Source organism: Lactuca saligna, chromosome 6, assembly GCF_052625555.1.
Source record: "Lactuca saligna cultivar CGN05327 chromosome 6, ASM5262555v1, whole genome shotgun sequence".
NCBI classification, from domain to species: domain Eukaryota; kingdom Viridiplantae; phylum Streptophyta; class Magnoliopsida; order Asterales; family Asteraceae; genus Lactuca; species Lactuca saligna.
In genome coordinates, this window is record NC_136422.1 from 60,422,262 (window position 1) to 60,484,864 (window position 62,603).

At 34.6% G+C, this 62,603-nt stretch overlaps 5 protein-coding genes across 5 annotated transcripts; all 5 read left to right on the forward strand.

The window, feature by feature from the left end:
- The first annotated feature begins 20,455 nt into the window (after positions 1-20,455).
- On the forward strand, positions 20,456-21,141 carry LOC145000616 (uncharacterized). The gene has a single exon (XM_078959876.1). The coding sequence runs from the start codon at positions 20,497-20,499 to the stop codon at positions 21,019-21,021; it is 525 nt and encodes a 174-aa protein (XP_078816002.1). The 5' UTR covers positions 20,456-20,496; the 3' UTR covers positions 21,022-21,141.
- Positions 21,142-31,318: 10,177 nt separating this feature from the next.
- Positions 31,319-32,004, forward strand: LOC145000646 (uncharacterized). Its single transcript, XM_078959905.1, has one exon. It carries the CDS (start codon positions 31,360-31,362, stop codon positions 31,882-31,884), a length of 525 nt encoding a protein of 174 aa, XP_078816031.1. The 5' UTR covers positions 31,319-31,359; the 3' UTR covers positions 31,885-32,004.
- Positions 32,005-42,201: 10,197 nt separating this feature from the next.
- Positions 42,202-42,887, forward strand: LOC145000663 (uncharacterized). Its single transcript, XM_078959925.1, has one exon. It carries the CDS (start codon positions 42,243-42,245, stop codon positions 42,765-42,767), a length of 525 nt encoding a protein of 174 aa, XP_078816051.1. The 5' UTR covers positions 42,202-42,242; the 3' UTR covers positions 42,768-42,887.
- A 10,177-nt stretch (positions 42,888-53,064) lies between these two features.
- On the forward strand, positions 53,065-53,750 carry LOC145000664 (uncharacterized). The gene has a single exon (XM_078959926.1). The coding sequence runs from the start codon at positions 53,106-53,108 to the stop codon at positions 53,628-53,630; it is 525 nt and encodes a 174-aa protein (XP_078816052.1). The 5' UTR covers positions 53,065-53,105; the 3' UTR covers positions 53,631-53,750.
- A 5,390-nt stretch (positions 53,751-59,140) lies between these two features.
- LOC145000671 (uncharacterized) lies at positions 59,141-59,830 on the forward strand. Its single transcript, XM_078959934.1, has one exon. The coding sequence runs from the start codon at positions 59,181-59,183 to the stop codon at positions 59,703-59,705; it is 525 nt and encodes a 174-aa protein (XP_078816060.1). The 5' UTR covers positions 59,141-59,180; the 3' UTR covers positions 59,706-59,830.
- The last annotated feature ends 2,773 nt before the right edge of the window (positions 59,831-62,603 follow it).

Below are 62,603 nucleotides of genomic sequence, written 5' to 3' on the forward strand. Positions count from 1 at the left end.
TAGAGGAGTGACAATTGTGACTCTAAGCTCCAAGGAGAAGAAGGTTTCAAGCAAGTAATTCAAGGTATAATTCTAGATCTATTTTCATATGTTTTGATTGTTAGTTTAAATTAGATCTAGCCATGAAAGTCTTGGATATATTGCATGTTCAATTAGAGAAACCTAGATCCAAGCAATTAGGGTTTGCATGTGTACATAGGAAAGTTCTTATGGCTCAAACCCAACAGTTTTTAGAGAGAGAAAGTAGAGAGAGAGAGTGCAGTTAAAAGTGAATGGAAAGGGGTCCTCTACTATATATAGGGTCGGGTGTGAGGCTGGAGTGGGTTTGCAGTTGGGTGTGCGGCTGGCTGGCCGCACACACCTCTCTTGGTGTGTTTGGCTGGATTTTGTGATGCAACACCCTTCCTATCCCTTCCTAAGGTCCTTATCTATGATATACTAAGCCTAAAGCACTCGTGCGGACCCGACATTCTGCTAAAAGATGCTAAATTCAAGTGAATTACATATATATGGATCAATTTCACAGTGTAGAAATGTCGGGTAGTCACACATTATCGCCAAACCACTAGTTGTTCCTAATCCAATTAGACATAGGGAGTAAGACAACTAGTTGGAATAACATATTGTGTGCTCAAAATTATTTGTTGCAAGTTAATCAACCTTAATTATGTCTAGGTAATTAAATTGGAATTTAAGGGAAGAAAAACGTGTAAGTCCAACCATCTGAACAACTGAACCTGAAGTACCTTGTTTTCTCATTCATAGTATTTTATTTACAACCTTTTGCAACATGAAGTCTCTAGTTGTTTATTTTATTTTAGTTTAATTTGAATTCGTAACAATTGCAAGTATTAGTTCTTTTTCATTGACTATTTTAACACAAAGTTTGACCACAACCTCCTCGTGGATTCGACCCTTACTTACCCTAGCTATCTAGTGTGTGTGAGGTTTATTTTTGACCAAGACAACGACCTCGATCAAAACTTGGAGCCGTTTCCTAGGAGATTGTGCGCTTAAACTTTTGTGTTGAAGTAGTCTTTAAGTTTTATTTTATTTTGTTTTATTTTTAGTTTAGAATCTTCACTATTTTACTGTTTATGTGTAGGGACTATCATGAATGGAGGAATACATTTATATTAATGAAGATATGTGGTGGGGGAGTGGAAATCCGGGTCAAGATCAATACAATAATGATCCATACAATCAGTCATATAATGATTATCCATATAATTATCCATATGATGATGATTGTTGGTGGACTGACGAATGAACTCAACACCAACACCATGAACCATATTATTTCCCGGATGACCAAGAATCAGAAAAATCTTCATTTAGCAAGAAGTTGGATCAAATGTTGGACATGTTGAATGAAACCTTCAACAAGGAGGAAAACAACTCCCAATCAATTTCGGCAATTGAAGATCAACTAGAAGAATAACGGAGCAGCTAAAGTAACAACCACCGGGAAAACCTTCGGACACTACCCAAGTAAATGAGGTAAGTTTTCTATGTAATGACAATGTTGTGCATAATCCTACACCACCCAAAATTGAGGTTGTAGTGGAGGATGATGTACCTTTAAATGATAATGATACCTAAAGGATGTTCGAAATTAAAGAAGCTATAATTGAATTTGAAAAGTCTAATGAAGAGTTTCATGAGTTGGAAGAGTCCAAAGTTGGGGAGGGGTTTGTGAAGGCTAGTACCACCCCTTACCCAACAATTTTGAAAAAACCCGAAATACAACTTCTTGTTGCAATAGATTCTAAAAAAATTTCCAAATACAAACACACAAATGTAATTATTTATCTTTCCTTTTTGGCAACAATCTATGCTCAGATTAGTTGTCGAGAAGGTGCAATTGATATGATATTTGGAAAACATAAATTGAGACTCCTATTATTTGGACCTACTAATGATCCTCCAATCAATGGTGAACTATTTGTGATCAATACTATTGATGATTATGTTTATGAGCATACCGCAAATATGCTCTATGACACCACCCACGATTTGGAGAAACCTTTACCTTGCTATAGGTTAATAGAGTTGAATGAGATCGGGTGTCAACAAGTGAAAAAAAATTTATGGACCACGAAACATGATGTCGTGCTTACCCATAAATCAAAGATGAAGGTGTTTAATGATACCAAACATCGAGTCAAAAAGTCCAGTAGTAAAAATTATGCTTGGCTGTTCAAATCAAGGTTTAAGCATCATTGTGGAAAGATTAAAGGCAAAATGGTTTATTTATACAAGGTCAAAGAATGCATTCCACGTGGTCTAATTCCTTAAAGTAAGGTGAGTGACCTCATGGTTGGCTTTCAAGGAAGTCAATTAACATATGATCCTCCATAGACATCGGTCGAGGTACCTTGTCCCGCTAATGACATTAAACTTGGCAATTTTGGAACTTTGTGTGTAAGTTCATTGCAAACCCTCACGAGACTTCACTCGTCCACTAGGGGTAACCTAGGGGTTTAAAAGGCTTGTTGCACGTGCCAAGTGCAATAGTGGACCCTGACGAAATTGAGGGCTAGTTAGTGTAGTTTATTTTTATTTGATTTGATTTGTGTGCTTGTAGTTTTTTTTTTCTATTCTTATTTTAGGAATTTATCTTTTGATGCATCGAGGACGATGCAAGACTTAAAGTTGGGGAGGGGTATACACAAGAAAAAGATGGGGGATTAAAGAAAAAGTGATTTAAAAAAATCATAATTCTTCGGTTTTCATTCGGGCATAGTGAAACATTATGCAAGTAGGATGAATGTGGGGAATCAAAACCGCCTTTACTATCGGTAGCATCATGTGTGTCACCTCCTTGTTTGTATTTTTCATTAGTTTTGATGACTTTCATTTTGATAATCAATTTCGGATGAATGTGCTGCTATCTTAATTTTATTATTATTATTATTGTATTCCCCTGGGTTGGTTGTATGAAATATGTGATGAGTTAGTAGCATCTCTATATCTTTAATGTAACTCATCAAGATGGAAAATGATAGGAGTTTCGTACATTGAGTCATAATATATATTTAATATTGATTTTGTGGGTTGCTCAGCCGGTTTGGAAATATTTATATTTATTTAAAAATTGTTATGTGAAATACCAAAGTGTTTGAAAAATGAAGGTTTTTAGCTCGAGCCTACGATCTTTCAATTGAGGACCCAACCGAACAATATGTGCCATCACGCTCTGAGTACTTGGTCTTACTTACTCCTGCACCTTTGGGGTTGGGAGGGGACTATTATTGTTTTCACACAACCAAAAAGCATAAAAAGACATTAAAGAACTTCCAAGTATCTATATTCAAGCTCAAGTCAAATACAAAGAAGATCAACTCCAACGAAGCCATAAAAAAACTTGAAGAATGCACAATAAAGATAAATATGAAGAAAAGTTCAAGTTGAAGACATTGTGTGAAACAATATATGACCCCTCAATAATGGGAGTGTATGGGTTGGTCCATTAAGTGTTACCGACCGCGCTAACTTTGTTAGTGAACCTTGAAAAGGGGACTTTGGCAATGAGTTCAACTGATTACTCATGAGGTTGATTATTGGAAAGGGTTCAAAAAGTGGAGGGTTTCAAACAACAAAGTAAAATAAGCATAACATGTGTTTTGAGTTTAAAAGTCCGGATATGAAACTAATAATCCCCAAAATCAATATATTGTGCTTATTGAAAATATTTTGATGAAATGTACGGAATTCGTGATTTCATTGAGTTTTTCTTAGTATTAGAGAGTAAGCCTACACTAATTATTTCAGGCCAATCTCAGGACGAGGTTGGAAAAAAGTTGGGGAGGTTTGATAAGTCTATTTTATGAATATACTAAATTGTCATAAATCTGTTGAATTGATGCAAAATTGTCCAAGAATGATACTATTTTGATGAGTTGTTGAACTTCATATGCAGGTAAATACTTAGTCCTAAAGTGGGTGGAACCCGCAAGAAAATGAGAAAAAGAAAGCTAACAAGCATGGGAGACGAATTGCTAAAGGAATGAAGAAAAATGGTGCTAAGAAATTTGACCACTCTTCAATGTTTTGATCATATATCAACATATAGAGCTCCAATTGACATGAATGAAGAATTTCTGAAAACTAGACAACATTTCCTACAACTTTCATGTTTTGCGTTTTTACTGATTCTACCGTTTTCATCACCAAAAAAGAGGCAACAAAGATGAGGGACGTCCTAGAACGCCTACCCGTTTTAGGCCATTTTCAAGTGCAAATCAAGGATGACAGAAGGCATGTAAAACGTCTTGAAGGACGCTCGGATGTCCTATATGACGTCCAAGACGCTTACTAGGGCGCCGATACGGAAACAACTCCGAAAATCAGTTTTTCAGCACCTATTTAAAGGAGATTTAACCCTAATCGATTTTGGACCTCTCCCCTGCGATTTTCCTTAGTTTTGGAGGGTTCCAAACACTTTCAAACCTTCTCTAAACGCGTTTTGATCATCAATTTCTGAATCCGAGGCTACGAATCACCAAGTTCATCATCAAGCAACGTTTGAAGATCATTCAACTAGTGAATCGTCATCAATTCCATCAATCTCCAGATTTGGTTACTTCTTCTCCAAGGTTTCATCGTTCCATGATTGATTGATCATTAGACTTTATTATTTTTATGACTTCAAGTTTGTTTATAAATTTTAGTATGAATTCCATTGTTTTTATTCAATTTGTGTGCTTTTTTATTGTTATGGAAGACTAAACCACATAGGTTACTTCTGGGAACGTTGTAGGATGTTAGGATGAACACATTTTGATTATTACTTTTATTCTAGTCAATTTTAGTTATTGTTTCATTCTTAAAGTTATGATTTTTACTTACAATGATTGGAGTTGGGTTTTCTTATTGGGTGATATTCCAACTAAGATAGTGTATTGTTAATTCACTAATCATTCTGAATTCAAGTAGTTTAGGAACTAAGATGATCAATTGAACCCACATACATTATTCCGAGTTTGTAGTATTATATATTCAACATTGTAATAGGTAATCGTAAGACACATTATCGCCAAACCACTAGTTGTTCCTAATCCAATTAGACGTAGGGAGTAAGACAACTAGTTGGAATAACATATTGTGTGCTCAAAATTATTTGTTGCAAGTTAATCAACCTTAATTATGTCTAGGTAATTAAATTGGAATTTAAGGGAAGAAAAACGTGTAAGTCCAACCATCTGAACAAATGAACTGGAAGTACCTTGTTTTCTCATTCATAGGATTTTTTTACAACCTTTAGCAACATGAAGTCTCTAGTTGTTTAGTTTATTTTAGTTTAATTTGAATTCGTGACAATTGAAAGTATTAGTTCTTTTTCATTGAGTATTTTAACGCAAAGTTTGACCACAACCTCCTCGTGGATTCGATGCTTACTTACCCGAGCTATCTAGTGTGTGTGAGGTTTGTTTTTGACCGAGGCAACAACCTCGATCAGCCGTGAAATTGGGGATGTCACAGGTATATTTCAGGCCCGATAAACATGTGAGTGGGCAACTAAGGCTCACTAAACATGTATATTATTTCCAGGCTCAAAAGGAATATGGATGTATATCGCGGGTCCAATATATATGTAAAAGGACAACTAAGTCTCACTAAACATGTAAAATGACACTAAGGCCCCCTAAACATGTAAAAGGACACTAAGGCCCACTAAACATGCAAAAGGACACTAAGGCCCACTAAAAATGTAAAAGAACACTAAGGTCCATTAAACATGTATATTAATTTTTCAGGCCCAAGAAAGGAAAGAATATATATAAATTAACATGTCTAGATTTTTTAAAAGTATATATAAGTTATACACACTTGCATCTAACACCGGTATAAGAGCTTTTAACTTGATAAAAACAATTTGTTATTTTTGACATTTCTGTCCGTGTATTTAGAAAATTTATAGAAAAATCATCGTAAGTTGAAATTCGGATCTGTAAACTCTGTGAGTTAGGAAAATGAGTCTAATTTATTCATAATTTTATTATAATTTTTAGTGGCCTCAAACCATGAAATGAAATGATGTTTCTTTCCATATCTGGCGAATACCAACAATTGTTTAAATCTAATCCTAATCCACTACTGAGCATTAAAGAGTAAACTTCGATCTTGGTAACAGACGACGATCTTCTGTTCCCCATGATCAAATTTACTTTCCCGTTCTCCACATCTCTATCTCTTCTTAGGCCCTACAAATCAGAATAAATGTCAAAACCACATCCTATATCAAGTACCCAAGAAATGAATGTGATGAATCATTAGATTTAATTGTGTAAATACCTGTGTAGTATGGATTGATCTTCCCATCCTTGATTGCCTGCATATATTCAAGCCAGATTCTCTTCCAATGCCCTATCTTGTAGCAGTGGTGGCACTCTGCCTCCTTAGGGTTTGAGTTGGGTTTAGCAGAACTAACTTTGGTTCCACTAGAAGAGGTACCATCATAGGACTTTCCCTTGTGGTGACTATTTGAGGGAGCCTTCCTCTTCTTACCCTTCCCTTGCCCAAGATCCAAAACAAGGGAACCAGTTGGAGTGGGAGTTGATGCAACAGAATTATCTTTGAGATTGCTCTTAACAATCCTTAGCAAGCCTTGAAGATTGTTCAAAGTGACTTCTTCCTTATTCATATGGTAGGTCATGCGGAACTAGTTGTAGCAAGGAGGCAGTGAAGGATGATGTCAATCGCCATCTATTCATCAAATTTAACATTCAACTTTAGTAGGCGATCAACATATCTCTGCATCTTTTGAAGATGGGTGGTAAGGGACTTTCCATTACCTATTCGGGTAGTGATCATTGAAGTGATTATCTCGTACCTTTCTTGCCTCACACTTTGGTGGTACTGGTCCAACAAGTCTTGATGCATATCATAGGGGTACATGTCCTCATAGGAATTTTGGAGTTCGGAAGTCATTGTCGCTAGCATGATGCAATGGACTTTTGTGGCATCACGCTCGTGAGCCTCAAAGTCAGCCATCTCTTCGGGAGTGGCAGTGTTCACGTCGATCTCCTTCAGCTCCTTATCAAGGACATACTCTTTGTCCTCACAACGGGTGACCATTGTTATGTTATAGATCTAATCATTGAAATTTTTTCCATCAAATATAACGCTCCCACACAAGTTCATGAGTGAGAATGAGCCGGAGGAATTCGAGCCGGAAGCGTTGTTGTTGTTCATGTTCAACATCTGAAAAGGAAATGAAAAAAGTTTGATTAGAAGTGAATCCCTAATTAAACACCCAAATGAGAAATTAGGGCTAGGGTCCAACAATATTATTTACAAATTAAAAGAGGGATGACGTAATCTAACATGCAAATAATTTGAAGGTAAGTGAATGACGATTCACTAATTCGCCACCATGAAAAACGAAAAAGAGATTAAGTTTTAAATGTATTGAAAACTACTAGATTTATTTTGAGATTCAATGAACTTTTCAATGGCATGTTTAAATCTCGATATGCCCCTCTAGTTTGTGACTGGGATGCCGAGGATCACAAAGCGGGTGTGAATAACCATGCAAATGTACATGGTGCCCTCATTGTTACAATCACCTATTCGATGTGTCGGTTAACCACATACAGTCCACCAAACTATGACAAACAATGAGTCACCCTTTGCTACCTTTGCTTAGAACTCAATTAGTGTGCCGGTTAACCATACGCGCTCCACTAATGCCTTTAGCATGGGTGCAAAGTGTAATTTCATGGAATTGCATCAATTCACTTTAGCCTAAAGTAACTAAGCTTGGGGATTGTTGTAAAACATTTGGTTACTTTTATAATCCATTATACTTTTAAGAAAGAAGGTTTTTCCCTATCCTACCCATTCGGCTAATGACCCTCCACCAATCAAGGAAGCGGTGGGTGAGAGTGGACACCCATTAAACGACCATTTTATAGGCCATAACCTTATACCCCTCTTATAGATCGGCTTTGTGAATGAGGCCTACTAATAGTAAGACCAAAATTTTAGGTTATACATATATTCATATTAATCTGGTAATATTATAATAGTACAGGGTGTATTTTAAACATTTCAAAATACTAGGGTTTTAATCAAATTTAAAATTTCTAGAATTTAAAACCTTTTAAAATTTTAAATATGAAAACTTTGATTTAACAACTATCCCAAGATTAAACAATTAATTTGAATTATTAAACCTTCAAAGATTATCTGTTAAATTAACAATTAATTTAACCTAATCCCTTAAATCCCCTAAGATTCGAAAATAGGGATGGGATAATACAAAAATCTTTAATTACCATATTTAAACAATTAAGGGATAATTACAAGATATGGCGCATTATCCAAATCCCTAAAATTTAGGGATCTTATCTTGGGGAGGAGGCAATTTCGAAACCCTAGGGTTGGATAACCCTAAAACTCAAAATCTTGGAGGCTAAGGGAAAGGTTTGGGAAACCCAATCAAATTTAGAAATCTAGGGTTTATGAACCCTAATTTCGAAAATCATGCCTTTAAGGGCTTATTGGCTGTAAACCCTAATATGTCAAATTCATACTTTTGTATAAAAGTAATTGAAAACAAAAGCATTTGCTCTGATACCACTGATGGGTTTTATACAAACAATCCTATGTGTGCATGCAACCCTAGACTCGGATCTATGTTTTCACTATTAGTCATACAACATTATGAACACAAAAGAAACCTAGCATGATTCTAGTATTTTCGAAAATCATAAAGAAGAATGGAATACATACCTCTTATCGTTATGTTGTAATAACAATTGTTTCTTGAATCTTCTTGTCTTTGAAAGCAAGTACCACAAGTGTAGTACCTCTAATGGCTCATAAACACCAAGAGCAATTGAAGAAGCAAGAGAGAGAGAGAGAGAGAGAGAGAGAGAGAGAGAGAAGAGGTAAAAATTTGGCTCTAGGAACTCTAGGGATCAAGTGGCCAAATTTCTAATGCCAAGGGTTCTTTATATAGGTGTAGGAATTAGGGTTTCAGTCTTTATCCTTATTTGGTTGCTTGGCCACCAAGCAGCCCAAAGAATAACTCTAGAACCCTTATCATGGATGAATTCTGAGGCCTTTAACCCCTTGAATCCGTCCACCCTATCCTACAGGGATTCCATGCCCAACTTTGTAACTATCACATAATTACAGTTCAGTCCCCCTAGTTCAATTAACTTCTTTTGATCACAAAATTAATTCTTAATTAATTCTTGACCAATGTTAATTAAACAAATATGATTTCTATTTTAATATATTATTCTCATAATATATTAAAAAACCATAATTACCTCTCTCTCTCTCTCTCTATTATTTCTCCAGTCAAGTTGCTTTGATGAAGGCAACTCAAAAGGGCCATGCACAACCGGGTCAAGTACTTACCAAATATGGTTATGGGCTTAGACACTAATCCAACAATGATGACTAGAATGGAGGAATATATGATCCCTTATCAAATGGATGCGTCATTGACTGGGTCGGAGTTCGACAGTTGCTTTTAAGAGCTACGATTGCTAGTCGGGTTGTGGAGTCGTACTTGAAATAATAGTTATTAGACTTATCGAAGTGGGAGATTGTTGGATTAGTGTCTAATTCCATAACTTTAATTGGTATGTACTTGACCCGAGATTAGCATGGTCCATTTGGGTTGCATATGTTGGGTTTTGTATACTACAACATTCTATGGTGCACATACAACCCTACAAGCTTTGGATCTATGTTTTCTCTAATTATAATGCAATATTGTTTCCAAAGCTTTAAACCTACAACTAGCATTCAAATGATATAAACTACATAAAATACTAGTTAGAAGTTTTACCTCTTTGTATAGTTTGTAGAACTTCATAAATTTGGCCTTTAAAAGCTTAGCCCCAATAGTGTGGAAGCCTCAAATGAAGTCACAACACATCATGGACAAAGGTTGAACTTGAGAGAGAATTCCATGCACCCAAAAACACTTATGAAATCCAAGAACAAGCATTCAAGCGTTTTTTAGGTGATGAGAATGTATTTATATGTTAGATATCAAGGGTCATGGGTATAACCTAAATACATACGCATGGGTTTATGATCCATGGTTCATGTGGCCTAACTTTTTATGTATCCATACATAAACTTGGTATAACATGGATTATAATCCCAACACATATAAATATAACTAATTATCATAATTATTCCCCATAGATTTAATTAGTCTCTTTTGATCACAAAATTAATTCCAAATTAGTTCTTGATCAATACTAATTAAAACATATGAATTCATATTAATATATTATAACTTATAATATATTAATAAATCATATATAACATTTCTCTCAAGAGTTCATCCTAACAAATTGTCCTGATGATATGCAACCCAAATAGACCATGCTACTCTCAGGTCGAGTACATAGCAATAATAGTTATCGGCTTAGACATCTAATCCAACGTCATATCATCATGACAATTTGATAGGATGGACTTTTAAGAAGAAGTTATTTATGGCTTATTAATATATTATAAGTTATAATATATTAATATGAAATCATATTATTTAATTAGTATTGATCAAGAAATAATTTGAAATTAATTTTGATTAAAAGAGACTAATTAAATATAAGGGGTTGACTTGGTAAATCATTCATTCTTATAAAGTGGGCTTATGATCCATAGTTCTTTATGTTGGGCTAAACCCATGTGGTAACCCATGGATACCCCATGAAGATTTAACCCATGCAGCATGAGGAATATGGAAAGTCATTAGGGGTTACATGGTGTAACTCTTGTTTGCCTCACTATATAAGAACCCCTTTAACTCATGAAATCGGCATTTAAGTGGAATACTAGAGGGCTAGCCTATTTGTGTGTGCAAGGAATCTCTCTTCATGTTATCCTTTGTTCTAGGTGTGTTGTGATTCCATTTGAGGCATTCATACTATTTCTGCTAAGCTGTTGAAAGTCCAAGAAACAACCTATAAAGAAAAGGTATGTTATCTAACTTGTTTTATTACCCAAGTATCAAAGTTTTGTATGCTAGATAGGGTAATACCTTGGAAAGTTCAAGTTTGCATGTTTATTAGAGAAAACATAGATCCAAGGTATTTAGGGTTGCATGTACACCATAGGAGTGTTAGAATGTTCAAAACCCAACAATGTCTGTGTGTGTGTGTGTATATATATATATATATATATCAGGTTTTGGATACTCACAACAGTCCACAATAGTGCCAAACTAAAGATCAAAGGATTGCTTGCTAGATCCTTGCCTCCTTCTCACTAACTTCCCTTTCTTTTGCTCCAAAGTGCCACACTAGCTCACAATATGAGAGGAAATGAAGATTAGGGCTCACAAGGTCGATATTAGGGTTTGAAGGCTAATAAAGGGTCAGTCTCAAAGGCTTAAGGAGATTATATAGGTTGTAAACCCTAAAATTTAGGGTTTCATGTTCAGCCACCAACTCGTCGAGTTAAGGTCTTCCAGCTTGTCGAGTAGGTTTTATGGAATACATGTCCTTCTTGATTTTACACGACGAGTTGGGACCTCCCAACTCGTCGAGTAAGACTTATAAAATGCATAAATTCCTAAGATTTCATACCTGGGAATCCGGATATTACAACACTCCTCCACTTAAACTAGGTTTTATCCTTGAAGCCTACTGCAGTGAACAAATCCCGATAATGCTCCCGTATCTTAGCCTCCGGCTCTCAGGTCCACTCGGATCCCCTCTGATGCTGCCACTATACATTTACCAAAGGTATCTCCTTGTTGAACAGAACCTTTACCTTTCTTTCTAAAGCAACCACCAACCTCTCAACATAATTCAGGCGTTCATCAACTTGAATGTTGTCCAATGATACTACCGCGTCCTCGTCCAATACGTACTTCCGCAACTACGAAACGTGGAAGGTGCTATGAATCTGACTGAACTCCTCCGGAAAATCCAATCTATACGCCACTTTGCCAACCTTGGCAATGATCCGAGATGGCCCAATATATTGAGGACCCAACTTTCCCCCCTTCCTGAAACGGATCACACCCTTACAGGGTGAGACCCTTTGGAGCACCATGTCACTGATCTGAAACTCCAACTCAGATCGACGCCGATCAGCGTAACTCTTCTGTCGACTCTAGGAAGTCTGTAATTGTTGCCTGATCTACTGAATCATCTCGGTAGTATGTAGAACCACCTCGGCCCGCCCCATGACCCTGTGACCAGCCTCGCCCCAACATATTGGGTTATGACATCTCTGTACATACAATAGCTCAAAAGGTGGAACACCAATGTTGGAATGAAAGCTGTTGTTGTAGGATAACTCTGCAAGGGATAGGTAGGAGTCTCATCTCCGACCAAAAATCAATGATGAAGTCCCGCAACTTATCCTCGAGGGTCTGAATGGTCCGCACGCCCTGACCGTCGGTCTGTAGACGATAAGCGGTGTTAAAATGCGGTCTCGATCCCACAAAAATCATAAGGATGTAACTTTTTGTGTGGGAATTAAACAATACATATGCAAGTAATGATGTTCAGATGTGTATAAACAAAGAAAAAACATAAGGATGTAAATATGAATATATGTGCTAAAAATACCATTTTTAATTAAAAGTATTATAACATAGTAATTCAAACCACAAATGAAAAATACAAGTCATAAAAATTGAAATACTTCAACTAGCAAAAAAAACATTCATAATTGACTACAAGCAAATTGAACATACTAAAAAAACTAAATATTCATTCCATACGACCTCGATCCCACAAAAAATAATGAAAGGCAAATAAAGCTTCTTCCAAGAACTCCCTAAAGAACAAACTTCATCATTTCTTCCTATAATAGCAAAAAAATAAGACAAGTACAATATAAAATGTATTTGTTTATCTTAAATGAAAGAAGTAGCATAGTAATTTGTTTGTTTCTAGCAATTAACGCATAAAAATAACTAGAGAAAATAATAAGTAAAAGAAATAGATACATACTTTGCTTATTTCTTGCATTTCTTTATAGATACAAGTAATATACTTACAATTCCTGTACCGTTCTTGCAACATTCTTATATTTCTTTACCAATAGTATTATATATCAATACATAACATGATGTAAGCAATTTACATGCAACACCTGTGTTCCAGATTGGTTAAGCTAACCTTTATCAGGAACCAAAGATAAAGTTTTGGAGGAAACCTTGTGTCACGACATGGTGCAGGGATGCCCACGACATGGAACTGATAATATGGATTATGTGTCTTGGTGGACCACCATGGCATGGCCAAGGATGGCCACAACATGGCAATTGTTCTAGCCTAAGCCGATGGTTAGTTTTGGGTTTGCTTTGTATTTAATCCCCTCTAAGACATTTCTAGGGTTCATTACCAACATCTAACACCCATATACCTCATAGAAACCTATCTCTCACTCCCTTGGTGATTTATGGCGATTGGAAATTTCCCATATTATCGTTTATATGAGAGCCACGACTTGGCGAAGGAAGGCCACGATGTGGACGTTGACTGAAGTCAATGTTGGATGTTGGCTTTGACGTTGACTTTTGACATGGGTTGATTTTTTGTCATGATGGTTGGTTTTAGAGTGTAGATTATAGGTGGACCTTGTATGATGTGATAGGAGTGTTGTAGCAATAGTTGCAAGGCTTTGAGTTGTGGTTTAGTTGATGTGTGAGTCAAGTGAGTCTCTTCACTATACATGTGGGTCGAAGGCACCAATGTCAGCCCACTATGATGTGTTATGTAGGATTGTAGCTGTCTTTGTGATGCTTGCATTGTATGTTGGGCTGGGTCCCATGGCATGTATATAGGTTTGGGCCCATTTTCATGAGTGCGCTAGGCCAATTTTATATTGGGCTAGGTCCATTTTATTATGGATAGGCCCATTTATATGTTGGGTTGGGCCCATTGATTAGGAAGGGATAGGTCCATTATTATGGTGTGGGCCCAATGTCTAAGCTTGGACTGATGATATTTATGGTATGTGGTATTTTGAGGAACTCACTAAGCTTTGTGCTTACGTTTATATGTTTATGGTTTCAAGTACATCCGTTTGCAAAGGGAAGGGCCCGACATAAATGGACATCATCCCCCACTGTTTTCGCCATTGGCTATTTATGACTTTTACTCTGATGTTCAAAATGATATAATCACTTGATTGGTTTTGGAACAACTCATTTGTATGTTTTAAGATTTTTAAAATGAAATTTTTACTATGAAGTTTTGGGATGTTACAAATTGATATCAGGGCCTTGGTTTAAGGGATTAGGGCACACTTTTGGGTTTGTCTGAACTCAAACTGACGAATTGATAATCGTTTTGAAATAAAATGAATTTTCTAAAAGATTTTTGATAAAGAAAAAGTGGGTGTGATGTGTGTAATCATCCGAGCTCAAGTAAGTGAATCCTAGAATGCCATACATGTTGATATGTTATATGATATGGAATGTTTTCATGCTAGGATAAAGCTATGGATACCTTCAAGAATTACATGATAGATTGGCCTAATATGTGATGTCTTGTAGCCAAGGAGGAATTTGATACTATGTTAGATTTGGAATCTATAATCGTGGAAGTGATTGCTAAGTGTATGCTTTAAAAATTGGATGCGATCAGGATCATATAGCGCTAGAATGACAAATTTTGCTTTATTTTCTGTTTCTCTTCTGGTTGTGGTCCTAGGCTAGAATCATTTATTTGCCAATCTATTTGATCCTGATCTGCGTATAATTTTCATGCATAAGGCAACTGGCAGTAAGTGTGGTAGTTCCTAGCATGGTAGTAGCAATTGAGTTTGGATGCGATTCTGATTGATTTTTGGCTTCACTACAAGAAAAATACCTTGTGTTGACGACCTCTATGCTGATGACAAAAGTTGTCGCTAAAAATTAAGCTATGCAGACGACTTTTTGTTGGTATATAGTTGACCAGAATTTTTTAAACTTGGTATCTATGCCGACAACTTGTCGTCGCCATAGCTTACGCGGGAAACAAAAAGGGTTTACGCGGTTTTCTGAAAACTTATCCCGATGACATGTTGTCGGTATAGGTTAGATAAATATATTTTCTATTTATTTATAACTTTTGTTGCTGGAAAAAGAAAACGATGTCGTTTCTTGAAAGCTATCCAGATGAGATATCGTCGGTGTAGAGTTTTATGTATAATAAGAAATAGATTTGTCTCTCATTTGCAGCACTGCACAACTCCCGATTCTCCCAAGTCACAGGAGATTCCGGCCACCTTTTTCACCGTTGCACCACCCTTTTCACTGCCGGTCTTTAGTAAATAGTTTTCTCGGGTTTATTTTTTGTTTTGGTGCGATTTTCTCTGTCGATTTGATTAAGATATATTTTTTTATATTTTCAATTATAAGTTGCAAAGGAAGAGGGTGAGAAGTGGAAGTATGCGACAAAAGAAACGAGCAGCAAATTTCATACATTCTTTTTCTTTCTTGTCTGATTAGCTCTTTTGTTGAATCGTATGTAATGAGTTTTTGTTTTCCAAATCTTGATTATTATTTTTCAGGAAAAGAAAACCTTTTATTACAAGGGTAGTTGAACTTAAAGAAGAATACCAAAAGGTTTTGGAGACCCCAAATGATGCTGAAAATGAAAATGAAAATGAAAAAAATGGTAAGTACTTCATGGGTTTTTGGTTTTGTATATTCATGATTTGTAGTGATTATAAATGGATAATATGATATGTACTTTATGATTTATTGTAAGTACTTCATGGGATTTTTGGTTTTGTGTATTCTTGATTTGTAGTGATTATAAATGGATAATCTAATGTGTACTTTATGATTTACAGGAAGCAGAAACACTTGAAGACAATGAGGATGAGAATGAGAATGAATCATCTCAAGAAAAAAAGGAAGTGATTGTTGATAATGACTAGAATAGTAAATTTTTTTGTTTTGGATATTAATGTTTCTGAATCTTGTATGATGATGGTTCATATTGAATAGAATAGAATCTAATTTTGGGTATCTTCATATTAATCCTTGGCTGTTTCTATACTAAATCTTTCGTTATTTGGACCAAATTGGACATAGATTTAATGGTGTGATAAACCTTCAATTGCTAATTAGATTTTAATTGATACTAAGGATGGAAATGGGGCGGGTTTGGGGCAGGCTTAACCATCCCTGTCCCCATCTCCGAGTGACTAACCTCGTCCCCATCCTCATCTCCATTCCCGATGGATGAGGAGAATCAAATCTCATCCCCTTTGTATTCTGGGCTATTTCGCAGCCCATCCCAAACCCATCCCCAATCTATCAATATAATAAACTCAATTTACACAAAAAACCAACTTTAATAAGCGATTCAAACCAGATGTCATAATTAGATTCTGTTCACATTAATCATAAAGTTTAACAAACATCAAAACGAAAAGTGACAATTTGGGATATTGATCGTCGGACGAAGTGATGATTCACAAACTCTTAGAATTGGGAACATAATTTGATATATGGAATCTATCTCAGATAGTCTAATCATTCGTTTTGGTGGACTTAGTTCAAATTCAATAAATGATATATATATATATATATATATATATATATATATATATATATATATATATATATATATATAGGGAAAAGTGAATATACCTTTAAGGGTATATAAGCTTAGGTACCCTAAAACACCATACTACATCGTTTTTTATCATATATATACATTGTAATTGTCTAATTTTCTTATAATTCAACTTTTAACTTGATTTATTTCGAAGATTTTTATAAATATCACATTTATCTTCCTTTTACATAATATTCATTTTCAACTACAATATATATAGCCTAGTAGTGTTCGACAAAAAAATGTGATGTAACAGGAAGATAGTAGTGAAATTTTAAAAATTTATAAAGTAAATCAAGTTAGAGGTTGAAGTTTAAGATCATTATAATGAATATATCAAACAAAACGACGTATTATGATGGGTTTGGGTACCTAAGCTTATATACCCTTAAGGGTATATTCACTTTTCCCATATATATATATATATATATATATATATATATATATATAGTCATAAAAGCGGGGGCGGAGCGGGGCAGATTGGGATTGTTATACCTGGCCATGGCCCCATCCCTGGTTTTAGCATAATGGGGATCCCCGACCCCGTACCCGATACCTATTTTGGCGGGGAATACATATCCCCGATTGGGGCGGGTCAACCGGGTTCCCCATCGGGTCAGGTGAAATTTCCATCCCTAATTGATACTGCCTTTGTCCCGACGACATATCGTCGGTTCAAGTAAATAATAAAACTTTATTTTTTTTGAAAATCAATCCCGACAAAGCTTGTGCAAACGACATGTCATTAGTATGGGGGTAGCTATCCAGACAACATCTATCCCGATGACTTTTTCCACCTATATCGACGAGGTTATTCCGACGACTCTGTACCGACGACTTGTCGTCGGTATAAGCTATCCCGACGACTTGTCATCGGCATAGGGTAATAAAAAAAGTCGTCGACATAGGGGTAGATTCGAGTAGTGCTTGGAGTGTTACTGCATGAATGTTGTTTGCTTTGTGCTTTGTGGGACTCTTGTTTATGTCAGTTAACTATTAAGTGAATACGTTAACTTACATGCTAAATAATCTCGGTGTTATTGATTTTGCCCTATTGTGCAGCTATCGTCTAAGTCTAACCGTTGGATGGTTGAGTCTTTTAGTCAAACGACTGTTTTTGAATAATATTTAAAATAAATAATATAATATAATACGAAAAAAACTAAAAATCAGAAATGTAAGACACTAAATCTAACAAGTTATTTATTAAAGTACAATTCGATAATATAAAAGTAGGTTTTTTTTTTTACATTAACTATCTTTGTTTTAATCATCAAAAGCATCAAAATACCTACCCGAAATTGAGTAAGAAATTAATTTCAAGTTGTCTTCATTTTCAATACTGTTTTTTGAATAATTTACCGGACTTAGGATGTAAAGTTGTATTACATGATTATATTTTAAGAAATATACAGTTGTCAGTTTCTTTTTGCTCGTTGACTGTGTGTGTATACACACACACACACATTTGGGAGGTAAGGGAAATGTTATTGAATTATTCATAAACAACCAATCGTGTAATACACATTTACATATGAGGTAACGTATTCAAAAATTAGATTTATTATCCTACGCTAGTGAATTTATTAAAATGTTAAACGATCTCATAGGTTTACATCTAACATGATTAAGAATGCGAGACAAATTAATACCTACATTGTTTGGCTGGAAAGACCTCATAGGATTACATCTAACATGATTATATATTTAAAAATATCTGGTTGTTAGTCACAATTTTATTCTTATGCAACGTGTGATACCAATTGGAGTTAGAAGGTTTTTGGACAAGGATACTAATGCACCAACAATAGAGCTTTGTATGTGTTTAAACAAGTTTGCTCGAGAACACTGTTCATGAAGAATACGGGGGAAGTGAAGGCAACATATTAGAATCTTATTTGAATTAGAAGTGATATGTCCTCTTGGGTATTTTGACATTGTGATTCATTTAGTTTTTCATCTACCTACGAATATATTTGCAGATCCTGGTATGTATAAGATGGATGTATCATTTAGAAAACTATATGAAAAAACTTAAAAATTATGTCATAAATAAAGAGTGGTTGGAAGGTTATATAGCTAATGGTTGGGTCACTAATGAATCATTACAATTTTGTTCGATATATCTTGAAGATGTAGTGACATGATTCAATCATCCTAAAAAAAAAACAACGAGAATGTTGTCATAGAAGAAACAAAGTTGGAATGTGTTCTATTTTTTCATAGTTCGTGAAAAAACCTTAATGGGTTCAATGTTTTTTTTATTTCTTTGAGCTTATTCTTACTCTCTAAATAATAATAATAATAATAATAATAATAATAATAATAATAATTAATTAATTTCGGATCACGATAACCTATTAAAATATTTAAACTTTGTATACTTTTTAAACGTGTTTTGCATATATTTCTCTTATTTGACAAAGAACAACCACAAGCCATTTAGTTTAGTATCATTTCTAGTAACTTTAGACATATAATTTATCTATTCTGAAATCTTATGCTAGTTCATGTCAAATATTCAAAATTATGTGAAGGATAAGCCACATGCATTAATCCATTACCAATCCATCAGATCTCCCGCAATTCGTCTACCATGCAAATGACGTATTTCGTCAGTCGTTAATCAAAATACCTATGTATGTGGTGTTTTGTGGTACTTCTACAAGTTTCAAACATTTATGGTTATAAGTTGCACTCTGGTAATGTAAAATGTTACAAGGATATTTTTTGGTTCTCTATTTTGGACGTCCTTATTAAATTGGTTCGTATAAATGGTTCATATAAAACCAAATATAAAAATCATTAGTTTTCTTTGAGTATATATATGATTTGTTTACTAACCGGTTTGTTACTAATTATTTTTCCTTCTTGCCAGCAAAATATAAAAAATGTATAACAATCATTAACTAATAGTTGCTTCCCAACAAAAATCTGTCATTTTAAAATGCTCATAATATATGCTATTAAACATTTAAAGTGTGTTTGGCTGCTATATATTTCGCTAGACTAACAACATTTTCATATAATTAACTTTTATTTACCGTCGTAGAAATATGCCGCTGATCTAACAACTCTAGAATGTCGTGGCTAATAATTTCTATTTAGAATTCGTTTTATATTGAATTTACTTACAATTTTTTTAAAATTATAATTAAGGGTATTGAATCCTAATATCTTGAGTCAGTTAATACACATATTCCTCGCCTGCTTCAAAGCAATTTTTTATTGACTATATTTATATTTAAGATGCCAAAAATCTTTCATGTGACAAACATTGAAATCATGGGAATGATTCGACAAATATTGAAATCATGGGAATGATTCGAAGTCCCTCTCTTCTAATTATTCTATGATAGCGTGACTTACATCCATTTAGAAAATGGAAAAACGTAAATGTGGTCTGTGACTTTAGTAGACATTTACTGGACATTGAAAGGGTTTGATGTTTTCACCTCTTCTTTGTAATCCGTAACTTTTATAAAATTATTGCATACTAACTTTTTCTTTATTTTTCATTGTAGCCGACCCATTTATATATAAAACATAAAATATATTCAGTTTTAGAAAACTATACAGAAGCAAAAATGTATTTCCATAAACCTACATGCAAAGCACATATACCACGCAATTTGAATATTTAGAAGATATATATAAGACTAAAAAAGATTTGAACAACAGATATATAAGATAATATATATACCCTGTTAAATTTTAATCCATTGAAGCACATATATATTTTTTATTTGCAATTAGTATAATGCATCTGGGTTGGTGGCAGCAAAAACTATAACATACTAATTTGACTCAATTACTAACTGGAATATATTTAAACAAAAAATATTACTCCACAGAGACCTATATAATGTTCCATTGTACCCTTACTCTATCACACTCTTCCTTCACCATAATTGACAAAGTTTTCATAACCGATTTCGGCATGGCATCAAAGAGTAATGTGTCCGTTGTTCTGGTCATAGCTTTCAACCTTTTATTCTGCGTCATGGTTAGTGGCTGTGAGACGTCCGACATACCAGAACCCAACCTCAATCCAAATAAAAAACCCAACCCAAACCCCAATCCCTACTCCAACCCCATCCCTAACACTAACCAAAACCCCAACCCCAACACTAACACGAACCACACCCCCAACCCCAATCCCAACTCTAACCCGAACACAGTACCAAACACAAACCCAAATACAGAAACCTGCCCTAGAGACGCCTTGAAACTGGGGGTTTGTGCTAATCTTCTTGGGGGATTGGTCAAAGTTGAGTTAGGCTCACCACCGGTGAAGCCATGTTGCTCTCTCATCCAAGGACTTGCCGACCTTGAGGCTGCTGTCTGTTTGTGCACTGCAATCAAAGCCAACGTCCTAGGGATCAATCTTAATGTACCATTATCTCTTAGCTTGCTCCTTAATGTCTGTGGTGGTGAAGTCCCAAATGGTTTTGTATGTTCCTAGTTTGATTTAATTTATACAATATGAATCAATGTGTTTGCTAAATTAAGTGTACCATGTGTGAAGTCAATACTTCGTGGGTAACAATTCAGTCCTTTCTTTTGCAATAAAATGTTTTTCTTATATCATGTATATTTATATTATTTATATGCTACTTTAATGCATGCTTAATATTTAATTTTGTAAGTGGAAGATAAATGATCCATCATACACTTATTTGTACTAATCTATCCAACCAAGTTTAAATGAAACTAAACTTAATGTAACGGCTAGAAATCTATGAAAAAGAAACCACTATTGTGGCATCTCTAAACAAATTGTCAATCACAAGCATCAATATGATGAAAATATTCATGGATTATAAGCCCAACACATATAAATATAACTAATTATCATAATTATTCCCCATAGATTTAATTAGTCTCTTTTGATCACAAAATTAATTCCAAATTAGTTCTTGATCAATACTAATTAAAACATACGATTTCATATTAATATATTATAATTTATAATATATTAATAAATCATATATAACATTTCTCTCAAGAGTCCGTCCTAACAAATTATCCTGATGATATGCGACCCAAATGGACCATGCTACTCTCAGGTCGAGTACATAGCAATAATAGTTATCGGTTTAGACATCTAATCCAACGGCATATCATCATGACAATTTGATAGGATGGACTTTTAAGAAGAAGTTATTTATGGCTTATTAATATATTATAAGTTCTAATATATTAATATGAAATCATATTATTTAATTAGTATTGATCAAGAAATAATTTGAAATTAATTTTGATTAAAAGAGACTGATTAAATATAAGGGGTTGGCTTGGTAAATCATTCATTCTTATAAAGTGGGCTTATGATCCATAGTTCTTCATGTTGGGCTAAACCCATGTGGTAACCCATGGATACTCCATGAAAGTTTAACCCATGGAGCATGAGGAATATGGAAAGTCATTAGGGGTTACATGGTGTAACTCTAGTTTGCCACACTATATAAGAACCCCTTTAACTCATGAAATCGGCACTTAAGTGGAATACTAGAGGGCTAGCCTATTTGTGTGTGCAAGGAATCTCTCCTCATGTTATCCTTTGTTCTAGGTGTGTTGTGATTCCAGTTGAGGCATTCATACTATTTCTGCTAAGGTCTTGAAAGTCCAAGAAACAACCTATAAAGAAAAGGTATGTTATCTAACTTGTTTTATTACCCAAGTATCAAAGTTTTGTATGCTAGATAGGGTAATACCTTGGAAAGTTCAAGTTTGCATGTATATTAGAGAAAACATAGATCCAAGGTATTTAGGGTTTCATGTACACCATAGGAGTGTTAGAATGTTCAAAACCCAAAAATGTGTGTGTGTGTGTGTGTATATATATATATGTATATATATCGGGTTTTGGATACTCACAACAGTCCACAATAGTGCCAAACTAAAGATCAAAGGATTACTTGCTAGATCATTGCCTCCTTCTCACTAACTTCCCTTTCTTTTGCTCCAAAGTGCCACACTAGCTCACAATATGAGAGGAAATTAGATTAGGGCTCACAAGGTCGATATTAGGGTTTGGAGGCTAATAAATGGTCAGTCTCAAAGGCTTAAGGAGATTATATAGGTTGTAAACCCTAAAATTTAGGGTTTCATGTTCAGCCACCAACTCATCGAGTTAAGGTCTTCCAGCTTGTCGAGTAGGTTTTATGGAATACATGTCCTTCTTGATTTTACACGACGAGTTGGGGCCTCCTAACTCGTTGAGTACGACTTATAAAATGCATAAATTCCTAAGATTTCATACCTGGGAATCCGGATATTACAACTCTCCTCCACTTAAACTAGGTTTTGTCCTTGAAGCCTACTGCAGTGAACAAATCCCGATAATGCTCCCGCATCTTAGCCTCCGGCTCTCAGGTCCACTCGGATCCCCTCTGATGCTGCCACTATACATTTACCAAAGGTATCTCCTTGTTGAACAGAACCTTTACCTTTCTTTCTAAAGCAACCACCAACCTCTCAACATAATTCAGACGTTCATCAACTTGAATGTCGCCCAATGATACTACCGTGTCCTCGTCCAATACATACTTCCGCAACTAGGAAACGTGGAAGGTGCTACGAATCTGACTGAACTCCTCCGGAGATCCAATGTATACGCTACTTTGCCAATCTTGGCAATGATCCGAGATGGCCCAATATATCGAGGACCCAACTTTCCCCTCTTCCTAAAACGGATCACACCCTTACAGGGTGAGACCCTTTGGAGCACCATGTCACCGATCTGAAACTCCAACTCAGATCGACGCCGATCAGCGTAACTCTTCTATCGACTATAGGCAGTCTGTAATTGTTGCCTGATCTGCTGAATCATCTCGGTAGTCTGTAGAACCACCTCGGCCCGCCCCATGACCCTGTGACTAGCCTCGCCCCAACATATTGGGTTATGACATCTCTGTACATACAACAGCTCAAAAGGTGGAGCACCAATGTTGGAATGAAAGCTGTTGTTGTAGGATAACTCTGCAAGGGGTAGGTAGGAGTCTCATCTCCCACCAAAAATCAACGATGAAGTCCCGCAACTTATCCTCGAGGGTGTGAATGGTCCGCTCGCTCTGACCATCGGTCTGTAGATGATAAGCGGTGTTAAAATGCGGTCTCGATCCCACAAAAAACATAAGGATGTAACTTTTTGTGTGGGAATTAAACAATACATATGCAAGTAATAATGTTCAGATGTATATAAACAAAGAAAAAAACATTAGGATGTAAATATGAATATATGTGTTAAAAGTACCATTTTTAATTAAAAGTATTATAACATAGTATTTCAAACCACAAATGAAAAATACAAGTCATAAAAATTGAAATACTTCAACTAGCAAAAAAAAACATTCATAATTGACTACAAGCAAATTGAACATACTAAAAAAACTAAATGTTCATTCCATACGACCTCGATCCCAAAAAAAAAATAATGAAAGGCAAATAAAGCTTCTTCCAAGAACTCCCTAAAGAACGAACTTCATCATTTTTTCCTATAATAACAAAAAATAAGACAAGTACAATATAACATGTATTTGTGTATCTTAAATGAAAGAAGTAACATAGTAATTTGTTTGTTTCTAGCAATTAACGCATAAAAATAACCAGAGAAAATAACAAGTAAAAGAAATAGATACATACTTTGCTTATTTCTTGCATTTCTTTATAAATACAAGTAATATACTTACAATTCCTGTACTGTTCTTGCAACATTCTTATATTTCTTTACCAATAGTATTATATATCAATACATAACATGATGTAAGCAATTTACATGCAACACCTGTGTTCCAGATTGGTTAAGCTAACCTTTATCAAGAACCAAAGATAATGTTTTGGAGGAAACCTTGTGTCACGACATGGTGCAAGGATGCCCACAACATGGCACTGATAATATGGATTATGTGTCTTGGTGGACCACCATGGCATGGCCAAGGATGGCCACAATGTGGCAATTGTTCTAGCCTAAGCCGATGGTTAGTTTTGGGTTTGCTTTGTATTTAATCCCCTCTAAGACATTTCTAGGGTTCATTACCAACATCTAACACCCATATACCTCATCGAAACCTATCTCTCACTCCCTTGGTGATTTATGGTGATTGGAAATTTCCCATATTATTGTTTATATGAGAGCCACGAATTAGCGAAGGAAGGCCACGATGTGGACGTTGACTGAAGTCAACGTTGGATGTTGGCTTTGACGTTGACTTTTGACATGGGATGATTTTTTGTCATGATGGTTGGTTTTAGTATGTAGACTATAGGTGGACCTTGTATGATGTGATAGGAGTGTTGTAGCAACAGTTGCAAGGCTTTGAGTTGTGGTTTAGTTGATGTGTGAGTCAAGTGAGTCTCTTCACTATACATGTGGGTCGAAGGCACCAATGTCAGCCCACTATGATGTGTTATGTAGGATTCTAGCTGTCTTTGTGATGCTTGCATTGTATGTTGGGCTAGGTCCCATGGCATGTATATAGGTTTGGGTCCATTTTCATGAGTGGGCTAGGCCCATTGTATATTGGGCTAGGTCCATTTTATGATGGCTAGGCCCATTTATATGTTGGGTTGGGCCTATTGATTAGGAAGGGATAGGGCCATTATTATGGTGTGGGCCCAATGTCTAAGCTTGGACTAATGATATTTATGGTATGTGGTATTTTGAGGAACTCACTAAGCTTTGTGCTTACGTTTATATGTTTATGGTTTCAAGTACATCCGTTTGCAAAGGGAAGGGCCCGACATGAATGGACATCATCCCCCAGTGTTTTCGCCATTGGCTATTTATGACTTTTACTCTGATGTTCAAAATGATATAATCACTTGATTGGTTTTGGAACAACTCATTTGTATGGTTTAAGATTTTTAAAATGAAAATTTTACTATGAAGTTTTGGGATGTTACAAGTTGATATCAGGGCCTTGGTTTAAGGGATTAGGGCACACTTTTGGGTTTGTCTGAACTCAAACTGACGTATTGATAATCGTTTTGAAATAAAATGAATTTTCTAAAAGATTTTTGATAAAGAAAAAGTGGGTGTGATGTGTGTAATCATCCGAGCTCAAGTAAGTGAATCCTAGAATGCCATACATGTTGATATGTTAGATGATATGGAATGTTTTCATGCTAGGATAAAGCTATGGATACCTTCAAGAATTACATGATAGATTGGCCTAATATGTGATGTCTTGTAGCCTAGGAGGAATTTGATACTATGTTAGATTTGGAATCTATAATCGTGGAAGTGATTGCTAAGCGTATTCTTTAAAAATTAGATGCGATCAGGATCATATAGCGCTTGAATGACAAATTTTGCTTTATTTTCTGTTTCTCTTCTGGTTGTGGTCCTAGGCTAGAATCATTTATTTGCCAATCTATTTGATCCTGATCTGCGTATAATTTTCATGCATAAGGCAACCGACAGTAAGTGTAGTAGTTCCTAGCATGGTAGTAGCAATTGATTTTGGATGCCATTCTGATTGATTTTTGGCTTCACTACAAGAAAAATACCTTGTGTTGACGACCTCTATGCCGATGACAAAAGTTGTCGCTAAAAATTAAGCTATGCAGACGACTTTTTGTTCGTATATAGTTGACCAGAATTTTTTAAACTTGGTATCTATGCTGACAACTTGTTGTCGCCATAGCTTAGGCGGGAAACAAAAAGGGTTTACGCGGTTTTCTGAAAACTTATCCCGACGACATGTTGTCGGAATAGGTTAGATAACTATATTTTCTGTTTATTTATAACTTTTGTTGCTGGAAAAAGAAAACCATGTCGTTTCTTGAAAGTTATCCAGATGAGATATCGTCGGTGTAGAGTTTTATTTATAATAAGAAATAGATTTGTCTCTCATTTGCAGCACCGCACAACTCCCGATTCTCCCAAGTAACAGGCAATTTTGGCCACCTTTTTCACCGTTGCACCACCCTTTTCACTGTCGGTCTTTGGTAAATAGTTTTCTCTGGTTTATTTTTTGTTTTGGTGCGATTTTCTCTGTCGATTTGATTAAGATATATTTTTTTTTTATATTTTCAATTATAAGTTGCAAAGGAAGAGGGTGAGAAGTGGAAGTATGTGACAAAAGAAACGAGCAGCAAATTTCATACATTCTTTTTCTTTCTTGTCTGATTAGCTCTTTTGTTGAATCGTATCTAATGAGTTTTTGTTTTCCAAATCTTGATTATTATTTTTCAGGAAAAGAAAACCTTTTACTACAAGGGTAGTTGAACTTAAAGAAGAATACCAAAAGGTTTTGGAGACCCCAAATGATGCTGAAAATGAAAATGAAAATGAAAATGAAAAAAATGGTAAGTACTTCATGGGTTTTTGGTTTTGTATATTCATGATTTGTAGTGATTATAAATGGATAATATGATCTGTACTTTATGATTTATTGTAAGTACTTCATGGGATTTTTGGTTTTGTGTATTCTTGATTTGTAGTGATTATAAATGGATAATCTGATGTGTACTTTATGATTTACAGGAAGCAGAAACACTTGAAGACAATGAGGATGAGAATGAGAATGAATCATCTCAAGAAAAAAAGGAAGTGACTGTTGATAATGACTAGAATAGTAAATTTTTTTGTTTTGGATATTAATGTTTCTGAATCTTGTATGATGATTGTTCATATTGAATAGAATAGAATCTAATTTTGGGTGTCTTCATATTAATCCTTGGCTGTTTCTATACTAAATCTTTCATTATTTGGACCAAATTGGACATAGATTTAATAGTGTGATAAACCTTCAATTTCTAATTAGATTTTAATTGATACTAAGGATGGAAATGGGGCGGGTTTGGGGCAGGCTTAACCATCCCTGTCCCCATCCCCGAGTGACTAACCTCGTCCCCATCCTCATCTCCATTCCCGATGGATGAGGAGAATCAAATCTCATCCCCTTTGTATTTTGGGCTATTCCGCAGCCCATCCTAAACCCATCCCCAATCTATCAATATAATAAACTCAATTTACACAAAAAACCAAGTTTAATAAGCGATCAAAACCAGATGTCATAATTAGATTATGTTCACATTAATCATAAAGCTTAACAAACATCAAAACGAAAAGTGACAATTTGGGATATTGATCGTCGGACGAAGTGATGATTGACAAAATCTTAGAATTGGGAATATAAATTGATATACGGAATCTATCTCAGATAGTCTAATCATTCGTTTTGGTGGACATAGTTCAAATTCAATAAATGATATATATATATATATATATATATATATATATATATATATATATATATATATATATATATATAGTCATAAAAGCGGGGGCGGAGCGGGGCAGATTGGGGATTGTTATACCTGGCCTCGGCCCCATCCCCAGTTTTAGCATAATGGGGATCCCCGATCCCGTACCCGATACCTGTTTTGGTGGAGAATACATATCCCCGATTGGGGTGGGTCAACCGGGTTCCCCATCGGGTCAGGTGAAATTTCCATCCCTAATTGATACTGCTTTTGTTCCGACGACATATCGTCGGTTCAAGTAAATAATAAAACTTTATTTTTTTTTTAAAATCAATCCCGACAAAGCTTGTACAGACGACATGTCATTAGTTTGGGGGTAGCTATCCAGACGACATCTATACCGATGACTTTTTCCACCTATATCGACGGGGCTATTCCGACGACTCTGTACCGACGAGTTGTCGTCGGTATAAGCCATCCCAACAACTTGTCATCGGCATAGGGTGATTAAAAAAGTCGTCGACATAGGGGTAGATTCGTGTAGTGCTTGGAGTGTTACTGCATGAATGTTGCGTACTTTGTGCTTTGTGGGACTCTTGTTTATGTGAGTTAACTATTAAGTGAATACGTTAACTTACATGCTAAATAATCTTGGTGTTATTGATTTGGCCCTATTATGCAGCTATCGTCTAAGTCTAATGGTTGGATGGTTGAGTCTTTTAGTCAAACGACTGTTTTTGAATAATATTTAAAATAAATAATATAATATAATACGAAAAAAACTAAAAATCAGAAATGTATGACATTAAATCTAAAAAGTTATTTATTAAAGTACAATTCGATAATATAAAAGTAGGTTTTGTTTTTTTTTTACATTAACTATCTTTGTTTTAATCATAAAAAACATCAAAATACCTGCCTGAAATTGAGTAAGAAATTAATTTCAAGTTGTCTTCATTTTCAATATTGTTTTTTGAATAATTTACCGGACTTAGGATGTAAAGTTCTATTACATGATTATATTTTAAGAAATATACTGTTGTTAGTTTCTTTTTGCTCGTTGAGTGTGTGTGTGTGTGTGTATATATATATATATACACACACACACACACACATTTGGGAGGTAAGGGAAATGCTGTTGAATTATTCATAAACAACCAATCGTGTGATACACATTTACATATGAGGTAACGTATTCAAAAATTAGATTTATTATCCTACGCTAGTGAATTTATTAAAATGTTAAACGACCTCATAGGTTTACATCTAACATGATTAAGAATGCGAGACAAATTATTACTTACATTGTTTGGCTGGAACGACCTCATAGGTTTACATCTAACATGATTATATATTTAAAAATATATGGTTGTTAGTCACAATTTTATTCTTATGCAAAGTGTGATACCAATTGGAGTTAGAAGGTTTTTGGACAAGGATACTTATGCACCAACAATAGAGCTTTGTATGTTTTTAAACAACTTTGCTCGAGAACACTGATGATGAAGAATACGGGGGAAGTGAAGGCAACATTTATTAGAATCTTATTTGAATTAGAAGTGATATGTCGTCTTGGGTATTTTGACATTGTGATTCATTTAGTTTTTCATCTACCTACGAATATATTTGCAGATCCTCGTATGTATAAGATTGATGTATCATTTAGAAAACTATATGAAAAAACTTAAAAATTATGTCATAAATAAAGAGTGGTTGGAAGGTTATATAGCTAATGGTTGGGTCACTAATGAATCATTACAATTTTGTTCGATATATCTTGAAGATGTAGTGACATGATTCAATCATCCTAAAAAAAAAACAACGAGAATGTTGTCATAGAAGAAACAAAGTTGGAATGTGTTCTATTTTTTCATAGTTCGTGAAAAAACCTTAATGGGTTCAATGTTTTTTTTATTTCTTTGAGCTTATTCTTACTCTCTAAATAATAATAATAATAATAATAATAATAATAATAATAATAATAATTAATTTCGGATCACGATAACCTATTAAAATATTTAAACTTTGTATACTTTTTAAACGTGTTTTGCATATATTTCTCTTATTTGACAAAGAACAACCACAAGCCATTTAGTTTAGTATCATTTCTAGTAACTTTAGACATATAATTTATCTATTCTGAAATCTTATGCTAGTTCATGTCAAATATTCAAAATTATGTGAAGGATAAGCCACATGCATTAATCCATTACCAATCCAACAGATCTCCCGCAATTCGTCTACCATGCAAATGACGTATTTCGTCAGTCGTTAATCAAAATACCTATGTATGTGGTGTTTTGTGGTACTTCTACAAGTTTCAAACATTTATGGTTATAAGTTGCACTCTGGTAATGTAAAATGTTACAAGGATATTTTTTGGTTCTCTATTTTGGACGTCCTTATTAAATTGGTTCGTATAAATGGTTCATATAAAACCAAATATAAAAATCATTAGTTTTCTTTGAGTATATATATGATTTGTTTACTAACCGGTTTGTTACTAATTATTTTTCCTTCTTGCCAGCAAAATATAAAAAATGTATAACAATCATTAACTAATAGTTGCTTCCCAACAAAAATCTGTCATTTTAAAATGCTCATAATATATGCTATTAAACATTTAAAGTGTGTTTGGCTGCTATATATTTCGCTAGACTAACAACATTTTCATATAATTAACTTTTATTTACCGTCGTAGAAATATGCCGCTGATCTAACAACTCTAGAATGTCGTGGCTAATAATTTCTATTTAGAATTCGTTTTATATTGAATTTACTTACAATTTTTTTAAAATTATAATTAAGGGTATTGAATCCTAATATCTTGAGTCAGTTAATACACATATTCCTCGCCTGCTTCAAAGCAATTTTTTATTGACTATATTTATATTTAAGATGCCAAAAATCTTTCATGTGACAAACATTGAAATCATGGGAATGATTCGACAAATATTGAAATCATGGGAATGATTCGAAGTCCCTCTCTTCTAATTATTCTATGATAGCGTGACTTACATCCATTTAGAAAATGGAAAAACGTAAATGTGGTCTGTGACTTTAGTAGACATTTACTGGACATTGAAAGGGTTTGATGTTTTCACCTCTTCTTTGTAATCCGTAACTTTTATAAAATTATTGCATACTAACTTTTTCTTTATTTTTCATTGTAGCCGACCCATTTATATATAAAACATAAAATATATTCAGTTTTAGAAAACTATACAGAAGCAAAAATGTATTTCCATAAACCTACATGCAAAGCACATATACCACGCAATTTGAATATTTAGAAGATATATATAAGACTAAAAAAGATTTGAACAACAGATATATAAGATAATATATATACCCTGTTAAATTTTAATCCATTGAAGCACATATATATTTTTTATTTGCAATTAGTATAATGCATCTGGGTTGGTGGCAGCAAAAACTATAACATACTAATTTGACTCAATTACTAACTGGAATATATTTAAACAAAAAATATTACTCCACAGAGACCTATATAATGTTCCATTGTACCCTTACTCTATCACACTCTTCCTTCACCATAATTGACAAAGTTTTCATAACCGATTTCGGCATGGCATCAAAGAGTAATGTGTCCGTTGTTCTGGTCATAGCTTTCAACCTTTTATTCTGCGTCATGGTTAGTGGCTGTGAGACGTCCGACATACCAGAACCCAACCTCAATCCAAATAAAAAACCCAACCCAAACCCCAATCCCTACTCCAACCCCATCCCTAACACTAACCAAAACCCCAACCCCAACACTAACACGAACCACACCCCCAACCCCAATCCCAACTCTAACCCGAACACAGTACCAAACACAAACCCAAATACAGAAACCTGCCCTAGAGACGCCTTGAAACTGGGGGTTTGTGCTAATCTTCTTGGGGGATTGGTCAAAGTTGAGTTAGGCTCACCACCGGTGAAGCCATGTTGCTCTCTCATCCAAGGACTTGCCGACCTTGAGGCTGCTGTCTGTTTGTGCACTGCAATCAAAGCCAACGTCCTAGGGATCAATCTTAATGTACCATTATCTCTTAGCTTGCTCCTTAATGTCTGTGGTGGTGAAGTCCCAAATGGTTTTGTATGTTCCTAGTTTGATTTAATTTATACAATATGAATCAATGTGTTTGCTAAATTAAGTGTACCATGTGTGAAGTCAATACTTCGTGGGTAACAATTCAGTCCTTTCTTTTGCAATAAAATGTTTTTCTTATATCATGTATATTTATATTATTTATATGCTACTTTAATGCATGCTTAATATTTAATTTTGTAAGTGGAAGATAAATGATCCATCATACACTTATTTGTACTAATCTATCCAACCAAGTTTAAATGAAACTAAACTTAATGTAACGGCTAGAAATCTATGAAAAAGAAACCACTATTGTGGCATCTCTAAACAAATTGTCAATCACAAGCATCAATATGATGAAAATATTCATGGATTATAAGCCCAACACATATAAATATAACTAATTATCATAATTATTCCCCATAGATTTAATTAGTCTCTTTTGATCACAAAATTAATTCCAAATTAGTTCTTGATCAATACTAATTAAAACATACGATTTCATATTAATATATTATAATTTATAATATATTAATAAATCATATATAACATTTCTCTCAAGAGTCCGTCCTAACAAATTATCCTGATGATATGCGACCCAAATGGACCATGCTACTCTCAGGTCGAGTACATAGCAATAATAGTTATCGGTTTAGACATCTAATCCAACGGCATATCATCATGACAATTTGATAGGATGGACTTTTAAGAAGAAGTTATTTATGGCTTATTAATATATTATAAGTTCTAATATATTAATATGAAATCATATTATTTAATTAGTATTGATCAAGAAATAATTTGAAATTAATTTTGATTAAAAGAGACTGATTAAATATAAGGGGTTGGCTTGGTAAATCATTCATTCTTATAAAGTGGGCTTATGATCCATAGTTCTTCATGTTGGGCTAAACCCATGTGGTAACCCATGGATACTCCATGAAAGTTTAACCCATGGAGCATGAGGAATATGGAAAGTCATTAGGGGTTACATGGTGTAACTCTAGTTTGCCACACTATATAAGAACCCCTTTAACTCATGAAATCGGCACTTAAGTGGAATACTAGAGGGCTAGCCTATTTGTGTGTGCAAGGAATCTCTCCTCATGTTATCCTTTGTTCTAGGTGTGTTGTGATTCCAGTTGAGGCATTCATACTATTTCTGCTAAGGTCTTGAAAGTCCAAGAAACAACCTATAAAGAAAAGGTATGTTATCTAACTTGTTTTATTACCCAAGTATCAAAGTTTTGTATGCTAGATAGGGTAATACCTTGGAAAGTTCAAGTTTGCATGTATATTAGAGAAAACATAGATCCAAGGTATTTAGGGTTTCATGTACACCATAGGAGTGTTAGAATGTTCAAAACCCAAAAATGTGTGTGTGTGTGTGTGTATATATATATATGTATATATATCGGGTTTTGGATACTCACAACAGTCCACAATAGTGCCAAACTAAAGATCAAAGGATTACTTGCTAGATCATTGCCTCCTTCTCACTAACTTCCCTTTCTTTTGCTCCAAAGTGCCACACTAGCTCACAATATGAGAGGAAATTAGATTAGGGCTCACAAGGTCGATATTAGGGTTTGGAGGCTAATAAATGGTCAGTCTCAAAGGCTTAAGGAGATTATATAGGTTGTAAACCCTAAAATTTAGGGTTTCATGTTCAGCCACCAACTCATCGAGTTAAGGTCTTCCAGCTTGTCGAGTAGGTTTTATGGAATACATGTCCTTCTTGATTTTACACGACGAGTTGGGGCCTCCTAACTCGTTGAGTACGACTTATAAAATGCATAAATTCCTAAGATTTCATACCTGGGAATCCGGATATTACAACTCTCCTCCACTTAAACTAGGTTTTGTCCTTGAAGCCTACTGCAGTGAACAAATCCCGATAATGCTCCCGCATCTTAGCCTCCGGCTCTCAGGTCCACTCGGATCCCCTCTGATGCTGCCACTATACATTTACCAAAGGTATCTCCTTGTTGAACAGAACCTTTACCTTTCTTTCTAAAGCAACCACCAACCTCTCAACATAATTCAGACGTTCATCAACTTGAATGTCGCCCAATGATACTACCGTGTCCTCGTCCAATACATACTTCCGCAACTAGGAAACGTGGAAGGTGCTACGAATCTGACTGAACTCCTCCGGAGATCCAATGTATACGCTACTTTGCCAATCTTGGCAATGATCCGAGATGGCCCAATATATCGAGGACCCAACTTTCCCCTCTTCCTAAAACGGATCACACCCTTACAGGGTGAGACCCTTTGGAGCACCATGTCACCGATCTGAAACTCCAACTCAGATCGACGCCGATCAGCGTAACTCTTCTATCGACTATAGGCAGTCTGTAATTGTTGCCTGATCTGCTGAATCATCTCGGTAGTCTGTAGAACCACCTCGGCCCGCCCCATGACCCTGTGACTAGCCTCGCCCCAACATATTGGGTTATGACATCTCTGTACATACAACAGCTCAAAAGGTGGAGCACCAATGTTGGAATGAAAGCTGTTGTTGTAGGATAACTCTGCAAGGGGTAGGTAGGAGTCTCATCTCCCACCAAAAATCAACGATGAAGTCCCGCAACTTATCCTTGAGGGTGTGAATGGTCCGCTCGCTCTGACCATCGGTCTGTAGATGATAAGCGGTGTTAAAATGCGGTCTCGATCCCACAAAAAACATAAGGATGTAACTTTTTGTGTGGGAATTAAACAATACATATGCAAGTAATAATGTTCAGATGTATATAAACAAAGAAAAAAACATTAGGATGTAAATATGAATATATGTGTTAAAAGTACCATTTTTAATTAAAAGTATTATAACATAGTATTTCAAACCACAAATGAAAAATACAAGTCATAAAAATTGAAATACTTCAACTAGCAAAAAAAAACATTCATAATTGACTACAAGCAAATTGAACATACTAAAAAAACTAAATGTTCATTCCATACGACCTCGATCCCAAAAAAAAAATAATGAAAGGCAAATAAAGCTTCTTCCAAGAACTCCCTAAAGAACGAACTTCATCATTTTTTCCTATAATAACAAAAAATAAGACAAGTACAATATAACATGTATTTGTGTATCTTAAATGAAAGAAGTAACATAGTAATTTGTTTGTTTCTAGCAATTAACGCATAAAAATAACCAGAGAAAATAACAAGTAAAAGAAATAGATACATACTTTGCTTATTTCTTGCATTTCTTTATAAATACAAGTAATATACTTACAATTCCTGTACTGTTCTTGCAACATTCTTATATTTCTTTACCAATAGTATTATATATCAATACATAACATGATGTAAGCAATTTACATGCAACACCTGTGTTCCAGATTGGTTAAGCTAACCTTTATCAAGAACCAAAGATAATGTTTTGGAGGAAACCTTGTGTCACGACATGGTGCAAGGATGCCCACAACATGGCACTGATAATATGGATTATGTGTCTTGGTGGACCACCATGGCATGGCCAAGGATGGCCACAATGTGGCAATTGTTCTAGCCTAAGCCGATGGTTAGTTTTGGGTTTGCTTTGTATTTAATCCCCTCTAAGACATTTCTAGGGTTCATTACCAACATCTAACACCCATATACCTCATCGAAACCTATCTCTCACTCCCTTGGTGATTTATGGTGATTGGAAATTTCCCATATTATTGTTTATATGAGAGCCACGAATTAGCGAAGGAAGGCCACGATGTGGACGTTGACTGAAGTCAACGTTGGATGTTGGCTTTGACGTTGACTTTTGACATGGGATGATTTTTTGTCATGATGGTTGGTTTTAGTATGTAGACTATAGGTGGACCTTGTATGATGTGATAGGAGTGTTGTAGCAACAGTTGCAAGGCTTTGAGTTGTGGTTTAGTTGATGTGTGAGTCAAGTGAGTCTCTTCACTATACATGTGGGTCGAAGGCACCAATGTCATCCCACTATGATGTGTTATGTAGGATTCTAGCTGTCTTTGTGATGCTTGCATTGTATGTTGGGCTAGGTCCCATGGCATGTATATAGGTTTGGGTCCATTTTCATGAGTGGGCTAGGCCCATTGTATATTGGGCTAGGTCCATTTTATGATGGCTAGGCCCATTTATATGTTGGGTTGGGCCTATTGATTAGGAAGGGATAGGGCCATTATTATGGTGTGGGCCCAATGTCTAAGCTTGGACTAATGATATTTATGGTATGTGGTATTTTGAGGAACTCACTAAGCTTTGTGCTTACGTTTATATGTTTATGGTTTCAAGTACATCCGTTTGCAAAGGGAAGGGCCCGACATGAATGGACATCATCCCCCAGTGTTTTCGCCATTGGCTATTTATGACTTTTACTCTGATGTTCAAAATGATATAATCACTTGATTGGTTTTGGAACAACTCATTTGTATGGTTTAAGATTTTTAAAATGAAAATTTTACTATGAAGTTTTGGGATGTTACAAGTTGATATCAGGGCCTTGGTTTAAGGGATTAGGGCACACTTTTGGGTTTGTCTGAACTCAAACTGACGTATTGATAATCGTTTTGAAATAAAATGAATTTTCTAAAAGATTTTTGATAAAGAAAAAGTGGGTGTGATGTGTGTAATCATCCGAGCTCAAGTAAGTGAATCCTAGAATGCCATACATGTTGATATGTTAGATGATATGGAATGTTTTCATGCTAGGATAAAGCTATGGATACCTTCAAGAATTACATGATAGATTGGCCTAATATGTGATGTCTTGTAGCCTAGGAGGAATTTGATACTATGTTAGATTTGGAATCTATAATCGTGGAAGTGATTGCTAAGCGTATTCTTTAAAAATAAGATGCGATCAGGATCATATAGCGCTTGAATGACAAATTTTGCTTTATTTTCTGTTTCTCTTCTGGTTGTGGTCCTAGGCTAGAATCATTTATTTGCCAATCTATTTGATCCTGATCTGCGTATAATTTTCATGCATAAGGCAACCGACAGTAAGTGTAGTAGTTCCTAGCATGGTAGTAGCAATTGATTTTGGATGCCATTCTGATTGATTTTTGGCTTCACTACAAGAAAAATACCTTGTGTTGACGACCTCTATGCCGATGACAAAAGTTGTCGCTAAAAATTAAGCTATGCAGACGACTTTTTGTTCGTATATAGTTGACCAGAATTTTTTAAACTTGGTATCTATGCTGACAACTTGTTGTCGCCATAGCTTAGGCGGGAAACAAAAAGGGTTTACGCGGTTTTCTGAAAACTTATCCCGACGACATGTTGTCGGAATAGGTTAGATAACTATATTTTCTGTTTATTTATAACTTTTGTTGCTGGAAAAAGAAAACGATGTCGTTTCTTGAAAGTTATCCAGATGAGATATCGTCGGTGTAGAGTTTTATTTATAATAAGAAATAGATTTGTCTCTCATTTGCAGCACCGCACAACTCCCGATTCTCCCAAGTAACAGGCAATTTTGGCCACCTTTTTCACCGTTGCACCACCCTTTTCACTGTCGGTCTTTGGTAAATAGTTTTCTCTGGTTTATTTTTTGTTTTGGTGCGATTTTCTCTGTCGATTTGATTAAGATATATTTTTTTTTATATTTTCAATTATAAGTTGCAAAGGAAGAGGGTGAGAAGTGGAAGTATGTGACAAAAGAAACGAGCAGCAAATTTCATACATTCTTTTTCTTTCTTGTCTGATTAGCTCTTTTGTTGAATCGTATCTAATGAGTTTTTGTTTTCCAAATCTTGATTATTATTTTTCAGGAAAAGAAAACCTTTTACTACAAGGGTAGTTGAACTTAAAGAAGAATACCAAAAGGTTTTGGAGACCCCAAATGATGCTGAAAATGAAAATGAAAATGAAAATGAAAAAAATGGTAAGTACTTCATGGGTTTTTGGTTTTGTATATTCATGATTTGTAGTGATTATAAATGGATAATATGATCTGTACTTTATGATTTATTGTAAGTACTTCATGGGATTTTTGGTTTTGTGTATTCTTGATTTGTAGTGATTATAAATGGATAATCTGATGTGTACTTTATGATTTACAGGAAGCAGAAACACTTGAAGACAATGAGGATGAGAATGAGAATGAATCATCTCAAGAAAAAAAAGGAAGTGACTGTTGATAATGACTAGAATAGTAAATTTTTTTGTTTTGGATATTAATGTTTCTGAATCTTGTATGATGATTGTTCATATTGAATAGAATAGAATCTAATTTTGGGTGTCTTCATATTAATCCTTGGCTGTTTCTATACTAAATCTTTCATTATTTGGACCAAATTGGACATAGATTTAATAGTGTGATAAACCTTCAATTTCTAATTAGATTTTAATTGATACTAAGGATGGAAATGGGGCGGGTTTGGGGCAGGCTTAACCATCCCTGTCCCCATCCCCGAGTGACTAACCTCGTCCCCATCCTCATCTCCATTCCCGATGGATGAGGAGAATCAAATCTCATCCCCTTTGTATTTTGGGCTATTCCGCAGCCCATCCTAAACCCATCCCCAATCTATCAATATAATAAACTCAATTTACACAAAAAACCAAGTTTAATAAGCGATCAAAACCAGATGTCATAATTAGATTATGTTCACATTAATCATAAAGCTTAACAAACATCAAAACGAAAAGTGACAATTTGGGATATTGATCGTCGGACGAAGTGATGATTGACAAAATCTTAGAATTGGGAATATAAATTGATATACGGAATCTATCTCAGATAGTCTAATCATTCGTTTTGGTGGACATAGTTCAAATTCAATAAATGATATATATATATATATATATATATATATATATATATATATATATATATATATATATATATATATATATATATATATATAGTCATAAAAGCGGGGGCGGAGCGGGGCAGATTGGGGATTGTTATACCTGGCCTCGGCCCCATCCCCAGTTTTAGCATAATGGGGATCCCCGATCCCGTACCCGATACCTGTTTTGGTGGAGAATACATATCCCCGATTGGGGTGGGTCAACCGGGTTCCCCATCGGGTCAGGTGAAATTTCCATCCCTAATTGATACTGCTTTTGTCCCGACGACATATCGTCGGTTCAAGTAAATAATAAAACTTTATTTTTTTTTGAAAATCAATCCCGACAAAGCTTGTACAGACGACATGTCATTAGTATGGGGGTAGCTATCCAGACGACATCTATACCGATGACTTTTTCCACCTATATCGACGGGGCTATTCCGATGACTCTGTACCGACGAGTTGTCGTCGGTATAAGCCATCCCAACAACTTGTCATCGGCATAGGGTGATTAAAAAAGTCGTCGACATAGGGGTAGATTCGTGTAGTGCTTGGAGTGTTACTGCATGAATGTTGCGTACTTTGTGCTTTGTGGGACTCTTGTTTATGTGAGTTAACTATTAAGTGAATACGTTAACTTACATGCTAAATAATCTTGGTGTTATTGATTTGGCCCTATTATGCAGCTATCGTCTAAGTCTAATGGTTGGATGGTTGAGTCTTTTAGTCAAACGACTGTTTTTGAATAATATTTAAAATAAATAATATAATATAATACGAAAAAAACTAAAAATCAGAAATGTAAGACATTAAATCTAAAAAGTTATTTATTAAAGTACAATTCGATAATATAAAAGTAGGTTTTGTTTTTTTTTTACATTAACTATCTTTGTTTTAATCATCAAAAACATCAAAATACCTGCCTGAAATTGAGTAAGAAATTAATTTCAAGTTGTCTTCATTTTCAATATTGTTTTTTGAATAATTTACCGGACTTAGGATGTAAAGTTCTATTACATGATTATATTTTAAGAAATATACTGTTGTTAGTTTCTTTTTGCTCGTTGAGTGTGTGTGTGTGTGTATATATATATATATATATACACACACACACACACATTTGGGAGGTAAGGGAAATGCTGTTGAATTATTCATAAACAACCAATCGTGTGATACACATTTACATATGAGGTAACGTATTCAAAAATTAGATTTATTATCCTACGCTAGTGAATTTATTAAAATGTTAAACGACCTCATAGGTTTACATCTAACATGATTAAGAATGCGAGACAAATTATTACTTACATTGTTTGGCTGGAACGACCTCATAGGTTTACATCTAACATGATTATATATTTAAAAATATATGGTTGTTAGTCACAATTTTATTCTTATGCAAAGTGTGATACCAATTGGAGTTAGAAGGTTTTTGGACAAGGATACTTATGCACCAACAATAGAGCTTTGTATGTTTTTAAACAACTTTGCTCGAGAACACTGATGATGAAGAATACGGGGGAAGTGAAGGCAACATTTATTAGAATCTTATTTGAATTAGAAGTGATATGTCGTCTTGGGTATTTTGACATTGTGATTCATTTAGTTTTTCATCTACCTACGAATATATTTGCAGATCCTCGTATGTATAAGATTGATGTATCATTTAGAAAACTATATGAAAAAACTTAAAAATTATGTCATAAATAAAGAGTGGTTGGAAGGTTATATAGCTAATGGTTGGGTCACTAATGAATCATTACAATTTTGTTCGATATATCTTGAAGATGTAGTGACATGATTCAATCATCCTAAAAAAAAAACAACGAGAATGTTGTCATAGAAGAAACAAAGTTGGAATGTGTTCTATTTTTTCATAGTTCGTGAAAAAACCTTAATGGGTTCAATGTTTTTTTTATTTCTTTGAGCTTATTCTTACTCTCTAAATAATAATAATAATAATAATAATAATAATAATAATAATAATAATTAATTAATTTCGGATCACGATAACCTATTAAAATATTTAAACTTTGTATACTTTTTAAACGTGTTTTGCATATATTTCTCTTATTTGACAAAGAACAACCACAAGCCATTTAGTTTAGTATCATTTCTAGTAACTTTAGACATATAATTTATCTATTCTGAAATCTTATGCTAGTTCATGTCAAATATTCAAAATTATGTGAAGGATAAGCCACATGCATTAATCCATTACCAATCCATCAGATCTCCCGCAATTCGTCTACCATGCAAATGACGTATTTCGTCAGTCGTTAATCAAAATACCTATGTATGTGGTGTTTTGTGGTACTTCTACAAGTTTCAAACATTTATGGTTATAAGTTGCACTCTGGTAATGTAAAATGTTACAAGGATATTTTTTGGTTCTCTATTTTGGACGTCCTTATTAAATTGGTTCGTATAAATGGTTCATATAAAACCAAATATAAAAATCATTAGTTTTCTTTGAGTATATATATGATTTGTTTACTAACCGGTTTGTTACTAATTATTTTTCCTTCTTGCCAGCAAAATATAAAAAATGTATAACAATCATTAACTAATAGTTGCTTCCCAACAAAAATCTGTCATTTTAAAATGCTCATAATATATGCTATTAAACATTTAAAGTGTGTTTGGCTGCTATATATTTCGCTAGACTAACAACATTTTCATATAATTAACTTTTATTTACCGTCGTAGAAATATGCCGCTGATCTAACAACTCTAGAATGTCGTGGCTAATAATTTCTATTTAGAATTCGTTTTATATTGAATTTACTTACAATTTTTTTAAAATTATAATTAAGGGTATTGAATCCTAATATCTTGAGTCAGTTAATACACATATTCCTCGCCTGCTTCAAAGCAATTTTTTATTGACTATATTTATATTTAAGATGCCAAAAATCTTTCATGTGACAAACATTGAAATCATGGGAATGATTCGACAAATATTGAAATCATGGGAATGATTCGAAGTCCCTCTCTTCTAATTATTCTATGATAGCGTGACTTACATCCATTTAGAAAATGGAAAAACGTAAATGTGGTCTGTGACTTTAGTAGACATTTACTGGACATTGAAAGGGTTTGATGTTTTCACCTCTTCTTTGTAATCCGTAACTTTTATAAAATTATTGCATACTAACTTTTTCTTTATTTTTCATTGTAGCCGACCCATTTATATATAAAACATAAAATATATTCAGTTTTAGAAAACTATACAGAAGCAAAAATGTATTTCCATAAACCTACATGCAAAGCACATATACCACGCAATTTGAATATTTAGAAGATATATATAAGACTAAAAAAGATTTGAACAACAGATATATAAGATAATATATATACCCTGTTAAATTTTAATCCATTGAAGCACATATATATTTTTTATTTGCAATTAGTATAATGCATCTGGGTTGGTGGCAGCAAAAACTATAACATACTAATTTGACTCAATTACTAACTGGAATATATTTAAACAAAAAATATTACTCCACAGAGACCTATATAATGTTCCATTGTACCCTTACTCTATCACACTCTTCCTTCACCATAATTGACAAAGTTTTCATAACCGATTTCGGCATGGCATCAAAGAGTAATGTGTCCGTTGTTCTGGTCATAGCTTTCAACCTTTTATTCTGCGTCATGGTTAGTGGCTGTGAGACGTCCGACATACCAGAACCCAACCTCAATCCAAATAAAAAACCCAACCCAAACCCCAATCCCTACTCCAACCCCATCCCTAACACTAACCAAAACCCCAACCCCAACACTAACACGAACCACACCCCCAACCCCAATCCCAACTCTAACCCGAACACAGTACCAAACACAAACCCAAATACAGAAACCTGCCCTAGAGACGCCTTGAAACTGGGGGTTTGTGCTAATCTTCTTGGGGGATTGGTCAAAGTTGAGTTAGGCTCACCACCGGTGAAGCCATGTTGCTCTCTCATCCAAGGACTTGCCGACCTTGAGGCTGCTGTCTGTTTGTGCACTGCAATCAAAGCCAACGTCCTAGGGATCAATCTTAATGTACCATTATCTCTTAGCTTGCTCCTTAATGTCTGTGGTGGTGAAGTCCCAAATGGTTTTGTATGTTCCTAGTTTGATTTAATTTATACAATATGAATCAATGTGTTTGCTAAATTAAGTGTACCATGTGTGAAGTCAATACTTCGTGGGTAACAATTCAGTCCTTTCTTTTGCAATAAAATGTTTTTCTTATATCATGTATATTTATATTATTTATATGCTACTTTAATGCATGCTTAATATTTAATTTTGTAAGTGGAAGATAAATGATCCATCATACACTTATTTGTACTAATCTATCCAACCAAGTTTAAATGAAACTAAACTTAATGTAACGGCTAGAAATCTATGAAAAAGAAACCACTATTGTGGCATCTCTAAACAAATTGTCAATCACAAGCATCAATATGATGAAAATATTCATGGATTATAAGCCCAACACATATAAATATAACTAATTATCATAATTATTCCCCATAGATTTAATTAGTCTCTTTTGATCACAAAATTAATTCCAAATTAGTTCTTGATCAATACTAATTAAAACATACGATTTCATATTAATATATTATAATTTATAATATATTAATAAATCATATATAACATTTCTCTCAAGAGTCCGTCCTAACAAATTATCCTGATGATATGCGACCCAAATGGACCATGCTACTCTCAGGTCGAGTACATAGCAATAATAGTTATCGGTTTAGACATCTAATCAACGGCATATCATCATGACAATTTGATAGGATGGACTTTTAAGAAGAAGTTATTTATGGCTTATTAATATATTATAAGTTCTAATATATTAATATGAAATCATATTATTTAATTAGTATTGATCAAGAAATAATTTGAAATTAATTTTGATTAAAAGAGACTGATTAAATATAAGGGGTTGGCTTGGTAAATCATTCATTCTTATAAAGTGGGCTTATGATCCATAGTTCTTCATGTTGGGCTAAACCCATGTGGTAACCCATGGATACTCCATGAAAGTTTAACCCATGGAGCATGAGGAATATGGAAAGTCATTAGGGGTTACATGGTGTAACTCTAGTTTGCCACACTATATAAGAACCCCTTTAACTCATGAAATCGGCACTTAAGTGGAATACTAGAGGGCTAGCCTATTTGTGTGTGCAAGGAATCTCTCCTCATGTTATCCTTTGTTCTAGGTGTATTGTGATTCCAGTTGAGGCATTCATACTATTTCTGCTAAGGTCTTGAAAGTCCAAGAAACAACCTATAAAGAAAAGGTATGTTATCTAACTTGTTTTATTACCCAAGTATCAAAGTTTTGTATGCTAGATAGGGTAATACCTTGGAAAGTTCAAGTTTGCATGTATATTAGAGAAAACATAGATCCAAGGTATTTAGGGTTTCATGTACACCATAGGAGTGTTAGAATGTTCAAAACCCAAAAATGTGTGTGTGTGTGTGTGTATATATATATATATATGTATATATATCGGGTTTTGGATACTCACAACAGTCCACAATAGTGCCAAACTAAAGATCAAAGGATTACTTGCTAGATCATTGCCTCCTTCTCACTAACTTCCCTTTCTTTTGCTCCAAAGTGCCACACTAGCTCACAATATGAGAGGAAATTAGATTAGGGCTCACAAGGTCGATATTAGGGTTTGGAGGCTAATAAATGGTCAGTCTCAAAGGCTTAAGGAGATTATATAGGTTGTAAACCCTAAAATTTAGGGTTTCATGTTCAGCCACCAACTCATCGAGTTAAGGTCTTCCAGCTTGTCGAGTAGGTTTTATGGAATACATGTCCTTCTTGATTTTACACGACGAGTTGGGGCCTCCTAACTCGTTGAGTACGACTTATAAAATGCATAAATTCCTAAGATTTCATACCTGGGAATCCGGATATTACAACTCTCCTCCACTTAAACTAGGTTTTGTCCTTGAAGCCTACTGCAGTGAACAAATCCCGATAATGCTCCCGCATCTTAGCCTCCGGCTCTCAGGTCCACTCGGATCCCCTCTGATGCTGCCACTATACATTTACCAAAGGTATCTCCTTGTTGAACAGAACCTTTACCTTTCTTTCTAAAGCAACCACCAACCTCTCAACATAATTCAGACGTTCATCAACTTGAATGTCGTCCAATGATACTACCGTGTCCTCGTCCAATACATACTTCCGCAACTAGGAAACGTGGAAGGTGCTATGAATCTGACTGAACTCCTCCGGAGATCCAATGTATACGCTACTTTGCCAATCTTGGCAATGATCCGAGATGGCCCAATATATCGAGGACCCAACTTTCCCCTCTTCCTAAAACGGATCACACCCTTACAGGGTGAGACCCTTTGGAGCACCATGTCACCGATCTGAAACTCCAACTCAGATCGACGCCGATCAGCGTAACTCTTCTATCGACTATAGGCAGTCTGTAATTGTTGCCTGATCTGCTGAATCATCTCGGTAGTCTGTAGAACCACCTCGGCCCGCCCCATGACCCTGTGACTAGCCTCGCCCCAACATATTGGGTTATGACATCTCTGTACATACAACAGCTCAAAAGGTGGAGCACCAATGTTGGAATGAAAGCTGTTGTTGTAGGATAACTCTGCAAGGGGTAGGTAGGAGTCTCATCTCCCACCAAAAATCAACGATGAAGTCCCGCAACTTATCCTCGAGGGTGTGAATGGTCCGCTCGCTCTGACCATCGGTCTGTAGATGATAAGCGGTGTTAAAATGCGGTCTCGATCCCACAAAAAACATAAGGATGTAACTTTTTGTGTGGGAATTAAACAATACATATGCACGTAATAATGTTCAGATGTATATAAACAAAGAAAAAAACATTAGGATGTAAATATGAATATATGTGTTAAAAGTACCATTTTTAATTAAAAGTATTATAACATAGTATTTCAAACCACAAATGAAAAATACAAGTCATAAAAATTGAAATACTTCAACTAGCAAAAACAAACATTCATAATTGACTACAAGCAAATTGAACATACTAAAAAAACTAAATGTTCATTCCATACGACCTCGATCCCAAAAAAAAAAATAATGAAAGGCAAATAAAGCTTCTTCCAAGAACTCCCTAAAGAACGAACTTCATCATTTTTCCTATAATAACAAAAAATAAGACAAGTACAATATAACATGTATTTGTGTATCTTAAATGAAAGAAGTAACATAGTAATTTGTTTGTTTCTAGCAATTAACGCATAAAAATAACCAGAGAAAATAACAAGTAAAAGAAATAGATACATACTTTGCTTATTTCTTGCATTTCTTTATAAATACAAGTAATATACTTAAAATTCCTGTACTGTTCTTGCAACATTCTTATATTTCTTTACCAATAGTATTATATATCAATACATAACATGATGTAAGCAATTTACATGCAACACCTGTGTTCCAGATTGGTTAAGCTAACCTTTATCAAGAACCAAAGATAATGTTTTGGAGGAAACCTTGTGTCACGACATGGTGCAAGGATGCCCACAACATGGCACTGATAACATGGATTATGTGTCTTGGTGGACCACCATGGCATGGCCAAGGATGGCCACAATGTGGCAATTGTTCTAGCCTAAGCTGATGGTTAGTTTTGGGTTTGCTTTGTATTTAATCCCCTCTAAGACATTTCTAGGGTTCATTACCAACATCTAACACCCATATACCTCATCGAAACCTATCTCTCACTCCCTTGGTGATTTATGGTGATTGGAAATTTCCCATATTATTGTTTATATGAGAGCCACGAATTAGCGAAGGAAGGCCACGATGTGGACGTTGACTGAAGTCAACGTTGGATGTTGGCTTTGACGTTGACTTTTGACATGGGATGATTTTTTGTCATGATGGTTGGTTTTAGTATGTAGACTATAGGTGGACCTTGTATGATGTGATAGGAGTGTTGTAGCAACAGTTGCAAGGCTTTGAGTTGTGGTTTAGTTGATGTGTGAGTCAAGTGAGTCTCTTCACTATACATGTTGGTCGAAGGCACCAATGTCAGCCCACTATGATGTGTTATGTAGGATTCTAGCTGTCTTTGTGATGCTTGCATTGTATGTTGGGCTAGGTCCCATGGCATGTATATAGGTTTGGGTCCATTTTCATGAGTGGGCTAGGCCCATTGTATATTGGGCTAGGTCCATTTTATGATGGCTAGGCCCATTTATATGTTGGGTTGGGCCTATTGATTAGGAAGGGATTGGGCCATTATTATGGTGTGGGCCCAATGTCTAAGCTTGGACTAATGATATTTATGGTATGTGGTATTTTGAGGAACTCACTAAGCTTTGTGCTTACGTTTATATGTTTATGGTTTCAAGTACATCCGTTTGCAAAGGGAAGGGCCCGACATGAATGGACATCATCCCCCAGTGTTTTCGCCATTGGCTATTTATGACTTTTACTCTGATGTTCAAAATGATATAATCACTTGATTGGTTTTGGAACAACTCATTTGTATGGTTTAAGATTTTTAAAATGAAAATTTTACTATGAAGTTTTGGGATGTTACAAGTTGATATCAGGGCCTTGGTTTAAGGGATTAGGGCACACTTTTGGGTTTGTCTGAACTCAAACTGACGTATTGATAATCGTTTTGAAATAAAATGAATTTTCTAAAAGATTTTTGATAAAGAAAAAGTGGGTGTGATGTGTGTAATCATCCGAGCTCAAGTAAGTGAATCCTAGAATGCCATACATGTTGATATGTTAGATGATATGGAATGTTTTCATGCTAGGATAAAGCTATGGATACCTTCAAGAATTACATGATAGATTGGCCTAATATGTGATGTCTTGTAGCCTAGGAGGAATTTGATACTATGTTAGATTTGGAATCTATAATCGTGGAAGTGATTGCTAAGCGTATTCTTTAAAAATTAGATGCGATCAGGATCATATAGCGCTTGAATGACAAATTTTGCTTTATTTTCTGTTTCTCTTCTGGTTGTTGTCCTAGGCTAGAATCATTTATTTGCCAATCTATTTGATCCTGATCTGCGTATAATTTTCATGCATAAGGTAACCGACAGTAAGTGTGGTAGTTCCTAGCATGGTAGTAGCAATTGATTTTGGATGCCATTCTGATTGATTTTTGGCTTCACTACAAGAAAAATACCTTGTGTTGACGACCTCTATGCCGATGACAAAAGTTGTCGCTAAAAATTAAGCTATGCAGACGACTTTTTGTTCGTATATAGTTGACCAGAATTTTTTAAACTTGGTATCTATGCCGACAACTTGTCGTCGCCATAGCTTAGGCGGGAAACAAAAAGGCTTTACGCGGTTTTCTGAAAACTTATCCCGACGACATGTTGTCGGAATAGGTTAGATAAATATATTTTCTGTTTATTTATAACTTTTGTTGCTGGAAAAAGAAAACGATGTCGTTTCTTGAAAGTTATCCAGATGAGATATCGTCGGTGTAGAGTTTTATTTATAATAAGAAATAGATTTGTCTCTCATTTGCAGCACCGCACAACTCCCGATTCTCCCAAGTAACAGGCAATTCCGGCCACCTTTTTCACCGTTGCACCACCCTTTTCACTGTCGGTCTTTGGTAAATAGTTTTCTCTGGTTTATTTTTTGTTTTGGTGCGATTTTCTCTGTCGATTTGATTAAGATATATTTTTTTTATATTTTCAATTATAAGTTGCAAAGGAAGAGGGTGAGAAGTGGAAGTATGTGACAAAAGAAACGAGCAGCAAATTTCATACATTCTTTTTCTTTCTTGTCTGATTAGCTCTTTTGTTGAATCGTATCTAATGAGTTTTTGTTTTCCAAATCTTGATTATTATTTTTCAGGAAAAGAAAACCTTTTACTACAAGGGTAGTTGAACTTAAAGAAGAATACCAAAAGGTTTTGGAGACCCCAAATGATGCTGAAAATGAAAATGAAAATGAAAATGAAAAAAATGGTAAGTACTTCATGGGTTTTTGGTTTTGTATATTCATGATTTGTAGTGATTATAAATGGATAATATGATCTGTACTTTATGATTTATTGTAAGTACTTCATGGGATTTTTGGTTTTGTGTATTCTTGATTTGTAGTGATTATAAATGGATAATCTGATGTGTACTTTATGATTTACAGGAAGCAGAAACACTTGAAGACAATGAGGATGAGAATGAGAATGAATCATCTCAAGAAAAAAAGGAAGTGACTGTTGATAATGACTAGAATAGTAAATTTTTTTGTTTTGGATATTAATGTTTCTGAATCTTGTATGATGATTGTTCATATTGAATAGAATAGAATCTAATTTTGGGTGTCTTCATATTAATCCTTGGCTGTTTCTATACTAAATCTTTCATTATTTGGACCAAATTGGACATAGATTTAATAGTGTGATAAACCTTCAATTTCTAATTAGATTTTAATTGATACTAAGGATGGAAATGGGGCGGGTTTGGGGCAGGCTTAACCATCCCTGTCCCCATCCCCGAGTGACTAACCTCGTCCCCATCCTCATCTCCATTCCCGATGGATGAGGAGAATCAAATCTCATCCCCTTTGTATTTTGGGCTATTCCGCAGCCCATCCTAAACCCATCCCCAATCTATCAATATAATAAACTCAATTTACACAAAAAACCAAGTTTAATAAGCGATCAAAACCAGATGTCATAATTAGATTATGTTCACATTAATCATAAAGCTTAACAAACATCAAAACGAAAAGTGACAATTTGGGATATTGATCGTCGGACGAAGTGATGATTGACAAAATCTTAGAATTGGGAACATAATTTGATATACGGAATCTATCTCAGATAGTCTAATCATTCGTTTTGGTGGACATAGTTCAAATTCAATAAATGATATATATATATATATATATATATATATATATATATATATATATATATATATATATATATATATATAGTCATAAAAGCGGGGGCGGAGCGGGGCAGATTCGGGATTGTTATACCTGGCCTCGGCCCCATCCCCGGTTTTAGCATAATGGGGATCCCCGATCCCGTACCCGATACCTGTTTTGGCGGGGAATACATATCCCCGATTGGGGTGGGTCAACCGGGTTCCCCATCGGGTCAGGTGAAATTTCCATCCCTAATTGATACTGCTTTTGTCCCGACGACATATCGTCGGTTCAAGTAAATAATAAAACTTTATTTTTTTTGAAAATCAATCCCGACAAAGCTTGTACAGACGACATGTCATTAGTATGGGGGTAGCTATCCAGACGACATCTAAACCGATGACTTTTTCCACCTATATCGACGGGGCTATTCCGACGACTCTGTACCGACGAGTTGTCGTCGGTATAAGCTATCCCGACAACTTGTCATCGGCATAGGGTGATTAAAAAAGTCGTCGACATAGTGGTAGATTCGTGTAGTGCTTGGAGTGTTACTGCATGAATGTTGCTTACTTTGTGCTTTGTGGGACTCTTGTTTATGTGAGTTAACTATTAAGTGAATACGTTAACTTACATGCTAAATAATCTTGGTGTTATTGATTTGGCCCTATTATGCAGCTATCGTCTAAGTCTAATGGTTGGATGGTTGAGTCTTTTAGTCAAACGACTGTTTTTGAATAATATTTAAAATAAATAATATAATATAATACGAAAAAAACTAAAAATCAGAAATGTAAGACATTAAATCTAAAAAGTTATTTATTAAAGTACAATTCGATAATATAAAAGTAGGTTTTTTTTTTTTACATTAACTATCTTTGTTTTAATCATCAAAAACATCAAAATACCTACCTGAAATTGAGTAAGAAATTAATTTCAAGTTGTCTTCATTTTCAATATTGTTTTTTGAATAATTTACCGGACTTAGGATGTAAAGTTGTATTACATGATTATATTTTAAGAAATATACTGTTGTTAGTTTCTTTTTGCTCGTTGAGTGTGTGTGTGTGTGTATATATATATATATACACACACACACACACACATTTGGGAGGTAAGGGAAATGTTGTTGAATTATTCATAAACAACCAATCGTGTGATACACATTTACATATGAGGTAACGTATTCAAAAATTAGATTTATTATCCTACGCTAGTGAATTTATTAAAATGTTAAACGACCTCATAGGTTTACATCTAACATGATTAAGAATGCGAGACAAATTATTACTTACATTGTTTGGCTGGAACGACCTCATAGGTTTACATCTAACATGATTATATATTTAAAAATATATGGTTGTTAGTCACAATTTTATTCTTATGCAAAGTGTGATACCAATTGGAGTTAGAAGGTTTTTGGACAAGGATACTTATGCACCAACAATAGAGCTTTGTATGTTTTTAAACAACTTTGCTCGAGAACACTGATGATGAAGAATACGGGGGAAGTGAAGGCAACATTTATTAGAATCTTATTTGAATTAGAAGTGATATGTCGTCTTGGGTATTTTGACATTGTGATTCATTTAGTTTTTCATCTACCTACGAATATATTTGCAGATCCTCGTATGTATAAGATTGATGTATCATTTAGAAAACTATATGAAAAAACTTAAAAATTATGTCATAAATAAAGAGTGGTTGGAAGGTTATATAGCTAATGGTTGGGTCACTAATGAATCATTACAATTTTGTTCGATATATCTTGAAGATGTAGTGACATGATTCAATCATCCTAAAAAAAAAACAACGAGAATGTTGTCATAGAAGAAACAAAGTTGGAATGTGTTCTATTTTTTCATAGTTCGTGAAAAAACCTTAATGGGTTCAATGTTTTTTTTATTTCTTTGAGCTTATTCTTACTCTCTAAATAATAATAATAATAATAATAATAATAATAATAATAATAATTAATTAATTTCGGATCACGATAACCTATTAAAATATTTAAACTTTGTATACTTTTTAAACGTGTTTTGCATATATTTCTCTTATTTGACAAAGAACAACCACAAGCCATTTAGTTTAGTATCATTTCTAGTAACTTTAGACATATAATTTATCTATTCTGAAATCTTATGCTAGTTCATGTCAAATATTCAAAATTATGTGAAGGATAAGCCACATGCATTAATCCATTACCAATCCATCAGATCTCCCGCAATTCGTCTACCATGCAAATGACGTATTTCGTCAGTCGTTAATCAAAATACCTATGTATGTGGTGTTTTGTGGTACTTCTACAAGTTTCAAACATTTATGGTTATAAGTTGCACTCTGGTAATGTAAAATGTTACAAGGATATTTTTTGGTTCTCTATTTTGGACGTCCTTATTAAATTGGTTCGTATAAATGGTTCATATAAAACCAAATATAAAAATCATTAGTTTTCTTTGAGTATATATATGATTTGTTTACTAACCGGTTTGTTACTAATTATTTTTCCTTCTTGCCAGCAAAATATAAAAAATGTATAACAATCATTAACTAATAGTTGCTTCCCAACAAAAATCTGTCATTTTAAAATGCTCATAATATATGCTATTAAACATTTAAAGTGTGTTTGGCTGCTATATATTTCGCTAGACTAACAACATTTTCATATAATTAACTTTTATTTACCGTCGTAGAAATATGCCGCTGATCTAACAACTCTAGAATGTCGTGGCTAATAATTTCTATTTAGAATTCGTTTTATATTGAATTTACTTACAATTTTTTTAAAATTATAATTAAGGGTATTGAATCCTAATATCTTGAGTCAGTTAATACACATATTCCTCGCCTGCTTCAAAGCAATTTTTTATTGACTATATTTATATTTAAGATGCCAAAAATCTTTCATGTGACAAACATTGAAATCATGGGAATGATTCGACAAATATTGAAATCATGGGAATGATTCGAAGTCCCTCTCTTCTAATTATTCTATGATAGCGTGACTTACATCCATTTAGAAAATGGAAAAACGTAAATGTGGTCTGTGACTTTAGTAGACATTTACTGGACATTGAAAGGGTTTGATGTTTTCACCTCTTCTTTGTAATCCGTAACTTTTATAAAATTATTGCATACTAACTTTTTCTTTATTTTTCATTGTAGCCGACCCATTTATATATAAAACATAAAATATATTCAGTTTTAGAAAACTATACAGAAGCAAAAATGTATTTCCATAAACCTACATGCAAAGCACATATACCACGCAATTTGAATATTTAGAAGATATATATAAGACTAAAAAAGATTTGAACAACAGATATATAAGATAATATATATACCCTGTTAAATTTTAATCCATTGAAGCACATATATATTTTTTATTTGCAATTAGTATAATGCATCTGGGTTGGTGGCAGCAAAAACTATAACATACTAATTTGACTCAATTACTAACTGGAATATATTTAAACAAAAAATATTACTCCACAGAGACCTATATAATGTTCCATTGTACCCTTACTCTATCACACTCTTCCTTCACCATAATTGACAAAGTTTTCATAACCGATTTCGGCATGGCATCAAAGAGTAATGTGTCCGTTGTTCTGGTCATAGCTTTCAACCTTTTATTCTGCGTCATGGTTAGTGGCTGTGAGACGTCCGACATACCAGAACCCAACCTCAATCCAAATAAAAAACCCAACCCAAACCCCAATCCCTACTCCAACCCCATCCCTAACACTAACCAAAACCCCAACCCCAACACTAACACGAACCACACCCCCAACCCCAATCCCAACTCTAACCCGAACACAGTACCAAACACAAACCCAAATACAGAAACCTGCCCTAGAGACGCCTTGAAACTGGGGGTTTGTGCTAATCTTCTTGGGGGATTGGTCAAAGTTGAGTTAGGCTCACCACCGGTGAAGCCATGTTGCTCTCTCATCCAAGGACTTGCCGACCTTGAGGCTGCTGTCTGTTTGTGCACTGCAATCAAAGCCAACGTCCTAGGGATCAATCTTAATGTACCATTATCTCTTAGCTTGCTCCTTAATGTCTGTGGTGGTGAAGTCCCAAATGGTTTTGTATGTTCCTAGTTTGATTTAATTTATACAATATGAATCAATGTGTTTGCTAAATTAAGTGTACCATGTGTGAAGTCAATACTTCGTGGGTAACAATTCAGTCCTTTCTTTTGCAATAAAATGTTTTTCTTATATCATGTATATTTATATTATTTATATGCTACTTTAATGCATGCTTAATATTTAATTTTGTAAGTGGAAGATAAATGATCCATCATACACTTATTTGTACTAATCTATCCAACCAAGTTTAAATGAAACTAAACTTAATGTAACGGCTAGAAATCTATGAAAAAGAAACCACTATTGTGGCATCTCTAAACAAATTGTCAATCACAAGCATCAATATGATGAAAATATTCATGGATTATAAGCCCAACACATATAAATATAACTAATTATCATAATTATTCCCCATAGATTTAATTAGTCTCTTTTGATCACAAAATTAATTCCAAATTAGTTCTTGATCAATACTAATTAAAACATACGATTTCATATTAATATATTATAATTTATAATATATTAATAAATCATATATAACATTTCTCTCAAGAGTCCGTCCTAACAAATTATCCTGATGATATGCGACCCAAATGGACCATGCTACTCTCAGGTCGAGTACATAGCAATAATAGTTATCGGTTTAGACATCTAATCAACGGCATATCATCATGACAATTTGATAGGATGGACTTTTAAGAAGAAGTTATTTATGGCTTATTAATATATTATAAGTTCTAATATATTAATATGAAATCATATTATTTAATTAGTATTGATCAAGAAATAATTTGAAATTAATTTTGATTAAAAGAGACTGATTAAATATAAGGGGTTGGCTTGGTAAATCATTCATTCTTATAAAGTGGGCTTATGATCCATAGTTCTTCATGTTGGGCTAAACCCATGTGGTAACCCATGGATACTCCATGAAAGTTTAACCCATGGAGCATGAGGAATATGGAAAGTCATTAGGGGTTACATGGTGTAACTCTAGTTTGCCACACTATATAAGAACCCCTTTAACTCATGAAATCGGCACTTAAGTGGAATACTAGAGGGCTAGCCTATTTGTGTGTGCAAGGAATCTCTCCTCATGTTATCCTTTGTTCTAGGTGTGTTGTGATTCCAGTTGAGGCATTCATACTATTTCTGCTAAGGTCTTGAAAGTCCAAGAAACAACCTATAAAGAAAAGGTATGTTATCTAACTTGTTTTATTACCCAAGTATCAAAGTTTTGTATGCTAGATAGGGTAATACCTTGGAAAGTTCAAGTTTGCATGTATATTAGAGAAAACATAGATCCAAGGTATTTAGGGTTTCATGTACACCATAGGAGTGTTAGAATGTTCAAAACCCAAAAATGTGTGTGTGTGTGTGTGTATATATATATATGTATATATATCGGGTTTTGGATACTCACAACAGTCCACAATAGTGCCAAACTAAAGATCAAAGGATTACTTGCTAGATCATTGCCTCCTTCTCACTAACTTCCCTTTCTTTTGCTCCAAAGTGCCACACTAGCTCACAATATGAGAGGAAATTAGATTAGGGCTCACAAGGTCGATATTAGGGTTTGGAGGCTAATAAATGGTCAGTCTCAAAGGCTTAAGGAGATTATATAGGTTGTAAACCCTAAAATTTAGGGTTTCATGTTCAGCCACCAACTCATCGAGTTAAGGTCTTCCAGCTTGTCGAGTAGGTTTTATGGAATACATGTCCTTCTTGATTTTACACGACGAGTTGGGCCTCCCAACTCGTCGAGTACGACTTATAAAATGCATAAATTCCTAAGATTTCATACCTGGGAATCCGGATATTACAACTCTCCTCCACTTAAACTAGGTTTTGTCCTTGAAGCCTACTGCAGTGAACAAATCCCGATAATGCTCCCGCATCTTAGCCTCCGGCTCTCAGGTCCACTCGGATCCCCTCTGATGCTGCCACTATACATTTACCAAAGGTATCTCCTTGTTGAACAGAACCTTTACCTTTCTTTCTAAAGCAACCACCAACCTCTCAACATAATTCAGGCGTTCATCAACTTGAATGTCGTCCAATGATACTACCGTGTCCTCGTCCAATACATACTTCCGCAACTAGGAAACGTGGAAGGTGCTATGAATCTGACTGAACTCCTCCGGAGATCCAATGTATACGCCAGTTTGCCAATCTTGGCAATGATCCGAGATGGCCTAATATATCGAGGACCCAACTTTCCCCTCTTCCTAAAACGGATCACACCCTTACAGGGTGAGACCCTTTGGAGCACCATGTCACCGATCTGAAACTCCAACTCAGATCGACGCCGATCAACGTAACTCTTCTATCGACTATAGGCAGTCTGTAATTGTTGCCTGATCTGCTGAATCATCTCGGTAGTCTGTAGAACCACCTCGGCCCGCCCCATGACCCTGTGACCAGCCTCGCCCCAACATATTGGGTTATGACATCTCTGTACATACAACAGCTCAAAAGGTGGAGCACCAATGTTGGAATGAAAGCTGTTGTTGTAGGATAACTCTGCAAGGGGTAGGTAGGAGTCTCATCTCCCACCAAAAATCAATGATGAAGTCCCGCAACTTATCCTCGAGGGTGTGAATGGTCCGCTCGCTCTGACCATCGGTCTGTAGACGATAAGCGGTGTTAAAATGCAGTCTCGATCCCACAAAAAACATAAGGATGTAACTTTTTGTGTGGGAATTAAACAATACATATGCAAGTAATAATGTTCAGATGTGTATAAACAAAGAAAAAAACATAAGGATGTAAATATGAATATATGTGTTAAAAGTACCATTTTTAATTAAAAGTATTATAACATAGTATTTCAAACCACAAATGAAAAATACAAGTCATAAAAATTGAAATACTTCAACTAGCAAAAAAAAAAACATTCATAATTGACTACAAGCAAATTGAACATACTAAAAAAACTAAATGTTCATTCCATACGACCTCGATCCCAAAAAAAAAAATAATGAAAGGCAAATAAAGCTTCTTCCAAGAACTCCCTAAAGAATGAACTTCATCATTTCTTCCTATAATAACAAAAAATAAGACAAGTACAATATAACATGTATTTGTTTATCTTAAATGAAAGAAGTAACATAGGAATTTGTTTGTTTCTAGCAATTAACGCATAAAAATAACTAGAGAAAATAACAAGTAAAAGAAATAGATACATACTTTGCTTATTTCTTGCATTTCTTTATAAATACAAGTAATATACTTACAATTCCTGTACTGTTCTTGCAACATTCTTATATTTCTTTACCAATAGTATTATATATCAATACATAACATGATGTAAGCAATTTACATGCAACACCTGTGTTCCAGATTGGTTAAGCTAACCTTTATCAAGAACCAAAGATAAAGTTTTGGAGGAAACCTTGTGTCACGACATGGTGCAAGGATGCCCACGACATGGCACTGATAATATGGATTATGTGTCTTGGTGGACCACCATGGCATGGCCAAGGATGGCCACAACGTGGCAATTGTTCTAGCCTAAGCCGATGGTTAGTTTTGGGTTTGCTTTGTATTTAATCCCCTCTAAGACATTTCTTGGGTTCATTACCAACATCTAACACCCATATACCTCGTAGAAACCTATCTCTCACTCCCTTGGTGATTTATGGTGATTGGAAATTTCCCATATTATTGTTTATATGAGAGCCACGAATTAGCGAAGGAAGGCCACAATGTGGACGTTGACTGAAGTCAACGTTGGATGTTGGCTTTGACGTTGACTTTTGACATGGGATGATTTTTTGTCATGATGGTTGGTTTTAGTGTGTAGACTATAGGTGGACCTTGTATGATGTGATAGGAGTGTTGTAGCATCAGTTGCAAGGCTTTGAGTTGTGGTTTAGTTGATGTGTGAGTCAAGTGAGTCTCTTCACTATACATGTGGGTCGAAGGCACCAATATCAGCCCACTATGATTTGGTCCCAAATCACACCTTAATCCCTAATACCCTTAATATGACACAATATATGGAGAAATCAAGATGGAAGAAGCAAATTGAAGATGAACTCGGTAGATGGTGTAAGGGGCGAAGAAGAAAAGGCAGCAAACAGAAAGCAAGTGAGAAGAATGAAGTTCTGCGTGCGTTTTTTTTATATGCGTCCGCCTTTAGCAGCGACAATTAGGTTATTACCGGCGACTCTTATCAATAGCAGTGACAATCTGGAGGGAAGGGTACCACATCATTTTTTAGTGCATTATTAGTGGCGACATTTTCAACCTTTAGCGGCGACACATATGTTGCCGGTATTAAGTTAGTCCGGATAAGGGTACCCTAACCATTGGATTTGATATTTGATCGAACGGTGTAGATGTAACGGAATGGGAAGACACGGATTCACGTGATCACCCTTTAGCGGCAACGTTATTAGGGGCTTTTAGCGGTGACACTTTCTAGAGTCGCCACTAAAAGTCTCTGTCGCCGGTAATAGCGTCGCCGCTAAATAGTGATTTTCTTGTAGTGTATAATGTCGTCCAAACTATAAAATTTTGTTCGAAGTTTAAAATAATAATAATAATAATAATAATAATAATAATAATAAAAAATTAAAAATAAATTTAAAAAAGAAAAACAATAATAACAACAAAAGAAATAAGACAAAAAATCAAATCAAAAGGTGGAATTGGAAAAATGATAGGGTACTTATAGAAAACCCCTTTGGATATCAGGAGATTTACTTAGAATTTTGTTAAAATTATAATTAAGGGTCTTCAATCTTGATATATAGAGTCAGTTAATACATATATCCTCGCCTGCTTCAAAGGAACTGCTTATTGACTGTATTTATATTTAAGATGCCCAAAATCTTTCATGTGACAAACATTGAAATCATGGGATTGATTCGATGTCCCTCTCTTCTAATTATTCTATGATTCTCTTCTAATTATTCTATGATAGCGTGACTTGCATCCATTTAGAAAATGGAAAAACGTAAACGTGGTCTGTAGCTTTAGTGGACATTTACTGGACATTTAAGGGTTTGATGTTTTCACCTCTTCTTCGTAATTGGTAACTTTTACAAAATTATTGCTATCTTTTCTTTATTTTTCATTGTAGCCGACCCCTGTATATATAAAACATAAATATATATTCAGTTTTAGAACAGTACGTATACAGAAACAAAATGTATTTCCGAAGTTACCCTACATGCAAAGCACATACCTGTTAAAGATTTGAACATATATATCAGACTAAAAAAAGATTTGAACAACAGATATATAAGATAATATATATACCCTGTTAAAGTTTAATCCGTTGGAGCACATATATATTTTTTATTTGCAATTAGTATAATGCATCTGGTTTTGTTCAAAAAAAAAGAAGGACTTTCAACGTACGCTTTGATGTGCATGGGTTGGTGGCAGCAAAAACTATAACATGCTAATTTGACTCAATTACTAACTGGAATATATTTAAACAAAAAATATTACTCCACAGAGACCTATATAATGTTCCATTGTACCCTTACTCTATCACACTCTTCCTTCACCATAATTGACAAAGTTTTCATAACCGATTTCGGCATGGCATCAAAGAGTAATGTGTCCGTTGTTCTGGTCATAGCTTTCAACCTTTTATTCTGCGTCATGGTTAGTGGCTGTGAGACGTCCGACATACCAGAACCCAACCTCAATCCAAATAAAAAACCCAACCCAAACCCCAATCCCTACTCCAACCCCATCCCTAACACTAACCAAAACCCCAACCCCAACACTAACACGAACCACACCCCCAACCCCAATCCCAACTCTAACCCGAACACAGTACCAAACACAAACCCAAATACAGAAACCTGCCCTAGAGACGCCTTGAAACTGGGGGTTTGTGCTAATCTTCTTGGGGGATTGGTCAAAGTTGAGTTAGGTTCACCACCGGTGAAGCCATGTTGCTCTCTCATCCAAGGACTTGCCGACCTTGAGGCTGCTGTCTGTTTGTGCACTGCAATCAAAGCCAACGTCCTAGGGATCAATCTTAATGTACCATTATCTCTTAGCTTGCTCGTTAATGTCTGTGGTGGTGAAGTCCCAAATGGTTTTGTATGTTCCTAGTTTGATTTAATTTATACAATATGAATCAATGTGTTTGCTAAATTAAGTGTACCATGTGTGAAGTCAATACTTCGTGGGTAACAATTCAGTCCTTTCTTTTGCAATAAAATGTTTTTCTTATATCATGTATATTTATATGCTACTTTAATGCATGCTTAATATTTAATTTTGTAAGTGGAAGATAAATGATCCATCATACACTTATTTGTACTAATCTATCCAACCAAGTTTAAATGAAACTAAACTTAATGTAACGGCTAGAAATCTATGAAAAAGGAACCACTTTTTAAAAATGGACATAATATTGAAATAAGTAGGAATAAAACATAATTCCACCCATTTTTATTGTTCAATCGGTTATAAACCTTGTTTCACAAAAGCAGTTGGGAAATATGATAAAATAATATATATATATATATATATATATATATATATATATATATATATATATATATATATATATATATATATATATATATATATATATATATGTAAAAGTAAGTTCATGCGAAAACATAAATATTTTACGAAAATTTGAAAACAAAATTTATCTTATAAAAATTAAACAGATGTACTATAAAAAGTAAATTTATTAACAATAAATTTGTAACACCCCAAATTCCAGAGGTGTTGTTGAAGGGCTTAAATTGTAAATTAAGGAAAGGGACTCGACGAGTAGGCATGCTTACTCGACGAGTCAGAGCGGGATTTGTTGCGGGTTTAAGTGGCCAACTCGTCGAGTCGGTGGCTTGTACTTGACGAGTTGGTGCTGAAGGGAGAAAACCCTAATCCCGGGGGTTGTGCCCTATATAAAGCACATTATAACCCATCATCAGCCTCTTTGCTACCCTTTTGGGATCCAGAAGCCCTAATTTCAGTTGTGAGAAGACTTGGAAGCAAATTGGTGTGATTTGTGAAGGGATTTTGAAGATCAAGAAGCTTGGATCAAGGAGACTTGAAGAGATCCGGATTATACTTCAGTGGGAGGTCATTTTGGAGGCAAGGAATCGTTATCCTTGGCCTTCTCCTTTATAGTTCCATTTTCATGGTGTTTTGGGGTTTGGTTGGAGAAATATTGTTGAGATCTTGAAGCATGAGTTAGATCTGGAATTGAAACTCCAGATCTGAGTTCTATATGGATCATTGATGCAGAAAGCCTTTCTAGTTGTTATGCAAAAGCCTTTCCCCAAGAGTTAAGTCCCTTTCTAGCTTGGTTTTTGGTATTATGGGGCAAGAAGCACGTAAAAGTAGCAACTTAATGTTGCTAACGGACCTTAGAGACCCAGATCTATTGTTTGGAGCAAAGGAGTAGCTCTGTGACTCAAGATTATGGGAATGCACGTATGGACTCGGCGAGTCTAGGAGATGACTCGGCGAGTCGGGCTTTAGATCAGACATTGAGTCGCGTAGTAACTTGGCGAGTCGTATGGGTGACTCAACGAGCCTTATGATGATGAGCTTGGACTTGACGAGCACTAGTACAAAAATGACCTATGGTCACACTTTTGCCAAAACCGCCCAGCCAGACTTTTGACTAAAATTGTGTCTAAAGGTTATTGCTAAAATTCTACCATTGTTTTAATGACATTTTAAGTTGTATTTCATGACCATTAGCAATATAGTTGAAACCTTTAGACACGTTTAAACATAACAAATGTGACAATTATTAGCCATACTGGAACAATGAGGCTAAATGTCACCATCCGTCACATTTTTGTTAGATATATGGAAAAACTTTGTGATGGTTTTTATTAGAGATAATAGATTATTATATGGTCACATGAAACAAATGTTTATGTGGCTGTATCATGGAGCAGATATTGACATTTGAATGCAATGTAACTAAAAGGTAATATATGGCTACATTAATTATTTGTGTGTCATACGATAGCGTTTATTACACACTGATTAAGAGCAACCAAACAAGTAACTATAAGTGTTTTATGGTCATGTTTAGTTTATTATGTGTGTTTAAAAATAAACATTTGTCATGATAAAAGAAAAAAATGTATAAGTATAAGTATGTTATAGTCACAGTTAAACATGTTATGTGTGGCTAAAAGGTATATCATATTCATGAAAAAAGAAAATATTTGTAACTATAAGTAATTTATTGTTACTTTTTACAATTTGGTATATGTATAATAGTAAAAGATAGTCATCATAAAAGAAAAAAAAATGATTGTAAGTATTTAACGGTTACTGATTAAATTATTAGGTGTGTAAAAGCGAAAAATAAAAATAAAAACAAAAATAAAAATAAAAATAAAAATAAAAATAAAACTATGATTATATATAAAACGTGTGACTATAAGTATTTTATTGCCAATTTTTAGAACACATAGTCATGATTGAATCTCTTATGCATGTTTAATAGTTAAAAATAGTCTTGGTAAAAGAAAAAAAATATATGACTATTATTATTTTGTGGACATTTATTCATTTCATATATATTGGTGATTAAGTAAAAAATATTAATAATCATAAAAAAAACATGTGACCTTTAGTATTCTTCGACCATGTTTTAAGGAAAAAAAACAAGGACTATAAGTATTATATGCTTAAGGTTTAATGAAAAAAGAACCTTGAACTACAAGTGTTGTATGGTTATGGTTTAATTTTTACATGCGACTAAAAGTAAGCAATCGTCGTGAAAAAAGTAGAAACATATCACTATTAGTATTTCATGATTACTGTTTAATTCTTATGTGTGTCGAAACGTGAATATTTTGTTATGATAACAGAAAAAAAAAACATGTAGCCATAAGTATTTTTTGTCACTAATACTCAATGTTTAATAGTTGAACTCTAAACATCTTTTGCAAAAATAGTCAAAGTAAATACAGTAATGGTTTAATTGATCATTGATTAAATAAAATAATATAAATTCAGAGAATT

Excerpts from the sequence above, each read along its gene's own strand:
- LOC145000616 (XM_078959876.1), top strand. The coding sequence starts at position 20,497 with ATGGCATCAAAGAGTAATGTGTCCGTTGTTCTGGTCATAGCTTTCAAC.
- LOC145000646 (XM_078959905.1), top strand. The coding sequence starts at position 31,360 with ATGGCATCAAAGAGTAATGTGTCCGTTGTTCTGGTCATAGCTTTCAAC.
- LOC145000663 (XM_078959925.1), top strand. The coding sequence starts at position 42,243 with ATGGCATCAAAGAGTAATGTGTCCGTTGTTCTGGTCATAGCTTTCAAC.
- LOC145000664 (XM_078959926.1), top strand. The coding sequence starts at position 53,106 with ATGGCATCAAAGAGTAATGTGTCCGTTGTTCTGGTCATAGCTTTCAAC.
- LOC145000671 (XM_078959934.1), top strand. The coding sequence starts at position 59,181 with ATGGCATCAAAGAGTAATGTGTCCGTTGTTCTGGTCATAGCTTTCAAC.